The sequence below is a fragment of the Pinus tabuliformis genome, chromosome 5_2 (genome assembly GCF_031772625.1).
Source record: "Pinus tabuliformis cultivar Carrire ecotype Pingquan chromosome 5_2, CPIR1, whole genome shotgun sequence".
Taxonomy (NCBI): domain Eukaryota; kingdom Viridiplantae; phylum Streptophyta; class Pinopsida; order Pinales; family Pinaceae; genus Pinus; species Pinus tabuliformis.
Window position 1 is genome coordinate 654,081,483 of NC_142306.1, and position 72,089 is coordinate 654,153,571.

A 72,089-nucleotide genomic window follows, 5' to 3' on the forward strand; every position below is an offset into this window, starting at 1 on the left:
CAACACCAATGCTTCATATTTTTCAATATTATTTGTAGTTTCAAATTCTAATTTATATGAGAGAGGGATGAGGAAACCTTCTGGAGATATCAACAACAAAACTACTCCATTTCCTTCCTTAGAGTAGGCCTCATCAAAATATAATTTCCAAATATAGCCAACTTTTGTTTCTTTCTTATTCACTTGTGATGGAATTTATACTTGGGTACCCTCCATAATTTTATCATCTTTTTCCAATATAAGACATGAAATATATTTTTCTTGGCCATGTACTAGAGAATTATTCGATTTGTCTACCCTAGGGATAGTTTTTACAAATATGGATTCTATTTATAACCGATGATCTTCTCCACCAAACACTGGAATAATGACATATGTGATGTTAAGTTTAATGGATCCACGAAGTTTGATTCACCATGATTTGGAAAGAATCATACCAAATCTTGCGACAATTTCTATAACCATAATATCCATTACCACACTTTTCACAAGGATTTGAGATAATTTAGCACCAATTCCCTGATCATCAAAAGGAATTTTACCTTTTTGGAATAAAAGGATTATAAGTCCTTATATGGCTTTGTTATTTGCAGACCTAACTATTCCATCATAGATAAAGGAATTAGATTATGAGAATGCCTTGAATCAAGCATACAATTATGCAACAACAGGTCATGAATCACCAATGTAACATAGACCGAAGGTGTGGAGGGATCATGTTCTTCCACATGCGGGCCAAACATAACCACAAGCCTCTCTTCCTACAAATTCAAATTGTCTTGTGTTGAGGTTACATGAGACACATCCATAAAATTGGAAATTTGTCTTTTATAGGTAGGTTGTTTCAACAATTTAGTTAAGGGAACATATATATTCACCTTCTCCAACTCCTTTTGTAAACTAAAGGATGAGGCATTCCTCTCCATTTTTGTTTGATTAACTATTTATTTATTTCATTAATGCACTCGTCGAGTTTGCATAGGTTGTTGCTCTATATCTATGAATTCAAGCTTAGAATGGGTGGGAGTAGAATTTTCTCCTTTGGTGGTTGAACCAAACCTAACAGGTTGTTTCACTTTATCTATTTCTTTCGGGGTGAAAAGTTGGGCAATTTATTCATTTTGGTCATGTGTCCAAGTTCTTTTTCTAGACCTCAAGTCATATCTCCTATGCAGCTATGCTTGCATCAAATCCACAAACTACTTTAAGTAAGCATCTATTTCTTCTTTATCGAAAGGAACATCTAGATCATCCTTCTCTCATCCTTGTGCTTCTATTTCATGCTCCTCTTCTGACAGAGTTGAGTATTGATTTTCCTAAACATCAAGTGCATCATCAATTCCTTCCTCAAGGTCATCTTCTATATATAAGGGAGGCTGTATTTGGTCTTGTTGTTCCTTTATTTATCTATGAAAGAGTTGGAATGAAGGTATCCTATATTGGGGATTTATGTTTTTGTTGGGATCTTGTTGTATTTGTTTAGGAGGGTTTTGTTTTCCAATTCCAAATTTACTAGCTTGTTTGAGAGGTTTTTGATAATCTTATTCATCTCATCTAATTTATGGTCTTGAATTTCCTTTTCTTAGCCAAAGAGACCAGATTCCTCCTTCCTCTATCTCCTATAACTATTCTCTACTTTTACCTTAAACTTCCCTGCTAATGTAAAGTTCACTTCTACCTCCAAAGCATCAGTCAAGATCTGGTCCAATGTGACAGATTTTCTTTCTCTTAGTGCAAATCCAAAATCTGATTCAAAATCTCTAGAAATCACCACCTTCAATGCTACCTGCGAGGTTTTAATCTCAACAGGAAAGTTTTTATACAATTTTTTTAATATTTTTATAAATTCTATGACACCTTCATTTGGTATTTTATTTATTTTATTAAATTAATCTATAAAGTATTCATGGTATTTATTCTCACCCCATTTCTACATAAATATTCTCTCTAATTCGTCCCAAGTGTTGATTGAATTTTTAGGCAAGGCCTTAAACCATTTTCTAGCCTCCCCATCTAAATACTAAAAAATAATCTCAACACCACTTCTAGGTGTTCAACATTCAAGTTTTCTACAAAAGCATAAATTTTTTTAATATGTTTCTAGGTCATGGTATCATCCTCCTTAGTGAATCTAGGCAAGACCTTGAGATAGACTTGAGGCATTCCATTCATAGGTTGTTGCAGATTCAAAGGGGTATATGTTGAGAAAAAAATCCATGGAAAACCATATTTTGTAAGGGATGTTGAAGAATATTTACTGTAGGTTCTAGATGAGAGGTAGAACGAAGAACAAGAACTGAGATCAGGTGTGAAACAACTATGGAAATCTGACATTTGCTAGAAATGGGAATATCTTTAACTTATTTAACTTTAGGGAAAGTATCAAATGTGAAAGGATCGGAACTGACAAAGACCCCTACAGACTTAGGTTCTGAAAAGAATGAGGGGAAATGTTCCTCTAAGAAGTCTGAAAACCTAGATGAGGTTTCACAAGAATTTATCTCAACTCTTTGAGAACTAGAAGTTGAAATCTTTGGGGAATATATAACTAGATCTAGAGTTTTGGGAGTTCTTTTTTTCGAGATTCTCTTGGAGATATTTATTTCTAGGTCAAAGATAGTAGTTTTTTTCTATTGGGAGGTATCACAACGAGTGTGAGGCCTCCTGAAAGCCAAGATGATAGTCTAAAAACCCCCTTAGGTGTGAGATATCAAACCACACTTCCTTCTCCAACCATACAAAGGAATGCACAAATTTATACACACATAAATATATTTTGATTTGTTCCCTAGTAAAGATGCCAAAATATGTTGTGGTTCCTAAAGATAGCCTTCGAGTTGAAGAGAGGTCATTGCCTAGGTCATCTTAATGTGTCTTAAAGATAAATCTGTTCTACTCAAGTGTTAGAGATAAATGACTAAATCTGGTTCAATTACCATACTCAGAGGAAAATTCAATTTATACACAGATAATATGTCATTCCAAAGAGTTAACACTTAGATATGGTGGAATACACTCAAAGAATTCATTTCATTGATTGTTTTAGAATAAGTGAAAGAATAAATACAAGAAAAGAATATAAGTGCAAAAGGATAAACATAGAATCCTATACACTTGATCCCAGTAGAATAATTGTCTAAACTGAAGAGATGAAATGTGGATGCCATGGAGCATATTTTAAGGCATTCAATCCCACACATTATAGGTACCATTTTCCAAAATCTAAATTAGGTAAATTTGTAACTTAATATTGAATCCGACAACTTCAATTACACATTTTTTTAGGAAAGAAACAAACATGAAATAATAAACAGAGAAAGAGACACATATTGCACATCTCAATGGTTGGAATCACCAGGAAATTTATTCATTAATCTTAAAAATGATATACATTTGATAGATCCAAAACTTTAAAAATTTGCAAAGCATTTATAGCCTTTGGGACCAAAAAATCGAACACTTACTAATGAGCCTTTATTCTCTTTTATAGGGAGAAAACAGAACAAGGAAAATTTCAAAAATATCCTGGAAAACTACTACTGTCTAACTATTCAATTGTCCAAGTATGAAACTTGTCTAGCTATCATAATTATTACATAACATATTTTATTCTATTATTGAAAACAAAAAATTTAGAAAAACTTTAGAAATGTCATGAAAACGCCATGATTCCTAGATCAAAATATCTTCATTGTTGACTCCTTTGATCACTTGAGGTATACCAAAGCTCCATTGTTCAGACTCTTGGTGGATTAAAGAACTAGTAAAATTTTTGCCATAGTATTGGATCTAGTGTAGGTGTGTGAATGATATTGTTGTAGGTCATCCTCAAACTTGTAATATCAGAGTAATTATGCTTAGAAACAAACAAGGTTTTCACTAACCATAGTAGCTGAAAATATCTCTGTAGATAATTCATTATGGTTTTGCCCTTAAGAGTGGTAGTATTTTCATGTGATGAGTCCACCTTGCTCTTGGCCTCAACCAACAACAACTCATAATGCTCACATGGTACAAGGTCCCATTGAAAGTCCCAACAACTAGGAAATCCTTCTTTAGTCCCCCGATCAAAATTGGAATTAAATTTTATCACCAATTTTTCCAAGTCATTCACACATTCTTCAAATTATCCCTTGCTACCGTTTTCTATATCCTCTTGGCGAATTCAATAATTACACATGTCCTATCAATGATTTCCATTTATCTCAAGTCATCAGTTGGTTTTTCATTGAGGTACCTGATAAATTTCTTTACAATATGGGAATTTTTAGCATCCTCATCCGTGAATGAGAAGACAAAAAATTCGGTGGTTATTACTACAACATTTTGTTCTACAAGTAATTTCATATGCTCGCACATCTTCTTCATTTAGGAAATAATGTCATCCCATATTGGCTTCCTAACTTCACTAAGGGACATATTTCCTTTCAACGTATTCTTCAGCACTTTCATTTTATCTTGTGCCACTTGAAATTTATTGTTAATTTATTCCACACTTGCCTAAGTTGACTCGAGTTGCTTCTCCATGTTTGCAAGCATGTTTTTAGTGTTTTCTAAGTCATTATGTACTCTCTTTAGCTTGCTCTTTGATAGATTCAAATCAATGGGTGCCTTGGTCAACTTCTTAGTACGATTCTGTGGATTGTCTTGGACAATCACAACACATATGTGAGAATCAATCCTCTACTGAAGCTTTGTAACTTTCAGTCTAAGGGCCACTATTTCATTATTTCTCTATATCAACTCTTTGGTCAGTATATCCTTCTCACTTTCTACCTAGGCCAACTCTGTCGTTTCCACATGTTTTGATGTAGGAATCTTAAGTTGCTACCTTAATGATTGAATCTCAAACTAGGAGCCTTGAGGAATAGCATCTATAGTTTCTCAGCCTTGCTTATAGTTAAGGGTCCCTTTCTCCGTTCACTATAAATCACCTCTCCTGCCTACCTGTGCAAATTTATTTTGGCCTCCAAGGGGACACTAGCCATGTCCAATGAGAGATATACAATCCTGAATTGTGGTCCAGATGTGGGGGGCTACACTAAGGGATGATACAATGTGAATTTCATATGATTCCTTTCCAAGTCCATGGCAGCGAATAGCATAGTATGGTATGGGATTGATTGATATGCTAGATGTGATAACATTTCCTCCTTGATATTCTTATTTTTCTCTTATGTCATCTGTCATTCCTCCCATTTAGGGCCTACTACTGATGTGCTACCCAAAGAGTCAACAATCACTACCTTAGTGGAGCTGGAGATGATAGATTCTTGAGGATCTTCCAAGAGCATTTCAAAACCTGGATGGTCCAGATTCCTCTTGGTCAGTTTCACCTTAAACTCTACATCGTTCTGCTCCTGGAGTTTGAATTTTTTTGTTGATGGTGCATCCTCCATCACTGTATCTCTAGATTCATCTACATTTATCTTATGAATCTTCTCCTTTGTGGCCAGTGTCTCAATCTCTATCTCTCCTTTTTTTTATATAACACCATGGGGATCATAATGCAAATCTTCTCCCATCTCAAAGTTAAATTCCTTTAGCATTTATTCTACTTTTTAGAATGCTTTTATCGAATTCACAACAAAGGGGCCCACAGTTCTTGGGAGCTGGAACATATAACCTTTCTTGATAGGGACAATGTGGATCTTGTTAGAATTTAAGCTCTTCTTGATGCACTCTAAAGAAAATATCCTCATGGGAATGAATACAGGTAAATGATAAGGAGGGAGCTCAAACTCATAGACCCTAATTTCAGTGTATTCTTCAAACAAGAACCAGTCACCTACCATTGTATCTTTGCTAAGCTGAAGGAACTCTCTTTAATGAGGAAAGACTCTAGCGGGAGGGACAGTGTTGATTTTTATATGTAGTAGACATGAAAGTGGAAATGAACTGGGAAAATCCCTCATTATTGGGTTTCTTCTTCAGGGCACTATCCCAGTCAACCATAATTTTTCTTTGTTTATTGGAGTATATAATTCTTAATCCTATGTATTTAAATTCCTCCACATGAGTATACAAGAAAAGGTAGACCAGTGTGGAGTAGTACCTAAAATAAGAGGTAAGGTAAAAGTGGTTGAATTGAAACTTTATGACTTCAGCAAAGAATGAAGGTATGTCAAGGATGATGCAGGACTTCATCATGGTGTGTAAGAACCCTAGGGATTCCTTAGTGACATTTGTAGTATCATCCTCTCCTAGTAATAACAAAATGGTGGCTAATATGGTTGTACAACTTCTTAGTATAGGGAGATAGAGAATGCTTCTGAACATGTTGAAAATTGGGCATTCTGAGGTCTAATATGTTGGAATAATGATTGTATTTATGTGACTGAGATCCTATTGTAACTGGAAATAGGGGTGATATCAATGAAATTCTCTAGGTTTGGGAAATTGGTGTAGGTAAAAGTGTTCTAGATCAACTCTAGGGTAACTTCTATAATTTTGTCCCATGTATACAAGAAACAATAATTCTTCTTTCTAGCATAGGTGGTCATAAGCCAGGATACAAATTCTGGGAAGGGATAGAACCTTGGAACTATCAGGTAGTATAACCCTAATTTTATGACATAAAAATGGTCTTCCTTGTTTAGGTAACTACCATATAGGTTGAAGCGCAGGTCTGACAAGTGTTGGGGGATGAAAGGATCATGAATTTTTTGCCAATGTGTCCATGAGGTTCTCTCTATGGCTTGACAGTTCCACCTCTTTGGACTTGAGGGTTTTTGGTGTATACTTTTTCATTTCAATCATGATATTAATGTTTTGAGGGAAATATATTAAGAGTTACCTATTGAACAAAGACGATTGGATGCTATGGGTACAAGGAGGACTCTAGCATATACTACGAGTTGAATGAATAACATTTGCAAGGTAAAAATTGCCTAAAACAAAGGAATTCAAATGGTAACTGTCAATTTACGTAGGGGTGTTGGTGGAAAATTAGGGGCTCACATGGCATGACACGCGACGTGATCAGGTTGGATGAGGAGTCAGAGGGGGGTGATTTTCTCTACAACAGTTTATGCTCACTTGTTGACATTACCACTCTATTGGCATGAAGGGTGGCATGCCTAGTCCCCACCCTCCAGCAGAGTGCCCAGATGGGTTCGGGAATGGGGTTTGACCCCACCCCCCCCCCCCCCCCCCCCCAACCCCCCCCCTGAATTAATGCCAGTCGTCGATATGCCCCACTTACATTTTTGACTTTGACTTTCTGAGGGTAAGCGTTGCCTTAGTTGCGTGCTCATTACCCCATCAAAGTCTACAATTGCTTAAGTGGTTGCACTGGCTATTTCATTTTACCTAACCAGCAAACAGAAGGCTGATTAGTGTAAGTAGGTAGGATTTTGGTTTTTTGTTTGGATGGCAAGCTTGCTGTAGTTGAAGCCCGAAGTGAAGGCCCTAAGCTCTTCAAGTCTGCTGTCATATATATAAATAAAGCAGCCAGCGAAGGGAAGTTTTTCAATACAGCAAATAGTTGAAGATCAAGGCAGTCTGACCTGCTGTTCTTGGCTTTTCACAAGGAAAAGCCACCCCCAAGTGGAGCCACTGTTAGCCTCCTGTTGCAACAGGTGTTCATCTTTCATGATCGACATTTTTACATGCCAAATATCTCATACTTTGCATGCTGCAATGTTCCATATTTGCAAAAGAGGCCAAAGAAGAGGCCATGAGAGTGTGCTAGTCTAAATGCCACTGCTGTGTTCCATTTTGATGAGCTAATCCATTTTTGATGAGTTTTTCAATAAAGGGAAGTCCAAACAGCTTAATCTTGGCTTCCCTAGGTTTCAATTTTTTGTTGTAGAATATAGAGAATGAATATCTGCCCAAACAGCTTAATCTTGGCAGATTTGTAGATAGGTAGAGAATCAAGGGTGCTCAACAGCTTAATCTGAGCCCCTGGATGCAATAAGGGTAGATTTAGATAGGAGGGCAGTCAAAAGAAAAGAGGATAATCAGGGTCTGCAAGTCTAAGTGCACCCATTCAAAAAGAAGAAAAAATGTTAGGTGTATTAGGCTGGGTAGGTAATTTGAGGTTGCAGAAAGCAAGGTTTGATCACCTGATGTATTGTCAGTTACAGCTTGTCTCATCAATGAAAGAAATGCCAAAGCAGTTGTTGGATGGCAGAATGATGGAAGCATGTCTAACTCCCTTTCACTCCCCCCTCAAAGTTTCTTACTAACACCCCTGAAGGACCTTGGGATCTACCCAACCAGCCCTGTTATCACTTCATTTTTGTAAAAATACTAAGTCAAGCTTTGACTTTCTTCAATGAAAAGAAGCCACATTTCTTGTGTAAAAATCATTCTATACTCCTTTCATTTTCCTATCTCTAAGTTTTCATACTATGGACTTACCATTCATCCGTTCAGTTTCAATCCATAAACTCATACTAACCCCTAATTCTATTACATAGCTCCCTGAAACCACTTCCCCTTCCCTACTTCTACAAAAAAACTATATAAAATCCCAAAAAAGCATTAAATATCCCACCCTATGGCATTATAGCCATATAAATATAGTTTAGGGGAATAATAGTCCATCAGGGACTACTATTAACCCTTTCGCGTCCTAACCCGGAGTTAATTTAACCTTTGGTTAAATTAATAACCACTCCCCTTTACCCTTAAACCTTAATGTTCTACCCTTTTTGCGTTCTTTGTTAATATTGAGCGTTCAAATGTTTATTTAAACATTAAATACTTCCGGCGCAAAACCCACAAACCCAAAGTTTTAAACCCCCGCCATATAAACAAATGACATAATATTCAGTGGGCCACGTACATTATCGCACCCGCAGCTCACAGTTCCGTCCACCGTCGGATCGGGCCCTCCCCATCCGACGACTCTCAGCGATTTTGGAGTCGCCCCGATGATCGATGGTTAGCCTCTGATAGGCTAGCGGTTTCTCCACCGTACCAAAGACACGTGTCTCCACGCGATTGCATCAGAGCCCCTCTAACAAATACCACTCTCGTACAGAAGGTGGTCCGATAAAACCATAAACTGCCTTCTGTCTCTCCTCCCCTGACGACAGCACCAGGTCAGTGCCACGTCACCTCTGCGGCGCCCCCCCCCCCCCCCCACTATTATGTGTCACTACCACCGCATCACCCTGCCGTACTACCACGTCACCCTGTCGTACCCGAGACCCACCGATGACGTCATAACAAAAAAAAGCGCCAAAATGCCGCAAAAGCCCAAATTTGTGTTAAAAGGGCAGAAACATCGTTTTCGTTTGTGTTTTATGCAAATGAACGTTGCAAAATTTTGCATGCCACTTACGACCAGTGTGCATTCAACATGCCCGACAGTCACCAAGGCCTATTTGACTTGCAATCCGACCTGTTCGGCCTCCGCCTGCAGTTATTCACCACAACATTTCTCCAAGTGAACAAGTATTTACCTGAAAAACACCAGTAACCTTGTTTTTCATGATTTCTCTGCAAAATTAGCCAAATACACCTAATAGTCCACTCGAAATACATTGGCACCTACAACCTTTTCTTCTCTGCCCCACGTAACCCCATTTGCGGCCAAAACCTGGCATCTTTGCCCCCTTGATAAAACTGCCACCGCCAGCTCAAATTGTAGCTCTAGTTCACCCGCAGAATCTCTAAGAACATGTTGCTAAGCCATTTATTTTTCCCCTTTCGAGTGTAGAAATTGCAGAGCCTTGCATAGTTTTCATTTCATTAAGTTTTACTCCTCAGAAACAGCTCTGCACAGAACTTGAAACTGTCAGTTCCTTGCACAGAAAAACATTATCAGAACCCTGTTCTCTGCTCAAATACAGGCCTAATCCAACTGTAATCATTGTCGAATCATGGAGGCCCCAGTTGTCCTTAACATTGCTCCACTAAATGCACCCCATAGACAGCTAGAATGGCTTCCACTGGCAGATAGAGATTGTCAAATTGATGATATGGAAGGAGAGAAGTCTCATCTCCAAGCTTTTTGTGAGATAAGGAATAAATTCAGAAAGAAGACTGATCCATTAAGAATATGGGAGTCCAACATGCCCATGTACTCTTTGCCCTCAGTAAATGTTTTTCCTGACCTCATCCATCACTGCTATTCTAACTATGATCCTGTTCATAGGGCAGTGATGAGCCCTGCTGGTAAAGTCCTCTTCTACATTACTCCTCAGTCTATCAATGAGATGTTGCAATTCAAGCCAACTTAGCCATTGGTCCCCCTTTCCATGAAGAATCTGATAGATCAAGCATCAAAATTACCCCGTGCAGAGATTGACTGAATTGCTAAGTTGTTTATGCCCCCAGACTGCTACTCCAGATTCACAATCCCTTATCTCCATGTTGCATTTACTGAAGAGGGAAAAATGATTATAGATATGATCTCCTACATCCTGGGATTTAGAACAAGTGAGATTGTAGACAATATTATCTTTGCCTTGATGTCTATCTTCACTCCAGGACAGCCCCCTGCTGTCCAGTATGATTATGCCACCTTTATTGCTGATAAGATTCATGAGCAATTCATGAGCCTAGAAAGGGAAAGGGTATTCAAATACACCTCATACATCTATCATTTGCTGTTGTATTATCAGTTTGAGAGTTTCCCAGCTGTCCTCAAAAAATTGGATGCAAGAGGGGAGAGGAGGTCAGTCATATTTTGGTCATCAGTATTCCATCATATTAGTTACTCCCCATACACCTACTGTGAGTTCACTAACCTGTTTATCTATCCAGCTACCTGCTTACTATCAACAGATCCTCCCCCCAGACTCACTGATGAGATGCAGAAGATTCTACAGCTTTCTAAAAGCTACAGCATTGGTGACTAGTATTTCTACCAAAACCACACCATAATCAGGGTCTATGGCTGTGAATTAGCCCCCTACCGACTACCCAAATATGTCCCCATGAGACTATTTGCCTTAGAATACTTTCGGCAATTTGGTAATGCAGATATGGTGCATTTCTTTGGCAAAAGCAAAAAGGCACAGCTAAAAATCAAAAATCAATTGGGTCCCTTTATTTTCAATAAGAGGGAAGAAGCATGGAAGGATGCTGACCAGATTCTAGGGGAGAAACTCAAACTAAAAACAAGCTTTTATTGGGCACCATATGACCCCAATCACTTTATAAGCCTTAGAAGAATCAAGTACAGGCTTGCAGCATATGAACACTGCACTATCCCTCAAATTGAGCAATTTGCTAATCAACAAGAGTGGGTAAAGGGCACTCTAGTTGAAGAATTCACTGAAGAAGAAATAACAGAAAAAGCAATCAAGAATCTGGAAAAATCTGTTGACTTGGAATCTTGTGGACAGGTGTTTTTTATAGCTCCTCGGTACATTGGAGAAGGCACCTCTTCTGCCACGGCCCACCAGCAACCTGCCCAAGGAAGTACCTCACCTGCAGCAACAGATAAAGGAAAAGAGATGCAACATTCAGAAGAACAAGTGCACGATTTGGGACAGCAAGAAACAATGGCAGATCAGCCAGTTTCTATAGATGAACAAAGCCAAGGGCAAGGCCCTTCTACACAAACAAATGTGACAGAAATTCCAATATTGCAGACACCTCTAAATGAGGAAAGAGCGAAGAAGAGAGATAGGTAGGAAGAGACCACTCCAGGGACATCTACAGAGCAGCAAGGAGAGAAGAGACAAAGGTTAAATCCTTTTTTAGAGGAAGAAATGCCAGAGGGGCCCATAGAACGCCAAATTCCCCCAAACATGGAGACATCGGCCAGCTCTTTTCAGCAGGAGCAAGAGAGACAGCAGGGAGTGGAAGTAACATCCACAAGGCAACATGGCAGACAGCCCTCTGATATTAAAAAAGCATTCACTGATATCAAAGCTAGGAATGAGCCTGTGAGACTACAGCTGTACAACCAGCTAATAAGAATGGCCCCTACTAATCAACAAAGACTAATGGCAGCCTATGACATCCAGGAAGGAAGAATGACCCTCGGTCACTTCAGACCTACAACTCAGCAACCCCAATCAGCTGTTGATTACATTAGAACTAATCTGGAAGTGTTTGCCAAGGATATCCATCCGATGGACCAGATTGAATTGCACAAGCAAACTGGGGAGATGGTATATTCTACTCTAGTAGATAAGACATTGTTAGCCCACAAATTGCAAAACTCTTTGCACAACACTGCTGCCCAACTTGAGTTGGAGAAAGCTTCGTCACAGGCCAAGGACAATAGAATCAAGTCCTTGGAGGAGATTATCATAGAGCTGGGACATGATCCCTCTGATCCCAAGGGTGTGCAAGCTTTGATTAAAAAGAAGGATGAAGACATAGCTGCCCTAAGAAGACACATCAAACTGTCACCCACATTGCATCCTCAAGCTACAGAACTGGCACAACAGAAAGAGAAGCAGGATGTGGTAGCTTTGCTTACAACCTTACATAAAAGGTTGATAGAGACAGAGAGTGCCTTAGAGGCATCATTACAGGCAAGACAGGGAGAGTTGGCTCCTCAGCCAATTCAAATAGCTCAGAGTCTTACAACTGCTCCTCCCATGGCCACCACAACAGTCCCTCCCACGGTTACAACATCAGAAGCAGGCACTTCAGGTTCAGTACCAATTTCAGCCACTACTTCAGCACCTACAGAGCAAGGCACCAGCTTGAAAATGGACAATATGATGAAAGAGATAGAAGCTCTGGAATTGCAAATGACAGAATTAAGAGAAGCCAAGGAAAAGCTGGCTACAATTGAAGCAAAATATGACAAATCAAAGCAGGAGGTAGCTGAGAAGACAAGAGAAGTCAAAGCCTTGGAAAGAAGAATAAAGGAGCTGGAGAAAGAGCTCACTTTTGACAGGACTCTAGCAGACATCAAGAAAATTTTGTGGGCCAAAATTGGCCAATCCGTTACAGACCAATGGCAATCCATTGAAACCATTCATGAGCAAATGGGTTTGATAAACTTGGCTCAGTTTGAAAACCAAAGGGCTAGAGCATCTTTGAGAAATATGCCCGAGCAAGCAAATAGAATGATCCAATTTTTGAATACTCGCACCAAAGGGCAGCTGGCAGCATTAGGAATCAGTAACAGGACTGAAACTATTTTGCTAATAAAAAAGGTGTTGACCCTTAGAAATTTTGTGCAGGCATTGGACAGAAAATGCCAGGAAATGCAAACAGAGGTGGATGAGTTCCAGACAAAGATCATGGCATTACACAGCAGAGGGCTACCGAGTTTATTAACCAGTGCTGGAAGACTGCTGTCACATGAGCTTTATGCCAACAGAGTGAATAATTTTGCTGCCAACCAAATCACAGCATCCTCAAGTACTTCAGAAGATAAAGGGCCTCCATCGGGATAGAGTGTCTTTGATAAGTTTGAAAATCTATTCTACATTGCACATGAGATAAACAACCTATTCGAATTCCAGCCCACTTTTCATCGATACACAGAAGCTGAGGAAACACTGATAAAGATACAAAGGCATTAGCTACCTACAGAGTATTGGTGGAACGAGTTGATAGAGACATTGCTCAGGTGATGTTGTTTATTAATTCTTTTTGATCAAGCTACAGTTCAACATATACAGATAGCACGATACACCTGTCAAAGGTAAATCAGCATAAAGAAAAATTGAAATGATAACTACAGCTCATCAAATGCTAAGAAGCTGAGCACACAAGATGAAGACCCAGACAGCAATAGGCAACGTACCAGCATCAGGGCAACACACTAAGAATAAATGCGCAGTAGGCAGTCGAATCGTTCAGCCCAGAAAGTCAAAGTTTTCTGACAAAATAGACAGCTAGCAAGCCAAAATTAACTGCAGAGTTTAATGCTTCATTTACTCCCTGACAAGAGTTGGTGATATAATTTATTGTTTGAAGAGTCATCACCTAGATATTTTGTATCTTGTTTTTGTATATATACCTCCCCATAGAACGTATTTGGGTTGGTTGGTTGTATCGCTCCACTAGAGACTCGCTCTGTATACTTTATGTTTTACTTAATCAAAGACTGTTGAAAAGCTTGGAGGAAGGACTATTTGCTGTTTGTTTAATGGTTGAAGAGTGAATATGGAATTCTTGTGCTGCAACATGACTCAATAAGTGTTTCCTACCTCTGTTCTCCATTGATATATGTTCATGTCATATAAATATCATCATCTAAAATAGCAGGAAAAATGAATAGCTTAGACTTTGTTTAACTGCACTCTATGCTCAATTTCTGTTGTTTCTTTATGTTTTCATCTGAACTGGTAATGAATATGAATTCCCTTTGGCTCATATTTCCCCAATTCACCCATGTTTGACAGTTATCTAGGGATTCTTTACTGCTCCTAGATAGAGCTCATTCACCTTCCCTCTATTAAGCTGAATGAGAGATTCTTAATTGCCTCTCATTCCTTAGCCTTCAATCCATCTCTATTTAGCTTGAATGTTGTTTCATGTGTAACTATCTTGCTCCATATTTCTCTTGCAACCACAAAAAAAACACCAGCAGTCCTACTACTTGACTCCACAACCAATGGTTTTAAACTCTCATACTATACCTACCTCTCTACTTGAAAGCATCATCCTTCCCACCAAAACTTAAACAAAACCCCTTGAACTCAATAACTAGCCTAAAATCATCATCAACAAAGCTAAATCATTAAGAGAGAGCCCTCTCTGATTGCAGGTGGGCTAGAACCTGCAGTCCAAAGATTGGTTTGTGGTTACCTCGGCCGTATCCCTTTAAGGAGCTTTAGGGACAACCTGAGTGATAACAGGTGCCTCTTGGTGCACCTAGGGAAAAATATAGGTAGTGCCATTTCTACCTCCTCTTGTTTTTTATTGATGTACAATGTGTCCATATGGAAGGAAAAAGTGTGTAACATTTCATTCTTAAAATCCTCTAACATGTTTACTATTTCATGCTTGATAGTTGAGGTAGATGGTGAAGAATTTACCAAACCTTTACTAGATATACATGTTTTCGTTACATCCCTAGAGTGGTTCTTGAATATTTTCTTGATGTCATCATAATTAAGATGGTAAATGTTTCCACTAGATAGAATGTTGAGGGTCCATCAACTCATCTCTAACCCCTTGGTGTAGTACAAGCTTCAATCACTCAAGGTCAAGGGTGTAATTAGTTATTCTATAACTAAGTTGGTACCTCTCTTCATAGTCCTCTAGGGGCTCATCTAGTGGGCCTTAATTCATATTGAAAATTTATTCTTTTGTGTCCCTTGATCTATAATAATATTTATATTTATGGTTGAAGGCTTCCTACATTTGAGCCCAAGTGGTGATATTGCCTCCTTCAAAACTCATGAATGAGTGCAAGGCTACATTCTTGAGGGTGGAAGGAAGGAATGCTAGTTTCTTCTCATCATAAGTGTAATCATAGGTTTTATAGACCACAAAAAACACAAAAATGAATGTATCAAGGTCCTCGGAAGCCAGACTATGGAAATGTGGGAGAGGAGTGGGGATGATGTTCTTAATTTGCCTCCCCATTGGTTTCTCTGATAGGAAAGAGCTCAAGCTACCTGTTTCCATCCATATATTGGGTAGGTGATGTAGGTTCTTCCTCCCCCTATAGGCTTCTCAAAAATATTAGGTTCTTCACCCAAAGGGTTCTCCAAATCGTCTATGGTTAGAGGAGAATGTCCACAGTCATCCAGAAAGAGTGATGGTTGACTACTTGTATAGTGGGGATTTTAGGGAAAAAATTTCTTAAGTTGTCCCTAACCCTAGGAGGCATGAAATAAATATTTTATTTTTATTTATTATATATATATATATATATATATATATATATATATGTATATATGTATATATGTATATATGTATATATATATATATATATATATATATATATATATATATATATATATATATATATATATATATATATATATATATATATATATATATATAGGTCTTTTTATAAAGATAAAACTAATGCAAAATATTTTTTTTTGTTGCTTTTCAAGAAATAAAGAGAAAGCAATTCAAAGCAGAAACAACACCTACTTTGACACCTCCCTAACAACAGTGTCAAAAAGTGGTGTCTAGGTATTAAGACAAGAATTCTACAACTCCCAAGGATACCAGCTTTAATTTATCAATCTAGACTTCATACAAACTTAAGAGGTGGAAATGTTATATGCACAGTAAGAAAGCCCCTACCAAAGATGCTATGAGGAAATGAATCAAACCAAGATGTGAAGAGACCATTTACAAGCTCAAAGAATATAATTTACTAAATGTAACTTTGCAAGAAAGGAAAAAAAATTCTTTTCCTACCACATAAGAGAAACTCTGATCTATTTGCAAGGAAAAGAATGCTTGAAACCCTAATCTGTTGCATAAAATAAATGACCGCGAGAATAAACCTAATGTAGCTGCATAAAGTAAATACCATGAAATGAAGCCTAAACTACTCCATTCAATGTTAAACTATTATAATTACAATATCCAACAAATTCTTCAAGAAATATCAATGTAAACTACTTTTGTGCTAATGAATTCATGATCAACACAACTAACCCTAACTGCAGAAAAGAAAAAAGAAAATTCGCAGTGATGAAAATAAGATATTTAAGAGGTATATGATATTCCCTAAATCTATTTGCAAGGCCTAGAAGATATTTTGGATGGACAAAAGAAAAAATTAGGCTTAAGAAGCAATTGTGGTCAAGTTATAATGGATCATGTAAGGTGCTACACGATTTCTACAAGATGTTATAGGATGTTTTGTATTGCTACAAGATTGTATCCAAAAGAATTCCTAAGTATCTAAGAATTATTTGGAGGCAGAAAAATATGGTAGAATGTCGAGGAAGAAAGTGGAATATCTTTTTTAGCTTAGATCTCCTCAAAATCCCATCTTGCACAAAGGAAAGAAAAAGGACTATCAATTTTCAGTAAACTTGTAATGTTATTTTGGAGGGTAGCTCACTTGGAAGAATAAATGGGAATGGAGGGTGCTACGGAGGATGATTAGTATGCAATCCAAATGATGTTGCTTTTCCCTACAAGCCAATAGGTATCAAATGCACACAAGGTATTTATTCAACTGACAAAACTTCAAGATGTCAAGACTGCTAAAAGTGCTAATTGTAGAAAATCGAAATGTAAAGGAAATGATAAGTTAAATTTAGACTAAGATTGAATTATTGCAAAAAAATAAGGACTATATTTTTGTGCTTTTTCTTATAAATCCTACAACCAAACTTCCCAAGTGAAATGACTGATAAATTTGCAATGGAAAAACTTTTCATATAAATAGTTCTTGCAAAAAGAGAAATAATTAAGCTAAGTACAAAAAGGGAATTGCATAATAGAAATATACAAGAGAGATAGAGACTTGAGTGCTTAGCTTGGGCCCTCATCCAAGGGAACTCATCTCCCCTAAAAGACACTCATATTGAAGTTAACAAGATGCTTTTCATTGATCTCAGAAATTGTCCAACGACATAACATGGCAATAAAAATAACAAGAAACAAGTTCTAGCGCTAGAAGTCACTATTTTCCTCTAAAAAGTTGAATCCTACTGAGCTTTGGGGCTAATTTATTTATACAAATATGTGTCAGCAGGAAGTATTGTTGGAAGGAGGACTTCTTCCCTCCAAAACCCCTATAAAAGTGAATCTAGTATTTTGATACCCTCACATCCATTGAGTGTAGTAACGACCCAATAGCCAACCTATTTGTAGATGAGTTGATGCAAGGGATGAACCCACTACATTCCCTCCATTTAGTCTCCAACATTCTCCTACACAGTAAATTCTTCTTGCCATGAATATTCAACATGTTAGGGTACAAGATATGACAAATATACCTTAAGCCTCCTAATGAACACATTATAGTCCAAAGATTTGTCATCAAATGAAAAGAGAGAGGTAAAAGTATGTTGAAGGATGACCAGATGGGCCTTGATTTGTACCTGTTTAGGATGCCCACCACATGTTAAATGGTGAAATCCTTCCCAATGTTTTCAAATATGAAGCTATTAGCACTGTTGTGTATTTGAAAAAGAGAATTCCAATTAAAATTTTAGATCATAACACACTTTTTGAAACTCTTTATGGTTATAATCCAATAGTAATGGAGAAAAAAATTCTCATGTATCGAAAGAATATATGAGAAAACTAGATGCAAAAGCTATAAAGTGTATTTTCATTTGTTAATGTTCTGATCATAAAGCATATAAATGTTTCATCCCCACATACATGAAGTTTTTGCAAATAGAGGTGTTATTTTTTGAGGATGAAGATGAAAGCCATAAGGAGGACAATTATGATATGTGGAATATTCCTTATAATGATTATGATGATGTCAAAGAGGAAGTAGATTATAGGTAGGAACATAAAGAGGAGGGAGAATCTAGTGACATGGATAACTTTAAAAGCCACAAAACACCAAGAGGAGGAGATGATTCACTAAAAAGTAGAACAAGAGATGAAAGTAGTGACACACCAAGCAGGTAATCACGTCAAACTCAACCACTAGTAAGATTTAAAGATTATACCTTAATGACTAAAGGTAATGAATGGCATAGAACCTTTTAATTTAAAGTAAGCTAATGAGAATAAAGAGTGGGGATATGCAATGAAAGAAGAATATGAATCCATAATGAAAAATCATACTTTGGAATTAACAAAATTGCCTGAAAATAAAGTACCCATAGGATCCAAATGGCTGTTGAAACCCAATTTTAATGTTGATGGAAGTATAGAAAAATCTAAAGAAAGTTTGGCTACAAAAGCTTACTTAGAGAAAGAGGAAATTGATTATGAAGAAAAAATTTCACTTGTAGATATTATAAACACAATTAGAATAATGATTGCATTACCTACAAAATACATATGGAAATTAGATCATGTTGGAAGAAATTTTTAATATTGAGATGGGTGGGTGAATCAATATTAAGGCTAATTTAATATTTTATGGCAATTTATAATTTTCATTCAAGCTTTTCATCCATTCATGTGAGAAAATCATCATATCATATACTATGAATAAAAATCAACACACGAACTCATGCACCACGAGAAACATGCACATAAGACATAAAGGTTTAACATGGAAACCCTCCCAAGAGAAAAAACCACCATCTATTTATTATGTTATATTGATGTAAAATATGATATCATACTATATTTACATCAATATTTCTAACCCACCACTCATAGCAAAAGCACCATCTCCCTTATATTGTTTACCAACACTGAATAACACGAAGCCCCAACTCCCTTCTTTGTAGACACTTGATCAATTTACCATGAAGCACCAACTGAGGCAATAGATTCTTAAATTTGTTGCAAGCACCAACTCACAGGAGGCTCCAACCTCCAAGCTCTCTTCAGACACCTACTAGATAGAGGCTCCAACTCCATGTTTTGTAGGCTCTAATCCACACTCAATAAATTTTCTATGCATATCGTTTTCCTCATTGTTTCACTATCCTATCCTAGGAATCTTCCTTAGCACCAATTTTTCCATTGTCACAAATTTCCAAATCTAAATGCCAATTGGTTCAAGCTTGTTAAATCTTACATGTAAGAAATCCAATTTGGCATAATTGTCAAAAAAATAGAATCTAAGCTAGAGTTATCAACCTATTCAAGCTCTATTATCCACAAGTGTTGTGTAATGCCACATATGACATACCTTCCAATACAAAGGATCATTATGAAATTTGTTTACCCATTCAAGCCTTTGAAACGTAGGCCCACGATGCTTAGTCCTCGATGCTTCTTCAATATACACCCACGACGTTTCTTAATGAAATATGTCCATAAGCCTTTGTTCACGTTAACACATGAAACCACCACTTGACTACCTACTGAGCCCCTTTGAACCATATCTCTTAGGGATTAGCCTCTATTCACTAAACATGCACTCCCATGGCCTTCACTTCCTCATATCATTGTGCCCTAGTGCATATTCCTCAAACTTTATTTCTCAACAAAAAAATAGTGGAGCACATTTGATTATCATCGAGAATGTTTCTTTTGATATTTTGTTTCTTCCGAGATGATGTGTCTCATGGGGACCACTTACTAACACACACCAATCATATTTCCACTAGGAATACCTATTTTCCATGTCTTTTTAGAGCTAATACCTCGGGGATTTCTCCTGGTGATTCTCAGAAAAACTTCTGAGATCGTTTCATTTGATGAGGTTTCTTCTAAGGTTCGTTTCTTCTAGGGTTGTTCCCCGAAGAATAGTTCTTATAGGGTGATTTGTCATGTGGTACCTTCTTCCGTAAACATTGATCAATTACGAAGTTACATGGATGACTTGTAACTACCACCACCTACTCCACCTATTCTCACGCCTAGCTAACCTAGAAAGGCCTTCATGCTTGCTTTATAAACCTTGCAGGGTTTCCCTCTAGGGGTGACGTATTCTTATGGAAACTACCACTGACACATAGACCAATCATATACCAGATAGGTTGGCATGTAACATCGCAATCTCTCCCACCTGTTCCAACTGCCACATGTCACACTTTTATTGGTTCCACGTGTCATCCATTTTCGGCCCACTTGGGAACCCAAAAATGTTGAATCTACATGCCACATACCACTCATCCTGGACTATCATGTGTCCAAGTCTCACATCATTCTACCACCATGTCTCCTTCGGCTAATCAAATCATGCAATGTGTCTCCTTCCCATCTATCCATGTTGTCCTAAGTACGAATGAAAAGTGATCTTGACATTTGGTTTTTCTCCAAATTTCTTAATTAAAATTTAGAGCCAAAACCACAAGGTCTAAGCACTTCTCCCATATGATCTGATCCCTATGACGTAGGGTCTCATATCCTACAATCTAGGGATCTATAAATTTTTACAAAGGGCTCCCTCAAAGAAATCTCCAAGATTAAATATTCTGATAAAACCTCCTAGGGTGACATGTCCCAGGTGGGACCGATGTTATACCTCTCGACATTGAAAATGACCAATCCTACTCTTCCACCTTTACTCAAACACCACATGCATGCTAACCTGACTGCTGGGCCCATGTCTAGGTCACCAAGTTTGACTTTTGGCCTTCTAACTTTGACCAATCATATATTTTGATCCTGGAGGCTTTTTTTGGACTTCTCCATACCGTTGGAAATATCATTTTGAGCACTATATAACTAAACCATTTCCATGGGTATCTGATATGGTTTGTTGAGGCATACATTTATTCAAATCTTAGGACTCATAACCACCATAGCTATAAGATTTATAACATCTTTAATTAACCTCCTACTATGATGTTTCTCTACAAACGACCGCAACAACCAGAAGACTCCCCACAAGATTAGTGCTCCATGTACATCAATTCCAAACAAACTGTGATGCCATCAAAATTTGCATTAATAACAACACCCTTGATTCCACCAGCCATCCTAGCAATGCAAACTATCCAACACATTGACTTATTTTTTGAATGGGGAACTAAAATAAGAAATGTATCTTGTTTAACCAAAAGGCTTCATAAAGAAGGGTCAAGAGAATCTTGTTTGTAAATTAAAGAAAGATTCTATATATTAAAATAAGCACCAAGATGTTGGTATGTGAAGATTTATTATTTATTTCTTCATATAGGTTTTATGAAAAGAAAGAGTGATCCTAAGCTATATATCAATTCAAATCAATAAGGTCTTGCTGCTATGGTTTCCCTATATGTTGATGATCTTATTATAACAGAAAATGTTTCTAAGTTAATTAATGAAGTTAAAGGATAATTGTCATAGCTTTTTGGAATGAAGGAGCTTAGTGAATTGTATTATAGCGTAGGTATTGAGATATGGATTAAATTTGTTCAGCCATTGGTTACACATAAAAAAAATATATAAGAGATCTACTCAAAAGGCTCAAAATGGACCAATGTGTGGTAGTATTAATACCCTTAGAAAATAATTCCAAACTCTACAGTGATTGTGGAAAAAGAATGGTAGATGGTAAGTTGTATCATTAGCTAGGCAGAAGTCTAAACTATTTCACTACAATTGGGATAGATAAAGCATATTCAAATAGCATCCCAATTCAATTCATGGCCAAGAATCTTGAAATCCATTATTAAACAGTGAAGATATCCCTTTGGTATTTGAAAATGAATATCGATTTTGGTATTAAATATACTGATGATTTTAATGTTGTTTTGGTAGGTTATTCTAGTTTAGATTGGGCTAGAAATACCGATGATAGTAGATCATACTCATAATATGTATTCAACCTTTCATTCATGATCATGGCATACAGAATCAAGAAACAACCAATTTTTTCTTTATCATCAACTAAAGCTAAGTACAATGTTTTGTGCATTTCTTCTTGCAAAGTAATTTTGTTGACGCAAGTTCCTGATTATGTGGGAGAGGAACATAAAACACCAAAATTTATGGAATGTGATAATAAAAGATCCATCAAACCATCCAACAATATTGTATACCATGCAATATCAAAACACATTGAAACTCACTATCATTTTGTTAAGGAGAAGATGCAATCTAAGGAAATTGATTTAGTTTTATTTAGTACCAATAAAAATGTGATTGACATATTTACAAAGCCTCTTCGAATGGAAAGATTTGAAATATTTAGGAATCAATTTGTTGTGGTAGACTACACATTTCCTCATTAAGATGGAGTCTTAGAATAATGGAGTGTTCTAAAATTAGCTATTATTAGATATTGTTATGTTTGTTAGAATCTTGTTAAGACTAATTGTCCTAATTAATACTCGGTAGCTTTTACATCCAATATTCTAGGATTCTTCTCAACTATATTGCAATCCTATAGATGTATTTGATTGTTGGCTTCGTGAATGTAAGTGTGACTATGTGTAGTCTTCAATGTGAGTTGTCTCGCTTGATAATTTCAACTCATATTCTAATAATTTGTTGAAGGAATTAATTGGGATTCTTAAAACCTTCTCAAATAACATATATTACTTATATTCATGTTAGATGTAAAATTTATACAAATATAAATAATATTATAAGTTTTATACATTAAATTTCATATGTGTCTAAACCCATATATTCAATATTGTTTTCTCATATCTTTTTTCTAACTTATGTGACACTTTTGTTAAATAACATTATAAGATCATTGAATTCCTTGTCACCTTAAGTGAAAAGGTAAAATCTAACTTGTTTTTACAAATATCACTTAAGATACTCTTGATTAGTGATTAAATATGTCAATAGAAATTTTTCTTTTGGAACAATACTTCAACAATTTTAATTCAATTATCAATAATTATTAGGTGGAAGGTCTAGATTTAACCTTCATAGAATATTCTATAATATTCATAGTACTTTCAAAAATCAAAGGATGAGATTTATCTCTAAATTAGTTATCCAATTTTTTCCCATTTAGTTACATTGATTAATTAAAAAAAAGTTATATGAACAAGTTTTATCTGAAATGAGTTATAGCCATGCATGTGGTATTAATAAGACATAGTATTGGCATATGGTATTGTAACAAAGCCTATTTAGATATTAAAGTTGCATTAAATCTCCATAGGTAATAATCTTCATTCATATTTTTTTAACGTATAGATGTCTAATTTATATATTAATTCCTTTTATAATTAAAAATTTATAATAATTATAATAAAGTGATAATTTAGTTAGATTTTTAGCAACATGAGATGTATTATTAAATTTATATGATTTCCCTAGTAAAAATTTATTCCATTTAAAATAGAGCAAGTGCAATCGTCTTCCCACATATCAAATTATCAAGGTTAGATACATTTGGCATGTATTTATATGATATCCATTTCATTCTAATTATAAAACATTTAACCTATTACCTATAAAATGCTTATCACCTCCCACCAAAAGATAAACCTCTTTTTCTTAGATCTCTCACCAATACTAGTAATCTACTATCTCCCTCCCACTGGAATAAAGGTGGTGATTTCCACATGATTAAATCCCTAGCAAAAAAAAGGTGATATAAGAAGACTTGCGTTGATTCCACTCAGTTTCAGGACACATTGGCAACCTCCTACCAGGTGGATTGAGACACTACAAGAAAGAAAAAAGAATTACTATGGCAATGGAAATATAGGATATAGTAGCTCATAGAGGGATAATGAAATACAAAATTTTTCCACACATCCATGTAGAAACATCACCACCATAATCACATGTCTTATCTCGAAAACTAGGAAGGTGTTATGATGTATGAGCATTAAGATATATCACAAGAGCTCAAGAGATACTATAAAGAACTTCTTAAAGAACCCCTTTCCAATAGACAACTAATGATCTAGCAAATGATAAAGCATATTCCTTCAAGAGTAATGTGGGAACAAAATGAAGCTCTCCTCAAAGAAAAATACTTTAAAGAAGTGGAAGAAATTATTAAAGAAATCCCTAGTAACAAAGCTCCTAGCCAAGGTGGTTTCACTAAAGAATTCTTGCATAACTGCTAGCCCACTATAGGCCACAATTTTTGGAAAGTAGTAGAATAATCTAGAAAAATAAAGTTCAACTTACGAAACCTTGATGCCACCTTCCTCATGTTGGTTCCTAAACAAGGAAAAGGTGGAGGACCCAAATGGTTACCAACCCATAGCTCTCTACAATGTCATTTATAAGATCACTACCAAACTAGTATGCAATCACCTTCAATCATTGCTTCCAAAGCTCATTTCGTTAGAGAAAACTAGATATGTTTCTCATATTATACCTCTCAGAGGCCTTGTACAAACTCAATTGGTAGTACCTTTCTAAGATCCTAAAAGCCCTTTTATTTGATAAAGATTAGATCAAATGGATTACCAACCTTTTATGGTCAACATTTTTCTCAATCCTAGACAATGAGTCCCCCACTAGCCCATTCAAATATTCAAGAGGCATTAGGCAAGGAGACCTACTCTCACCCTTTCTCTTCATTTTAGCGGAAAATGTGTTGGGAAGAACTATCAAGGAAGATGAAATTGAGAGAAAAATCAAAGATATTTGTCTATTTGACATAGAAGTTTCTTTAACCCGCTAACATTTTGTTGATGATACCATGGGTATGGGAACTCTTACATCCATGAGGAAAGGAACTTCATGCACATTCTAGATGACTTTGATCAAGCTTTAGTCTAGAAATTAACAAAATGAAATATTAATTTTTCTTTTTCAATAATATATCCTATGTTCACAGATACATTACAAAATTTCTTGGTTTTCAAATAAGCTAACTCCCCTCTAAATATCTTGGAGATCCATTAGCCAATAGTTTTGTCAAATGGAGCACTTGGGAGAAACTTGTAAACAAAATCAACACCAAGCTAGTTTGTTAGACCTTTCAATCCCTCAATATAGTTGGATGCTTAGTAGTCTTAAAAGTATCGTTCAAACCCTACCCATTTATGTATGCTTGAATCTTATGGCATTGACCTCGATCTTACAAGAAATCCATCAATTTGAATGCTCTTTCCTCTTGGGAGTATCCAAATTGGAAAAAAATGGGTCCCTCGTCACATGGGACAATCTTTGTGTGAAAAAATTGAAAGGGTGTCCTGGATTATGAGATCCCACATTATGGAAAAAAAATTAGGAGCCAAAATTTGGTGGAGATGGCTCCAAGGAGGCTTTGATATATGGAAATCAATCTTGCATTAAAAAATATACCCCATTAACTCCACCCTAACATCTTATATGATTACATCCTTCCCACACTAGCTCATCAATATGGATCTTGGCCAAAAAGGAATGCATCTAATCCACCAACATTGTCTATGGGAAGTAAAGAATGGAAGCTCTACTCTATCTTCGGAGGACTCCTAGCAACAACTCCCTAAACTCCAAGAGAATCTGAAACTAAATAATATTTTCCTACAGATGACAACTATTTGCCTACTAACAATCAAGGACTACTCGACCCATTCAAGCACTAGTCGACACTAGAGCTAATGGATACCGTAAGAAATATGGAAACCAAGGCTAAGGGGAGAACTATGGAGTCACTTTTGGGATAACCTCCAATGTAGGCTAATCTCACTCTCATCGTAGTTAGATAGACTATAATGGGGATATAGCTCGAAGGATTTCTTTACCATTCAAGAAGATTACCAATTGGAAGCAAGGTTTCGGGAATTACAAAGTGATATTATCTCACTAAATATATGGAATCATGACTCTTGGCAAAAAATATCCTTCTTGTGGCTCCTAGTGAAAATTTACCAAAACCTAACATCAAATAACATTTAGAAGTGAAACCATCATGGTCCATTTAGATTCCCTCTCTACCTCCTCTATTATGAAAATCTTGAACATCTTTTTAATAGTTGCACCTTCTCTAATGGTCTATAGCTTCTACTAGAAATTGTGTCAATTGTTCTAACGAGGACCGACTAAGTATTCCAAACACCATTTCTCAAAGACAAAGAGAAGTCTTTTTTAATTTTATCCTCAATTGGATCTAGATAGCCTCTCTCAGATTCTTATCATGGGTCCTATGGATTAGCACATTACCTCCATCTTCAAAAACCTCTCTCGGCATCTTGACTCTCTTTGGAATATTAAACAAAGAAATATCAAGGAAACCATCAATGCTCTCCTTTGGTCACTCGGGGGCTAGGGAGAGCATGGTTTAAAAGCTAGACTTCTGAAGAAATGGAATCTCGCCCCCATCCTGGCTACCTCTTCTTTCACTCCAATCCAATCACCTACTCTATATATCCCTTCATCCTAGTCCCCTCCTCCTCTCTCCTTTGTTAAACTAAATTTTGATCGTACCTCAGAATGCAACCCTGGGTAAACTAAAAATGGTAATCTAAAAGAGGTGGAATACCTCTCTACATATACTCTCGCACATTGGGCATCAAATGAAACGATGCAAGGGAGCTAACTGCACTCCTCAAAGGCAACCAAATAGCACAAAAATAGGGCTACTTCAAACTTTAGGTGGAAGGAGAGTCTCAACTTATTATCTAGATGCTTCGTAAGATCCAAAACCACACACATGCTCAAAGTATCCAAGAGATGGTTCTTGGAAGAATTGCATTGTCTCCTCTCCTCTCAAAGCATCAACATTCATGTCATCATCCCCAACCACGTCTTACAGTAAGGAACAAGGTGGAAAATATGCTTGCAAATCATGACTCTATGGACTCTTCCCCTAGGGTATCCTCCACTTGCCATCTTTTGGCATGCACTCCTCTCAAGAAGTCTTGTTGGAAGCTCACTCAGAAAGATATGCACTGCCTAGATGGGGTGTTAGGTGTGTGAGATGGTGGGGCAATAGAATATTGCATGTAAATATTATTTTCAACTTTTGGAAGAAAAAAATGCGCCTCTTCCGAAAAAGTGCATTTTTTGATATGATATGGCCTTCCTAGTGAAAAACGAGTGTGAAAATATTATATATGTAATCTCATGTTTTGAAAGAAATACAAATTTAGTGTAAGGAGAAAAACTTAGAAAACATAAATAGATGACTTAGAGAGTGGCTTCCTCTAATTAGTAAAAGCGTTTTAACATGGTTGCTGGGGGATGACTGTGTCAAGAAAGAAAATTGACATTGCGAGGTGACTTATCGGATGAATCATCTGGCCAAGCACGGAGCTAGGTCCCTTGTCCCACAAACAAGGGGGTCTCATCCACCAATTTGGTGTCTAGTTTGGCCATGACTTAATAATAATAATAATAATAACTTACATAACTAGTTTGGACTTAATACGTATTTTGATATCACATTTGCAGCCTGCTCTTACGAAACTGGTGTCTAGTTTGGCCATGACATAATAATAATAATAATAACAACAACAACAACAAAAACCACTTACATAACTAATTTGGCCTTAATACCTATTTTGATACCACATTTGCGGCCTGCTCTTGTGAAACTTGTAGGAATATCATAAATAAATGTTAGGGTAGGCTCCCAATTGCTGCCCAAAAATAGGAGTAACCTCCCTCAAAAATGCGTCTTTATTGCTAGGGTTAATGATAGCCTCTTTGAGGCTGCAAATCTTCCCAAGAAAGGCATTGCTGCTAATCACCAACAGATGCTCTATCCAATCTGCTACCGGGCAAATGCCCACAGAAGGTATGCTTTTCCAAGGAAAGGCTGCCCAGAAATCTTAGTGAAAACACTCATTTTCTAGCATGTACATTCTGGTGTTTCTTTCTTGTAAAGAGGGATTTGAAACTTTTTTTCTTAGATTTCAGGGTTAACATATATGCTGAAAAAATAGCATTATAATTACGACTGCGTTCACTAAGATTTGAGTGCTTTCACTAAGATTCTGGGCACACTTTCCTTGAAAAAGCATACATGCTATGCGCATCTGTCTGGTATTATATGGAGGGGAATCTTTGTTGATTATTAACAGGGACGCCTTCCTGGGGGAGATTTCCAGCCTCATAGACGCTTGTCTTTAACCACATTACTGATCGAGGTTACTTCTATTTTTGGGCAGCAATTTGGAGCCTGCCTGAGGCATTATGATATTCCTGTAGGTTTCTCAAGAGTAGCAGTGTGCAAATGAGGTATCAAAGGAGGTATTAAATGCAAACGAGCCAAGCGAGGTATTAACTTTCCCAATGAGGGATAAGCATAAATCAGATGCCATATTGGGAAAGGCAGTACAGTGGACCAAAAAGTTGTGCTTGGGCAAATGATTCGCTCCTCGCTCACCCATCCCTGCAAGTAGGGTATTCATTCTAGTGAGTTGATAATGAGGAGCTGAGTGCGTCACTACGAACGTCATGTCATAGATTGACGGTTTTATAAGTTATTTGATATGGCAAGAGCTAACCAGCCATACATTGGGTATTAAATGCCCAATGTAGGCTGGCCCATCTATGTATGTCATGGGGCGCATCCATGTAACTCCGGCGGCCACCGGTGCCTTTCCGGTAACACCATGCGGGACCCACCATGCGCGAGGTCCGGCCGCAAAACGAAAATGACCTCGCGCCAAAACGCATTCGACTCTGGTTCAAAAGCTCTGCAACCCGCCTGGACGAAGCTCTGGACGAAGCGCTGCAACCCGCCTGGACGAATTTCTGTTCTACCGAACATTCTGCGTCCCCTCGCATGCTGGTACCCACCTCTCCCTTTTCTCGTTTTCTCTCTAACTTAGCTAAGTACACTGTATCATCTTATGTCATGAGTTTGAAAATAAAACAGGGTAAACTCTCCCCCATCTGCCAGTGGACCACATTGTACATGCCGCTATAGTTATTCAGGTAGGGAGGTTGAATTTTAACTCAATCGTTATCCACTGAATAATGCAATATTAAAGATCAGGTCTATTTGGAACATGAATAACCCAATCCATCATTAAATACAAAATATGTGTGCGATCCTACTTATAATTGCTATATATTGAACACCAATCTATGTCGAGCAGATACAGATAAAGTGCAGAAAACTAGCGTTCGGCTTCATAAATACATGGCAGTGATGATGATAATGATAATGCAGGTTTCCAAGACAGCTGTAGAGGTGCTTTTCTCCTGTTATACCCGTGCTCTGCCCGCTACAAGGAAAGTTTCGGTGTGAGAAGGTGAGTTTAAAAGCCACCTTGTAATTCAGGGCAGGATAGTTCAGCCGCTTGAGATTCCAGAGATTCACAAGGTGGGAAAATTGATCATGACCCATTTTTCAATAACAGCAGTGGGGAATACGTGCCTGCAATCAGCGAATGAGCAATGGGATAGTTATCACACTGGGTGTAATTCTTAAATATAATTTAACTTTTTTATTGTAATTCTTAATTCTTGCCATGTCCTAACCTCATGAGTCCAGTAACTATGCTTCAAACCCTGCTTCTGTTCAATGATCTTGTCAAATCTATCATGTTTGTATCTTTGCACGTGAAAGAGGAAATCTGGGCCTAACAGGAACTGAAAGAAGTCAGATAATTACATTTTGCTTTAACCAAGATTCTCAAAAACATGTGAAATCTGTTCTGAAAATGGCAAGAAACTTTCTTGTTAGAATTTGTGAAGTATCTTAGCCAATACTCACTACACCCTCTAATGAAATTATATGTCAACACTGGTGTACCATATTGCGATTAGGCTTGGATTGTTTTTACATGCAAGGGTGAAGTCCAAGTAGGTTGCTTTGCAAGTGTGAGATTTCAGGTATAAGAAACAGAGATCATGTTAAGTAACTTTGATTTAGTATTCAGCACACAGATAAAATAAGTACTGCTGTCACACCAATTTGAATTTATGCATCTGTTATGCCTCTAATGAATAAGAGGGAGTTATATAACCGATATTGTGTGTGTGTTGTGTCTCACATAACATTATGTTGAACAATAAAGGGTGTCTTTTCAGACTCTCTACAGTTCAGAACCAATAAAGGACTATTTCCATAAAGTGGATATATGTCGAAAAAAGTGATTCAAAAACTGTTCAGGTTCCTGTATGCTATATTTACCAAAAACAAAACAAACTTAAAGTCTATGACTTACAAACATTTTCCAACAGAAAGAAAAAGAAAACCAGCAGAGATCTGCATCAGATATATACATCCTTAGAAAGAGTTAAAACCCCTTCTTGGATAACCTCTATCAGCAACTCATGCTTAGCCACCATATGACTTTCTTTAGAAAGTTTATCCACCTTTGTGTTCTGTTCCTGATACATGTTCTTGAAGGTAACTGCCTTGAACATGCTTTCCATGAATTAGACTTGATCACTCAAATTTCTTAAATGGATGTTCCACAGCTGATCATTACAATCCAATGATTCATCCATCTGATTACCAGATTTGAGTCTGCAAAAATCCAAATGGGCCCAACTCCTTTTTGTACTGCAACTTTAAGCAATAATGAATGTTTAACTTATTATCATACAGGACAAGTTTGGAGTAAGGTCTATCAGGAATTCTCCCCATGAGGAAACATCTGCGCTATACTTACAAGTCAGCATTGTGAGCCAAGCTCTCATTTTTGTGACAAGATCTCGCAGCTGGTCATTTGTAGAATGACCCGGGCTTCTGCTTATGACTGCATTTGTTATTGCCCAGCTGGTTAGTTTGGGCATAACCATAATTTCTTTCCGTGTCTTGTTATTTTGTTGGAAGCTGTAGATTTCTCTAAGAAGCTGCAAAAGTAACTGACCACTATCTTGTTTCTATCCTCTGCCTGTAGATTGCAACATTCCTTGCAGTTTATGCAGACTTTAGCTTTGCAAACATCAAACCTATTGGTTGGGGTTGGGCAGGAGTAATTTGGCTATACAGTCTAGTGTTCTATTTTCCTTTGGATGTCTTTAAGTTCGCTGTTCGCTATGCCCTGAGTGGGAAGGCTTGGGATAATCTTATTGAACGCAAGGTATGTATGCCTTTACATGTTGCTTTTATCTTCTAATGCTCCATGGAATTATTTGAATCTCCTAGGTGTTAATTGGCACAAACTGTTCTAATGTCATGTGTTCACTGTTTTTTATCTCTTGCCTGCAGACTGCCTTCACATCTAAGAAAGACTATGGTAAAGAGGAGCGTGAAGCACAATGGGCTCATGCTCAGCGTACATTACACGGTCTTCATCCACCTGAAATGCATTTATTCAATGAGAAGAGTAGCTACCGAGAGTTGTTAGAAATTGTTGAACAAGCAAAGAGGCGTGCTGAAGTTGCCAGGTCAATATTTTCATATTTTGTTTAGATGAATTTCCTCAGTTGCATTTTTTTTCACATTGGTTCTCATGATTTACATTTTCTGATGACAGGCTTAGGGAGTTGAATACATTGAAGGGGCATGTGGAGTCTGTGATCAAGCTGAAGGGTCTTGATATAAATACTATCCAACAGTCTTACACTGTGTGATTTTAATGTAAAGTTTTAGATATATTATTTCACTTGGTCAAATGTAAAGTGATATTCATTTTAAACTTTGAAGTTTTAAGAGAGCTTCAAACTCATTGTAACGTTTCTTTGTAAAAGACTCTGCTTTACTTACTAGTTTGGATGTGAAAGATTCATGTACATGAGGGTAACGGAATGTTGTAAAGGTTACCTAAATTGCCATTGAGCGGGTAGTGGTGTACAAGTACTTGAGCTCTGAAGAGTTTAGGGTTGTTGCTAGTTTTGGGTTGTTACAAGTGGGAACATTGTTTAGTTTTGGCATGCTATTGAAGGGTTCTTGCCATATTGTGTGGATATTGAATGGAGCATTGTTCTAAATGTTTGATAACCTACTATGTTCCATCAGGATTCTTGTAGTTGCTGTGTATATGTTAATAAGCATGGTATTTTGTTACATCTTTCTTCGTTACACTTTGATGAATAACTATGGTGATGATGTACTTCCCTGTTATGGTTTATGGCATGCTTTTTATGGTCGCACATCACCGTTGATTCTGGTGTAAAGTCAATAGTGAGTGTTTTATACCATAACAATAATAGTTTTCTGATTTGTAGGAAAGCAAGTAACCATTAGTGGTCAAATCACATGTTGGTCATATTCAAATCCATAGTAGAGGCATATGGAGCAGTTGGAACAATTCCAGGGCCTTTAGGCTGAAGCTAACAACAATAAGTGATTGCATAGTTACTTGCTACATCTAGTTATGTGAAATAAAGCTGATATTATCTCAGTGCAAATCAATTGTTTTGGATCATATAATTTGTCCAACATCACAAACAAACTGAGAAAACTACTGGTAAGAAATACAAACAAAAAGAAATAAGAAACATAACCTCTCCCTTTAATAGATTTATGTTATTACAGAAGAAACAACAAGTATTTAACTAGCCAAACACTCAATTTTAGAGACAAATTATTAAAACTGTTTGCCATCAACAGATATATGCATTCTCTTCCTTTCTAAGATGATATAATTTCAACAACTATTAATCTTCCTTGAGCCTCCTAGACAATTGAAAGTCCCTATGTGAATTCATCTTCTCCCTCTCTTAAAATGGACTAAGTATTGTCTTATCCCTGCGAAGAAGTTAGTAAGTATCGCAACCTTGCAATTAAGGTATGTCCTCATAGTTTTGAATTTAAGAACACAGATTGTGGTACTAAGACCCATTATCAGCCTTGGGTTTCTTTAGAAGTTGTATGCCAATAATTTTGATAACGACAAGGAATGATGATTGGTATTGCCATTCTGTCCATGATTTTGATATGATCCAAATTGCAGTGCCTAAGCCTAATTGCATGACAATGAAGATTTTGAGTCTAATTGCAGTAGTCAAATTGTGATTGCAACACTCTCCTTTGCCATGGTGTCTAGAATTCACTAACTATACATATATGAGCGTCAAGGAGAATTAAGTCGACCTGTGCAAGTTCAAGAGTGAAACAACTATAATTGAATGTTTCAATCTCATTCTTCAGATTGGCTCGGAGTCTTTGTCCTAATTTTTTTGAAGACTGGACATGGAAGTTTGCACATTTATCAGTGGTCTAATTACAATAACTTCTACAACAATCATTTCAATCAAGAATGGATCCCTGTGTAATGAACTAGATTCAAATCTGGCATATACTTATGACAATGATAAGATCAGTATTTCTGGTTTGGGAATTTGGTCCTTGAAAGTGAGTTCAATTTGAAGAAATAATATGGCACAAGTATGTTAAGAAATGTCAAGTTCTCATGTACAAATCATTGAAGCTTCAAATAATCATTAATGGCATGTCTGTGTAGTCCAATGTGTCGGTAAGTGAAAAGGCAGTGTTGAATGTGTGAATTGCATTAAGCTTACATCCTGATGCAGTTCATCACGGACTGGCATAATCAAGACGATAGCTATAGCTAGGGATTGTCATATACAAGCTTGAAGCATCTGTGAGTGGGAAAGTAACCAATCATCCAGAAGCATTAATTCAGTCTTCTAGCAAAGAAGAAATTTAGTAACACATTGTTCACCAGACAAAGTCTTATAATTATCTTACAACAGTAGGGTTATATGTATACTTGATAGGCATTGTTGATTCTGAGTGAAAAGACAAAGGACATAACAATAATAAGGATATCAGCAGTTGGGCCTTCATCATTTCACTATATCATTATTTTAGGATATATTCATGAAAGAATAAGGAGAGGGATGGGGTGCCCTATTTATTTCCTACTTAATGATACTTTATCTAGGTCAGTTGTGTCCTTTGGCCGTCAGCTCTCGTTTATTGTCTTTATATGCAGGGAATGTAGATTTTTTAACATATTGAGCATTTGTTTTGGGAAACTTTAGTTCGGGATTCGAAGTGATATTGACCTGGGGACTATGGGGCAAAGATATGAATAAGTCATTATAGGTTGGCCTCTTATACTTGTTCATGACATTGATGATTGCATCAACTGTCCTATAGTTTTTATCTCCCCAAAAAGGAAATTAGAATAGGAATTTTACATTGCACTGTTGTAGCATGTTCAGTATTTCTTTTTCTTAATAGGTTGGATACACTTCTACGGGGGAAGATATAGCATAGGAAGTTTCCATCAGTCTCATATATTGCATGCATGTATCATACTGTGATATATTTTATGGCTTTAAGAATGTGATTCGCATGAACAGCTCATGGTGATATAAAAGTAGTTGGAAGAGATATGAGTTCTCCCATGTTGTATGAAACAAAATGTATATTATGTTGAGCTGATCCGTGTGTGATTTGCAAGAAATTATACATTATTAACTGTAAAGCACTGTGATTCTTGTTGGCTTCTTCATTTACCAATTGTAGCTAGCTGTTTCTTGTCTGCCTGACATAAAGATACAAAATCTCTAAATTTTCTTTATAGACAATCTTTTAACCAATAGAAATTTGCATGCTTGTCTTTATAATTGAAATTCATCGTACAAGGTTTCAAAGACTGGAAAAGCAGAGAGTTCTAATCTCTTTTCTGTTATGGTTTTCCACTTTAATGCTTTTGTGGCAGAATTGAGGAAGAGATTGCAAGGCAAACTGCTATTGTCGAAATGAGCATCAAAGATACTGAAGAATATGAACAACAGAGGCAAGAGCTTATTGAAGCTCATGATAAAAGGAGAAAGGAGTTAAAATTAATACACTTACAAGAGGAAGTAACTTTTGAGAAGGAATTTGAGCAAGAAAGGCTTCAAATCTTGGAGAAGTATGCCAAGAGAAGGCAAGAGGCAGCACAAAGCATCAACTTGTAGTCAGAACAGAACCAACAATGGAACTAGATAAAATATATAATAGGGTAGTTTTGTCAAGATTTTCTAAAACCTCTGCAGGGCATGCAACCATATGGAAATGTACAAAGGACATAAGCTGTTGACCCTCCTTCAATTTTGAGAAGAATCTGTCTCATACAATAACTTACCTTACAGAGAGTGGAAGTGTAGGGGATTTAAAAGGGCATGATTTTGACGGTTAAATGTTGTTTCATCTGTGCCAAGAAAAGAAGGAACTACAGAAAATTGAAGTGCAGGATATTAAAAAATGTATGCAGTGCATTCCTAACAACCAGTTTTTCAAAATCTGCCAGGCAATTTTTGCAAATGATTTCCAACTGGCAATGGGAAATTAGCTGTATTCTTTGATAGAAATCAAAGGTGGAGGGTCATGCAGAAGCAACTGAAATGAAACCCTGAGTTGGCTCCTCCAATGCGTGCCTGGGAACATGAAACCCTGTTATGGTTTATGGCATGCTTTTTATGGTCGCACATCACCGTTGATTCTGGTGTAAAGTCAATAGTGAGTGTTCTTGATTAGATGATTAGCTATGGCCATTAGCTGAGTTAGACCTGTGGTAACGAGATGGCCAATATTATGGGGCATTATGCTTTAAATTTGTAGTTGTTATTGTTGGTGTCATTCTTGCAAATTCCAAAGCCTTAGTTTTTGGTTCCGGTGCTGGAAACATGGGACACTAGACTCTAGAGCATTTCTTGTGCTTGTAAGAAAGGTGTCCTAGTTGGAAGATTAGTGTGGGTGTGATGAACAAGCGACATGTCAAGAAAAACAAATGTCAAGAAAATGGGGGATTAAGCTTTTTGAAGCAAAATTTATCATTATGATTTTGACAAAGTTTACGGACTCCATATTTTTAATCTTTTAGGCAATTTTGAAAGATGAGCGTTTCTTCACTTGTGTTCTTTATTTATTAACTTTATTTATTAAGATTATGGCATCTTCAAAGGCATCATGGGCATGTAGGGCTTCATTGATATATGCGTACATTGCATCATTATAGGGCAAACCATGTACCTAAGAAAATTAACTTCATACTAGGTTAGAGTTTGTCATTATTATGCATCAATGTTCCTAGGAGGGTTTCATGGTATGGAATTCTTCATCTCACATTAGATTACGCATCAACTATTTTTGGCCTGTCATCATATAGATATGGATATAGCTAGGGTTTGCATCAGAAATGACTTATACTTCTTAAATGTTGTGAAAAGCAACAAACCAGATGTAAATAACCTTCTTTTGTTACTTTCATTTATTCCCATGGCATCCATCCAGGTGGAAATCAACACTATTAAAGAGGTAGCATCTGAAACTTGAAATTAAAATTAAATTCATACGAAGCTACAATAATATTCGCTGAACCACTAGTAGGTTAAGAATAATTAGTTCACCTCAAATATAATGTACATAATTGGACACATGAATTTAGTTATAACATGATTAGACATCTAAGGTGAATGATATTACAAAACCAAAAAAAAGTACATTAACGAGTACTTTACTGAAAGAACCACGGTATGAGAATCCCAAGGAAAATGACAACCATGGTGTATACACATAGTCGAGACCTATATTGATGCTGATCAATGTTTTCCAGTGGAATGAACGATGATCCTGAATCATCTCTGGCACCTGCATCTACACTTGAGATTGCTCCAACCATTAGATTAGTAGAGATTTTATGGATCTCCGCAACGTGCTTTATCGAAAAAGAATTAAATCGAGCACTCCAGATTTTTGCCTCTCTGTAGAGGGGCTTCAAATTGTCTGCGCGAACATTGTAGATGCCTTCCATGTGATTACAGATTAAATCTGAGTTTGTCAGCACTGTTATGTTATTCACCCCATTGTGTTTTGCCTCTTTTAAACCTGCAACAAGTGTAATGTAGTATGCTTCGTTATTGGTTGTCTTTCCCTGCACTTCCCATATTCTATAAATCACATGATTTTTTTCCCCATTGTGAAGGACAATTTTTAAAGATGTTGGACCCGGATTGGGGCGGCATCATACTTCAATGCACATTGTCCACTTTTCCACCATTCCGTGGGCTTAGAAGCACTGCATAGTGACAACAACAAAATAGATTCATGTTAGAATACTTTAACATGACAAAATATCCTGATTGAAATTGATTATTTTTATGCTACCTCAAGTCTGAATGCACATCCTTGAAAAATAACAGAAAATCAAATATCAGTGATAAGACTTTGGGCATATAGAACAAACTTTAACTCGAATGTGTTTAATTTTATATATGGATGGAGAAATCCTACGGGGCAGGAACTTGTCACTTTGTATGTTGGGATGAATGCATGTTAAATGTAGAAATGCCAGTATTCTTCACATAATGTAAAAGCAAGGAAGGTTTCTTAATGACCAAAGCCTGCATATATCAAAATAACCAGATATATCAGTACGTGACCTAAGGAATGTAATCTGAACTTGTTATATGCCAGATTTGGCCACAGAATGTTATAAGCCAAGGTCCAGGTTATGCCAGTACTCGCAAAAATTGTATAACCTCCTGGACAGAGATGACAAGTAGACATTTCACAAGATTAAAGCAGGGTGAACCTTAATGACAAATTTTATCCTCAGTTATGCAATGATATGAAGAACTGGTATGTCCCTTTCTAGTGCCAGCAAGACAGGTTTCACTATGACATGACTTTTGTTTAATGAAAGATTTCAAAGAATCCTTTCCTTTACATGTGGCAGCTGCTCATCTAAATGCTTGTGACTGTTTTGGGAGCCTGAATTGTGAGGTAGACAGCAAAACCACCGTAAGGAAAGGCAAGTTAAAACCTATTATATACCGACCTCTTACACAAGAGGCACATCCTAAGTTTGGAATGTTGCTATGTCATCTAAAATTATGTGAATTGTCTTGCATTTAATGGCACAAGAAATCAAAGTACTCTAACAGGTTATGTCTAAGTTTTAAAATCACCTGTAAGTTGTGTTATCACTCACTAAACCTCGTGTCAGTTTTGTAATGAAAGTGCACTGAAACTGTTTGAAAGAACGCTAGTGAAACTCTTTATTTTTCTATGTTTTCAGGTGATACCTCTTGTGACAATATTTTGTTTGATACTTGTTAGATTCAGAATTCTTTATATGAATGCTACTCTCCTCATTTTCTGTTGACAATCATTTTCAAGAGCACATATTAATTAATAGGACATTTGAACCCTGGATCATTGGATAATAAAATTGTCAATCCTGTGTTTCAAAAGCCTGAGTTAGTTCCTCTAAATAATGAGATAAGAGGGGTTCTGGAAACCATTCTTTCCTCAGAGAGACCAAAGCTTTTTCTCTTTTGTGACCCAAGATGAATCTTGATGGCAGATTTGTTTAGGGATGGTATACCTCATAGCTGGAACTATTTCACTCTTGTATCCATTTCTGAAATAAGAATACATTATGCCTTGTGATGCTGGTCTGTTAGGTATTTCATATTGTTCAACATAATGTTATGTGAGACACAACACACACACAATATCGGTTATATAACTCCCTCTTATTCATTAGAGGCATAACAGATGCATAAATTCAAATTGGTGTGACAGCAGTACTTATTTTATCTGTGTGCTGAATACTAAATCAAAGTTACTTAACATGATCTCTGTTTCTTATACCTGAAATCTCACACTTGCAAAGCAACCTACTTGGACTTCACCCTTGCATGTAAAATCAATCCAAGCCTAATCGCAATATGGTACACCAGTATTGACATATAATTTCATTAGAGGGTGTAGTGAGTATTGGCTAAGATACTTCACAAATTCTAACAAGAAAGTTTCTTGCCATTTTCAGAACAGATTTCACATGTTTTTGAGAATCTTGGTTAAAGCAAAATGTAATTATCTGACTTCTTTCAGTCCCAGATTTCCTCTTTCACGTGCAAAGATACAAACATGATAGATTTGACAAGATCATTGAACAGAAGCAGGGTTTGAAGCATAGTTACTGGACTCATGAGGTTAGGACATGGCAAGAATTAAGAATTACAATAAAAAAGTTGAATTATATTTAAGAATTACACCCAGTGTGATAACTCTCCCATTGCTCATTCGCTGATTGCAGGCACGTATTCCCCACTGCTGTTATTGAAAAATGGGTCATGATCAATTTTCCCACCTTGTGAATCTCTGGAATCTCAAGCGGCTGAACTATCCTGCCATGAATTACAAGGTGGCTTTTAAACTCACCTTCTCACACCGAGAAAAGCACCTCTACAGCTATCTTGGAAACCTGCATTATCATTATCATCATCACTACCATGTATTTATGAAGTCGAACGCTAGTTTTCTGTGCTTTATCTGTATCTGCTCGACATAGATTGGTGTTCAATATATAGCAATTATAAGTAGGATCGCACACATATTTTGTATTTAATGATGGATTGGGTTATTCATGTTCCAAATAGACCTGATCTTTAATATTGCATTATTCAGTGGATAACGATTGAGTTAAAATTCAACCTCCCTACCTGAATAACTATAGCGGCATGTACAATGTGGTCCACTGGCAGATGGGGGAGAGTTTACCCTGTTTTATTTTCAAACTCATGACATAAGATGATACAGTGTACTTAGCTAAGTTAGAGAGCAAACGAGAAAAGGGAGAGGCGGGTACCAGCCTACGAGGGGACGCAGAATGTTCGGTAGAACAGAAATTCGTCCAGGCGGGTTGCAGCGCTTCGTTTAGAGCTTCGTCCAGGCGGGTTGCAGAGCTTCTGAACCGGAGTTCGAATGCGTTTTGGCGCGAGGTCGTTTTCATTTTGGGCCCGGGCTCGCGCATGGTGGGTCCCGCATGGTGTTGCCGGAAAGGCACCGGTGGCCGCGGAGTTACATGGATGCGCCCCATGACATACATAGATGGGCCAGCCTACATTGGGCATTTAATACCCAATGTATGGCTGGTTAGCTCTTGCCATTTGATATAGCTACTAAACCACTATATGGGAAAGTCATTGAAGTGGCGATTTATTAAAATGCAATAACATTTCGCTAATAACATTCCATTAATCACCCAACGGAGGGTGTAATAGCACGGGCCCTCTCCCCGTCGATTCCTATTTCATCGCCTATAGAATAGTTAATGCCGCCTGACATGCAGGCATTTAACTATCCCTCTCCCTCTCGATGATGCCTGCATGTCAGGCGGCATTAACTATTCTATAGGCGATGAAATAGGAATCGCCCCTCTCCCCTGTCCTGACATATTGAGAGTAAAACTATGCAAATGCCACATCAGCAACCCGGCGGGCTGCCTGCTAGTCACTACAGCAGCTCACACGGTGATTGATTAAGAACTCTGTGGTATACACCAAGTGAATACTATGTTGCACAGCTTGATATCATGGTGGAAAGTGGTCGTGATATGTGCCTTGTACATTAGTAATTGCACAATCTTTATAGGAGGTGGTAATCATGGAAGTTTCTCGTTGCAAATTCGAACCCTGCGTAATCATAGGTATAATCAAAGCAACACACTATATCCCTATACACTGACTTGTGCACTCAGCCTCTCGAAAAAATAGATATCCTTGAACTTGGAATTATTGGGCATACCAAGACACCCTCAGAATTATATGAAGATTATGTCGGGTTTCCTGGTACTGTTTCCTTTAAGTGTTCTAGTTGCCAACCAGGTGGTGGAGACCTCGGCATCCCGGCAAGCTGTCTCACAATCAAATTTTACCTCCTTCGCATCAACTTGTGTATATTTAAGCGGTACCGTGGTTTTTCTGGATTGGGGATTTGTGTTTCATTTGCAAATTCACTCATTCGGTTGGTTTTGTGTTTCACTTGCAAATTCACCGATTCGGTTGGCTTTCTCAACTTCAATCATTCTTTGTGACTCTTCCCACGGAGTTCGCTCTTAGCCTTTTTATTCACCCTCGTTATCTTTCTTCTATGCTCTCAAGTCCTTGCTCCGCCATTCCTCTTTTCAACTTGTCTTAATCTATCACTTCTAAGCTTATCTAGTACGCCTTATCCACTACATAGATGACTATTATCCATTTCACCTTTCGCTCTTCCCCTCTCTATCAACTCTACGCCTCTGACTCTCCCTAATTTACCATGCCATGAGGAAGATCTGATGTCTTCCTCATAGGATGGGATACTGGTTGTTCTTCAACCTCAATATTGACTCTAAATTATAGGAATTGCATTAAGCGTTCCAGTGTTGGTGGTATCCTTAAACCACCACCCTTTATACCAACATTTCAGAGAGCACATTCAGCCTAGTGATGCCAGGCATTTTTGCACATTTTGTATTACAGCGCTCTTCTTGGACTCATACATAACCCTTCGGATTAAGGGGGAATGTTGGACACCTAATCCTCAATGGGTTAGTGTGGAAGTCGAATGGACAAAAGGAGTCCAAGAGACCTTGGGATGTGAAACCCAACGGTCACAACAATGTACTATAAATGTATATCAGTAGTTAATAAAAATGTATTGTCATGTTTTATCTTTCATATTTCTTGTTGCCTGTGTATGTTTAACCATGTCCAAGAATACTACGTTTCATTATGAAGACTTAATCCCAAAACTTGTGCGCTAAGAAATTGACACGATTGAAGGTGAAGTGTGCCAAGAATGGTGCTATGGTCTAATCCACCATGTGTATGTTGAGACCAGAGACTGATCCCTAACTTAAAGTTACTTCCACTGGCTCGTGCCTTTTAGGCTATAGGTAGGCAATTAATGTTTATTGGCATACAAAATTCCCCATGGGCCGCATTCTTATGGACAACAACAATGCTCAGAAGGAAAATGCTTTCAGTTTAGCAAAATTAGAGAAGAAACTAGATAAAATGGATCACAACCGGAATATTCTCTTCATCAAATGCACAAAAAAATCCATTCCTTGGGAATGACAGTAGTTCATAGCAAGACCGTAAAGCAGACAACTCAGCATAGTAATCTCTACGCATTTCCAGTTTTTTGCTTATCGTTTTTGCAATGTATCTTATCTAATTAGGCCATGGCAAGTGAGCTGACCTAACCAATATATGTGTTACCTTTTTTGTCATAAGCTTCCGACTGGGCATACAAGAGGCAGAGAATCCCTACAGTAATACAAAGTGCCTTACCTATAAAGAAGAAAAAAAAACATTCTATTAATCTAGAAGAATATGAAATCTCAACAATTGATCTGAAGGAGAAAATTTGTTTTCATGCTCAAACTTATTTCATTTTATGAGAATTCCTAATTATAGATAAGTATATTTATTAATATTGTAGATATAGATAGATTTTTATTTTTTTTAAGATTATCTGAAAACTTATCATAATTCAGTTGGGATGATAAGCTTTCTCATTGTTTAAAAGAGGTAATTAATTTTTTTATGTTTTAATTAGTATTTTTTCTTGTAAATTTGATATTGATAATCTTACATCATGGTCATGCCCAAGAATAATATAGAAATAGAGAAGGGAATTGAACTAGTGAATTAACATCCAAGAGATCTTTAAGAAGACAAACATTATAATGTCCACATAATATTATAATAATTTTAATTTTATTTTATTATTAGGTGGATGGTAGGTATACATCCATATAATATTCTAGAATATTTTTGGCAGTGTACTCAATTCAAAGAGTAAGTTTTATTTCGGAAGTAGTTATGAGTTTTTTTACCATTTAGAGGATAAAAATCTCCTTGATAAATCTCCATGAATGTGATTGTTAAAAGTATTATTACATATTAATAATAATAATTTAAAATAAAGTTATAATTTGATTATTTTTTCTGTTTTTTATTTTATTTTTAATTTGATAATGTGGAAATTTATAATTATCAATAGAAAATATAATTATTATACAACTTTTTAATAGGGAAACAATTATTCACCATAATTCACACGATCACTATGTGTAGGTGATAGATGTAAACATTTTTTAAATTCAAAGATTTTATATTGTAATTTTAGTTTTTATATTTTTATTTATTTATTTTAAAAGAGGTTTTCATCTCAAGAGATTTGATTTATGATAAAGATGAAAAATTATCACTAGCCTCTAATATGCAAATTGTAAATGTTATTTATAACAAGCATAGATCCATCTTAAATTTGCAACTAACATGAGCAGAGAGGGATCCAATTTCTTCACTTGCAAATTTTTTTATGAGCAAAAATTATTTAAATAGTTTCTATAGTTAATTTTTTTTGTATAGCTATTTTTTTTAGATTTTTTAAAATTTTTATTTTGGCAGACGTGAGATAAATTCCAACTTTGATGATAGATTGACATGGATATAGATCATACTGGGCTATAGAATGAGCCTCTAGGCTCAATGATTGTACATATACTATGTATATAATGTTGGCAATTTTTAAGGTAAAATAAAAATTAGGCATCTTGCTAATATTAGACCCTAAAATTTTCTATGGATTCATCTAGGTGCTTGATAAATCTAGAGAGTTAAGATGAATCTAGGTTTCTTTTAGTATTAATTATAATTATAATTATAAATTATCATTATCATTTTTTTGACCTAGTCTAGTCAATTCTTATAGGACATTACAACATCTTCACATATTGAGCTGGAGAGACGAAAGTGCCTCTCTAGACAATTACTTCTAACCTCTATTTTTTTTATTTGAGCCCACATGTAAATGTTAACTAACATTTACACTACTACAATATCTCCCCAATAAATTTTTCTTTTAGATTTATTTTTAAAAATATTATAAAATAAAATTAAAATAAAATATTTTGATTTTGAAATGAGTCATTGTTTTTGGTGAATATTTATGGTTAAAAATATTGTTATACTGTATGTTTATTTTAAGTATTAAGTTTTAATTTAGAAAGGTTATAAAATTAAATTAAAATCATATATATATACATATATACATATATATATAATTTTGAAATGAGTTACAATTTTTGGGTATGTGGTATTGATAGGTCAGGGTATTGTAAGAATATTCATGGTAAAATAGGGTGTATATTCATTGTTAAGGATCTTGTTATATTGTAAATATTATTTTTTATGTTCTTATCAATTAAATATAAATATGATTACGAAATCATTATTTTAATTTATATGATAAAATAGATGTTAATTTATAACTACTCTATATATGTTATATATTTTAATGTTATACGTATATTATGATTTTCTTTTATTTAATTAAATTGTTCATACTTTTATTAATAAAATTAAAATTAAAATATAAAAAGATGAATTTAAAAAATATTTACATCTAACACATACATATCTACCCTACCATGGGCAAATACCATGGTTTATCAATACCACTTACCCAAAAACCAAAAGCCATTTTAAAATAAAAATATCTTATTTTAATTTTATTTTATTTTATAAAGTTTAAGTGGACCTAATGGTTAAGAGCATGTCTTTCTTCCGAAGAGGACACAAGTTCAAAGACAAAGGGGGCTCGAATCTGTGAGTGGAGGTGGGTCCCTTGTCCCACAAAAATAAGGGGGCTTCATAAAATAGAAATAAAAATAACTCTACCGCAAACATTTATAGTTGGTAAAAAAAAATGAAAATTAAAAATAACTCTACATTAAAACAAAAATAACTTTAAACTAAAATAATAAAGTAAATTTGACTTGGTCAAGTTACTCATGGTTTTTGAGCTCCAGGTTTATGAGAACCCATGGTATTCATGTGGAATATAGAATATTTAAAGGAGAAAATTAAATCAGCATAGATCCATCTTAGCTCCACATCTACCAAGCGCTAAGAAGGATCAAACCTCTTGAGATTTAAGGCTATTTTAGAATTAATATGGAACTAGGTTGGTTTGTTATTAACAAATTAAATTTGAATATATTTATTTAATTAATATATATTCATTTTGGTTAAGTTAGGCTATTTTTTGAGTTTCAGGTTTATGAGAATCCATAGTGTTGGCCTATGGTATAAAATAAAAAAATAAAAATAATGTTAAAATAAAAACAACTTCATGATATAGATCCATAATATGAGAACACATGGGATTGACCCATGGTATTCATGTGAAATATAGCCTATTTAAAAGGATAAATTAAACCGGCGTGTATCCATCTTAATTCTGGATCTACCAAGGGTCGATCAAATCTATTTTCATAACCTCTTTTTCAATGAAAAGAAATTTGATCCCTCTGAGCACTTAGTAAATCTATAATTAGGATAAATCTAAACTGATACATATATATAGATAAACATAAATTACATAATTTTTTATAATTAATATATAATAATAATTTCTTTTTACATAATTTTATATATTCAATATATAATAATATTTTTTTTCAAAATGATCAAAATGAAATTAAAAGTTTATAATTATGAAAAAATAAATTATTGATAGGAAATATCTCAATGTAAAAGGTTTTTATTGGTTTAAAGGAGGACTATAAATGTTAATTTTTTTTACTCATTTTAAACATGAATATGTTTAAGGTTTTTATATCCAATAATAATATAAAAGAAACTTTATTGAATTTTAATCTAAAATATGGTTATTAATTAATAACATTACAATTAGCATAACCATCAATATAGGTAATATAAAAGGATATGCCCAAAACCCTAATTTATAACCAAATTATGTGCAAAGCTAGTTTTATATATATCTATCTATATATAAATTCTAAACCTATTTAAAACTAACCATATTTTATACCTTAAATATTTTTATATTTAATTTTAAAATTATTACACCCTACTGTGGCCAAATGCATGTGTAGAATTGTCACTTTTGCATAAATCAAACACTTTAAATGCACATGAACTAAAATTATACATGAATAGAATGGTGTTTAATGTAACCAACACCTTAAATGTACATGAAACCTAAATTATAAGATAATCAATTTGGTTACAACCGTTGATAATGGAGGATTGGGAGGATGTTTCACAACCTTATACGGGAAAACGTATTAAAAGGCCATAAAGGAAGACGTTTCACTAGCCTAACCAAATCCAGTGCAAGTGGCACAAGAGGAAAAAGAAACGATAAAATGATTCTTGACATGGCGAGATGAAATGCGGAGAAAATTCGATTTTATTCATTAAAAAATAATAATTTTTAAATAGTGTAACGCCGAAGATGACATTGCAGAGTTAAATCACGGTGGTCCATGAGTTTATTAGACGAAGAATATTCATCCCAGTGGATTTAAAAATATATTCCACATACAAATATCCAAAAAAAATATTCCATAAACCCACATCCAATGAGTCAAAATAGGTACGACTATTAGTAATGCGTACTAATGCCAACGAAAATGTAAGGCTGTTTTCTATAAAATTATAGAACTATCATTTGCACCAAATGTTGCAAAGGAAAAGCCGTAAGGCATAAATAGAATTACGCAAATACAACAAAAAAATACTTTGATAAAGAATAAAAATATATTGAATGCTCACATCAATGCCCCATTAACTAGAACCACTTAGTAGACATATCTATCAACATTAGGATTACACACAATGATCAGGAAATTTCTCATATACAAACAACACCTTCCACAACAACCTTTCTCACATCCACATTTTAAAGTAGACATATCTATCAACATTAGGATTACACACCATGATCAGGAAATTTCCCATATACAAACAACACCTTCCACCTATCAACATTAAGATTACACACCATGATCAAGAAATTTCCCATATACAAACAACACCTTCCACAACAACCTTTTCTCACATCCACATTTTAAAAAATGCCTCGGAACGTGATTGGAATATCCCATATTTCCTTTTTCATTATGTAGATAAATCTTCGATATTATTATTTTCATCATGAAGATTGTTAGTTCATTGTTGTAAAGTGTTAGTGTGTTAAATTCAATACTACAAGTTCAACAAGTGAAAAACGTTCCTTAATTAGCATAATATGCATTTTTCTCTCACCATGTATTTTTCAATCATTCATTACAAAACTTTCGTTCATTCATTACAAAACTTCCATCAAAGAACACAAATAACAGATTAACATGTATACTACAAGTTCAACAAGTGAAAAACGTTCCTTAATTAGCATAATATGCATTTTTCTCTCACCATGTATTTTTCAATCATTCATTACAAAACTTCCATCAAAGAACACATTTCGTTCATTCATTACAAAACTTCCATCAAAGAACACAAGTAACAGATTAACATGTATTTTGTCGTCATTATTTTCATGTATTTTGTCTTCACTATTTTCATCATGGAGCCAAGAAACACTAAATCCTAGAGTGGATGTGCGTTATATCTGAATTGTTGCAATGGATGTGACCTGCCATCAAAAAGAGCATTCCCATCCTCATATGAACCCCATTCTTCTTCAGTTGACCACTTGATTTTATTCAATTCCCATCATTTTTGCTCCATTCATTTGCCCCATCTTGTTGTCTATCAAAGCACTTCCCTTGTCCTTTGAAGCATTACCACTAGTAACAAGGAGATCATCAAAAAACACACTTTACAACTTTGAATAGGGCTAAGACATATCACATAAAAGAGTCTTCAAGCTGCAATATTTTGTTCAAATAATGCATGCTAAGATCATTTTTCTTAAATTTCAATTTTTAATAAGTCATTGTAATATTTAAAATAATTATTTTTAAAATATGTAGTAAACTAACAAAAAACGTATGCAATAATGTGCCAAATTATATAGAGTAAGTTATGTATGAGTGGGTACTATGAAATATTCTCATAACTTTAGAAATTATAATAATTGTTATTTTATTTTTTAATTATTAATAATTATAATACATTTAATATAGATGAAATATTATTAATTAAACAGAAATCTAAATAAACAACTTCTAAAAATACCATTTTGCACTTTCAATTATATTTTAAATTATCCCACATGAATGTCAACGATATGTCATGTACTTGTTCACTATTTTTTTATTGATATCATTAAAAAACAACTTTTAAAAACACCATTTAGCACTTTCAATTATATTTTAAATTATCCCACATGGATGTCAACGATATCTCATGTACTTGTTCTGTTTTATTAATGATAATGACCGTAAAAGTACATCGAAGCATATTCAATGCACCTTAGTTGCAACTTGCAAATTGTGATAGTTGTCCAGACTTCAAAGATACAGAATATATAGATATATGGAACCTTAGTTGCAACTTGCAAATTGTGATATTTGTCCAGACTTCAAAGATACAGAATATACGGATATACGACAACTTGCAAATTGTGATAGTTGTACAAACTTAAAAGATATAGAATATACGGATATACGGAATGTATACAGAATATATGGATATACGGCAACTTGCAAATTGTGATAGTTGTCCAGACTTCAAAGATACAGAATATACAGATATACGGAATGTAATGCAAGGCATCTTGTCACACCTGGACAATATTTAACCAGTGCTCGCTTTTATTACGTTCATTTTTAACATATTGTCATTTTTAACATACTGTCTGCATACGCAATTGGGAAAACTTGACAAACAAGACGCTAAGATAAGATTATTGCATAGATAGTTCTGGTATTGAAATAAATTGCTCCCATGAATATCATTGCTCTCCGCCAGCATGACCTCTTCCCACAATCGTGATGTACTACAAGACCACGTGTATCTCAAAAGTCATTAGATTATTCCTTACGTCTGCCGCTGTCCCAAAAGGGATAACGAATTTGATTAGTGTTGATCCACTATAAAATATAACCTCCAACTCCTATTTTCTTCTTTCTGTTTTTATCAAAATTCCTAACGAATTTGATTAGTGTTGATCGACTTTAAACTATAACCTCCAACTCCTCTTTTCTTCTTTCCGTTTTTATCAAACTGATTGATGCGCACATTTATGCCAGAATTACATGCATCCAATAGAATGGATCCACACCGGTTGCTGAATGTATTCCATATAGAGGCAACTGACTACATACGAGAAAGATTAAAAGGGAGATTACAATTTAAAGAACCTTCTCCCTAAAGGGTATTTTTCGTTCAGCTGTCTGGACTGCTGGTAAGATTGAAAGAAATGGTCTCACAAGATGCAGCACATGAAACCCACCGCTTGACATTTTTCCTTCCCCAAAGAACTGTTGTCATGTAATAACATAGTTACCATGCAATGTCATATCCCTCCCAAAAAAATACCCAAGGAGATTACATTCTATAACCATTGCACTATTTACTATTAATAAAAGCAACTACAAAAATATAAATCCCAGTTGATTTGTGCTAAAAATAACGGTCATACCCTAAACAAACGCTGGACTACTGCGACACCCAGAAACAAAAAATCCAGTGATATCTACCAAACCCAGAACAAAACCTCGGCCATCTCAGAGAGGCACTTTCGAGCAAACAGAAAACGCTCAAGAAAACAAAACTCTCATTACTGGCGCGAAAATCACCATCAAAATCCTCTCTCAAGCATTAGCAAGTAATGCACATGCAAGGGGGCTAAGAGTATAAGAATACGATACATACCTTACAAATTTGAGCCCGGAAAACTACTGATCCAATTAATGATCTGCAATAGATGCACCTCTGCCTTTGAAATACCAGTTGCCTAACCTGAAAATATGAAGAAAAACCTTGTTCATAGATCAAAATATTATTGATATCAGCATAAATCAAAACTTACAATGCAAGATCAAGTTACAGACTCGCAAAATTAATGAAAGAAGCATACCTGAAAATTTGAAGAAAAAATTTGTTCACTTAGCAAAATATTATCGATATAATAAGTTAAGTCGGTTGACAGTTCGCAAGGAAGATAGTTGACAGTTATTGCAGGATCCAATGACCTAGTAACAACCGCCGCGGCTAGCATTGCTCAATTCAAATTAACGGGTAATGATTACCCAATCTTTTAACAACAAAATCAAATGGCACATATTTTGACATGAAAGCAGTTTGGGGAGTTCATTTCAGAGGGAAACGCCTTACGGAGTAAATATCAATAATAAAGAAAATTTTAACAAGTTTATAAATCAAATATTTCAATACACATGTTATGTAAAATATTTTTACATAAAACATATAGAGAGAAAGATTGAAAAGATTCTTATTCTATTAATAGCTACTTTCTATTTCAATGTACAAAAAAGATTTGTAATTCTATTAATGCTTAATATGAATTTGATATGTAATATTTTAGAAAATATTAATAATAAAAATAATTAAATATATGTTGATATGAAAAAAATGAGGGGACATGTTTTAATATTTTAATGTGAATTATAAATAAAATGTTTTAATGTCAACTATATATATATATATATATATATATATATATATATATATATATATATATATATATATATATATATATATATCTATATATATATCTATATATATATATATATATATATATATATATATATATATATATATATTATACCAACCTAGATCTATTTTAATTCCGGATCTACCAAGTCCTTAGAGGTGTCTTTAGAGGTCTCTTTGAAATGCAAACCTCTTTAGTAGTGAAAAGAGAATTGATCCTTCTCAACACTTAATAAATCCAAAATTAAAATGAATCTAAATAGGCAGTATTTAGTACACAATAAAACGATAACTAAACAACATTTCAAATTATTTAAAATTTTTATATTAAATATTTTATTTAATAATTCTCTTTTAAAAAATAAAAATAAAAAATATCATTCTTTATAGTCGACTAATAAAAATTGAAAATATCAAATTTTAAAAATGAAAATATATTAATGTTTTAAAAACATTTTTTACAAAACATTATACAATGACCCACCAACTTTTGGCCAATAGTCAACTGTAGGGAATCCCGGATCGCTTAAATATGGGAAACATCTTTCTTTTGGTTGCAGACATGATAGAGGAAAGTTCATTATGGATTTTCATTGGTTGCCTCAAACTCTTCCTCCGCCTCTGCCTGCAACATGGAGGGCAACGGCTAGATATGGAGCTCTCATTTTCTTCTTGTTATACTGGATATTGCAGCACAAGGGTGGAAGGAACGGAGGAAGATTTCCTCCAGGACCCCATCCATGGCTAATCATCGGAAATCTCCACCAATTGAAGAACCCTGTTCATCATGCTTTGAAAGCCCTGGCTGATAAATATGGTCCCATCACGTTTCTCCGCTTGGGCTCTGTCCCCACCGTCGTAGTTTCTTCTTCTGAGACAGCCAAACACTTTCAGACAACTCAGGATTCCATATTTGCCAACCGACTGGCAACTGTAGCTGGAAAGTACTTATCCTACAATTTCAAGGGTATGGTATTGTCTCCCTATGGAGATTATTGGAGGCAAGTGAGGAAGCTCTGCGTGTTGGAACTCTTTACCTCTAAGAGAATCGAGTCTTTCAAAAATGTGCGAGAGGAAGAGGTGTCGGTGATTACCCGGTCCATTTGGGAGCAGAGCCAGAACGACACAATTGCTGTGAATGTGAGTAAGGTCATCTTCACCCTCTCCTTCAATGTAATTTCGCGAATACTGTTCAGGAGGAAATTTTCTGACGATGACTTGGGAGCTGATGGCAAAGGATTTAAGCACCTGTTACTAGAGTTGTCAGCTACTCTAGGAGATGTCAACATTGGAGACTTCATTCCTTATGTGGACTACATGGACTTGCAAGGCATCAAGCGGCGTATGGTGGAAATAAGCAAAACATATGATGCCTTCGATGAGAAATTATAGACGATCATCTTCATGTTCAGGCCGCCGCGCCCTCCAGCGACGGCCACAGCCAGGGACCGGCAGAGCATGTTAAATATTTCGTGGATGTGTTGCTGCAGATGACAGCTGATAACAATGATATAAAGGGAGACACCAAAGCCAAACGGGAAGCAGTTAAATTGATTATGTTTGTATGTAGATAGGAAATCTTAAATCGAGTTAAACAACTAAATCGATTCTTTTTTATTGTAAATTTAGGAAATCTATTGGAAGGTCACATAATTGACATCCCTCTTTACCACACTCTGCCCTGTCCTTCAAATTTCAAAATATTCCCAAGAACCCCCTGAATCTAGATGCAAATAAATTAACTTCAGCAATTCAATATTACATTGATTTTTAATTGACAACATAAACTGTTTTCCCATTGGTTTGTACAGGACATACTCATCGCTGGAATGGAGACGTCGGCATCCACGTTAGAATGGGCAATGAGTGAGCTGCTCAGACATCCCCATGTCCTGAAAAAGTTGCAGCAAGAAATAGAATCCTGTGTCGGAAAACGTGGCAAAGTAAACGGATCCGATGTGGGAAGGATGAAGTTCCTTCAATGTGTTGTGAAAGAGACGTTGCGATTACATCCAATGGGGCCGCTAGCGGTTCCCCATGAATCTGTAGAGACCGCGAGCATATGCGGATACAATATACCTAAAAAAACAATAGTAATCGTGAATGTGTGGACTATTGGAAGGGATCCCAATGTGTGGGGGGTGGATGCTTTGGTTTTCAAGCCGGAGAGATTCATGCATGAATTGGGTGAGCATGACCATGTTATGGATTTAGTGACAGGTCAATCAAATTTCAGGATGCTTCCCTTCTCAGCAGGGAGGAGAGGGTGCCCAGGGGCCGCCATGGCTGTTTCCATGATTGACCTTGCACTAGCTCAGCTGCTGCACTCTTTTGACTGGAGAGTAGATGGTGATCCATCAGAGCTGGATATGACAGAAGGTGGGTCTTCTATATCAAGCCATTTTCCGCTCTTTGCTTTTCCAAAGATAAGGAAGGAAGGTCTTTGACGGTATGTATGTTGAGAAGTATCTGGTTGTGCTACCTAATTTGTATGGTTTTGTTACTTTGATTGTCCCAAAAAGTACAAAGAGAGGCCGATAGGATTATTAAATTGGAATTGTTGAATTTTTCTAAAAGAGTTAAGTGGTTTGTGAAAAACCTTGTTTTTTTTTACTGCATCATTGTACAATTACTTTTCTTTAGATGTTTTGATTATATCTATATTACAAGGAACACATTGAATGTCTTATTTCATTTATGCTATTCTTACTAATATCCTTTATGTGCTTTTTCTTGATCAATTTGATGAAATATTCCATTATCCTTTGGTCAAAGTCTTCACCTACATATTAGTGTACATCCCGGTAAGTTCAAAGCTCGAACGCCAACCAAAAAAGTCAATGATAACCACCGTGCACACATTCAAATTCATAATGTAAAACTGCCAGACAAAGTTTAGACAGATTACCTCTAAGATGGCTATCACCATTTGTAGCCAAAACCTCAAAAACTCTGTTATCAATAGTCAAAACGCTGACATCAAACATGCCACCGCCAAGATAAAAAAAAACAATATTTTTGTCTCCACCCTTCTTGTCCATGCCATAAGATATCACTGCAGCTGTGGGTTCGTTGATAATACGAGCTACATTCAAGCCAGCAATAACACTGGCATCCTTCGTTGCTTGGCGCTGTGCATCAATAAAATAACCTGCGCAAGCCCACAAGTTGATAGTGACAACGCAGTCAACAATTGGTTACCCACAACCTCATTAAAAAAAAGGTTGAAAAGAAAGCATACTAGGGACAGTCACCATAGCATCCTTTATAGTCTTGCCAAGGAATGCTTTTGCAGTCTCCTTCATCTTAGTCAAAATCATAGCACTGATTTCCTTAGGGCTAAATACCTTTTGTCTCTCCATCTCATACCTGAACTTGAATATAAGATTTCCCATCTTTGTTCACAATCTTGTATGGTACTAGTGCAGTGACCACATCATCCTTTATAGTCTTGCCAAGGAATGCTTCTGCAATCTCCTTCATCTTAGTCAAAATCATAGAATTGATTTCCTCAGGGCTAAATACCTTTGTCTCTCCATCTCGTACTTGAACTTGAATATAAGGCTTCCCATCTTTGTTCACAATCTTGTATGGTACCAGTTTCATATCCCTCTGAACTTCTTTTCCTTCAAACCTATATAAAACAAATGTTTTCATTTAATTGTGCTCATCAAGTAAAAGTTTGAAATTATTTTCTTGAAGTTTGGACAGGGCATAAATCAAATCCTGATCTGACCCCAACTAGAATGTTGCTCGACCCCTAACTTAACATGCCAATTTCATGATTGGCATCCTTGTGGGTTCAATATCAAGGCAAGAATTGGACTTGCAATAAATATAATTGTCTAATGAATGGCAAAATCAGAGATCAGAGTACTTACTTTCTCCCAATGAGTCTCTTGACATCAAAGATGGTTTGTTCGGCATCGCTCAAAACAAGAAGCATAATTTGAACCAAAATGAGGGGAAAGAAAACAGGATCTGCGACTCAGAAATTGCAATGAGCTCCTTGCTGAGCCACTTCTGGTTCGAAGGCGGCGTAAGCAAGCTGGCACACTGTTGGAGATCCCTGGTATCCTTGTGCATACTCTTGGCAGCGTTCTTCCTGGCCAGCGCAAATACGACAGCATCCATACCATCCTCATTCACATAAACCTCAATATTGACCTCATCCCTACAAGGCACTATAGAATTATACATCCTCGAGATCAAATCATGCCTGCTCTAAAGCTCCATGGTCGCCAACAAGCCCTGGCAATATCGGCGCCCACTGGCATAAAACTTGAAGACATTCTGTCCTTCTTTCAGCAGCAAGGGAGTATCGTTTCCATCCCCGGTACCTAATAAACTAAAATTTTTCTCAAAGACCCCGTCCTTCGTTGCAAATTACGTTGCCCAGGCTAAGGTGATTTGCTCGTTTTGCCGTCGGCCCACGAAGTAATGGACAACAAAGGCGATCAGGAAAGTGACACAAAGGAACTCTATGTAGTAACACTGAGGGCCTTCAAGGGATCATAGTTTTTGTGTAATAGGGCCAGGTTCAATGCACCGCATAACTCGGAGGTGAAAAGAAGGCAACTCAACCGATATTTGGAAAAAGCATTCGAAGTATAGTGCATGCTTGCCAGATGACACTTCAAATCAACGGTTGAAAGTGTCTCACTTGATCGAACGACGCAGAGTAAAAATGTTGACAATTGTTGATGCATAAAAAGACTTATCGGCTAAATAAACTAATAATAAATCTAAACTACACTAATAAGTTTGATAAATCTGTATAGCTTTCGAGATAATCCTCAGCTCTTATAATCTATGCGATGGTTTCAAGTCAAATTAAAGTAGTAAATAATTTTTGTGTACTACCCTCTTTCCCTGAACGTTCGTTCCATTAGGCAAGGGCTAACCAGCCTGCCATAGGGCATTAAATGCCCAGGTATATGCATGCTCTATAACAAAATAACACACAGTCCTTGGTGGCTACATAAATTAAAAGTAAAGACTGGGTGTTATTTTGTTATAGAGCATGCATATTCCTGGGCATTTAATGCCCTATGGCAGGCTGGTTAGCCCTTGCCTTATGAAGTACCCTGAAACCACCTCTTCCCATGTACAGCTGGGTACACATCGCTTTTTGGTTTCGCTAAGTACGCCCAACGCTTTTGCTGGTAGGACGTCGTGCACCCCTACCTATTTATCCGTAGTCCTTATTGTTTAGCGCTACTCTAGGGCCCCCCTATTTCGTGTAGGTCATTGTTTTGTCGGAAATATCCCTCCCTCCAACCTAGGCGATACTCTTAAAGGTATCAGATGTCTTAAGTATATTCTGACATATTTCACAAAATTCTGAAGACCGTGTCATGTAAAAAGTTGTACAATTGCCAGCAATATAGAGTACAAAAAAGGAGCTATTCCATTTGTCTGAAAATATGGATTTTGTCAGAAAGTGGACTGCTTGTTTTCAAGAATGGGCTTCAGATACAACTAGTCTCTTAAAGGTCTAATAATGAGTTTGGCATCTATGACGCTGCCATTAGAAATTGGGAGGGAAATATTCTCCTTGTGTCTTCCCTGGGCAAGTGTGACTGTGGTAAAGAATGTATCAATTTTCAAAGAGAAGGTTATAAACTTTTGAATTTTATTAATTTTAGATTTTTTAGAAAGATACAATTAAGTATGGGGGATTTACGCAGTGCATTATATTAGATATCATTTTTGGGATTCAACTGCGTTAAGTAAGTCATTCAAAGTATGACCATTTCCATGAGAGGTAGTCGTAAAGTGACTAATATCTCATGATTTTTGAATAGTTCACTTAGCACTCATTGCATCGGGTGATGCTCACAGGGGTGAAGAAGTGGGATTGAAACTAGTGAAATGTGGAGAACGAATCACATAGCATCAATCATCACTTCCGGGGCTTGCACCCGGTAACCAGGACTTCCCAGGAGGTCACCCATCCCAGAACTCCTCTGGCTCAAGCGCGCTTGAGCCAGAGGAGTTCTGGGATGGGTGACCTCCTGGGAAGTCCTGGTTACCGGGTGCAAGCCCCGGAAGTGATGATTGATGCTATGTGATTCGTTCTCCACATTTCACTAGTTTCAATCCCACTTCTTCACCCCTGTGAGCATCACCCGATGCAATGAGTGCTAAGTGAACTATTCAAAAATCATGAGATATTAGTCACTTTACGACTACCTCTCATGGAAATGGTCATACTTTGAATGACTTACTTAACGCAGTTGAATCCCAAAAATGATATCTAAGATACAATTAGTTTTTTTCAGCTTCCCGAATGGAATAATCTGTTCTAAATGCAATTATAATGAATCTAACAATATTTAACAAGAAGGTTATAAGCTTTTGAATCCTATTCAATATGAAACCACTCTCTAAACTAAGATTTGGGCAAAGAAACATAGACCGTTTTGACTTCTTCCAGAATGGAATGGGAACAACCCTTTTAAGGGGGACATTGAAAATTCGTACCTGGAAGATTTGAAGCACGAATATGAAGGAAAAATTTTCCTGACTAAGTTCTACTTGTCACGAAAATACTCTGTCTAACATTTTTCCATGCTCTCTCTAACATTTCCGTTTCTCCTCTCTGCACTAAGCATTGTAGAGATTCAGAAGCAAATGATAATACAAATTTTCGTTCACTACATCACTGAGGCGGATTGGAAGTGTTCTATTACTTAAAAAAACACACAAATAAATTTTAGTGGTAAATAACTCAAATATAAATTATCTTTCTGCATCTATGATTCGTTGCTTTAAACTCATTACTACAATAAATAAAATATAAAATTGATTAAAAAATTCATGGATAATAACCATAACATTTATAAAGACAACCAAACCTATCAATTATCTTGAGAAATAACAATAATCCATTGTATAGTCTCCATCCATCATCCACTATCCTGATAGAAAAAGAAAAAAAATACATACAAGTCCAAAGGCTGTGAATGAAGCTGTGCATATATGAAATTAGTAATTCCTTAGGCTAAGGAGCAACGTCCATATCCATCTAGACAGCTTTGCTGCTCTTGACATAACCAAGAACAATCCCTGATAGAAAATATATTTTCTTAATGCAGACCTTTTAGTATCTGTTTTTAATATAATCATAAGCATATTTCAGAGTCTTCAATAAAAAGGTTCTAAGTTTTTGAATTCTATTCAAAATGAAATTAGTTCTTTTTTAAACTAAGATTTACAGAGACACAGGTAGGCAGGTAGTTTTTGACCTCTTCCAGAATGGAATGAGATTAGCCTTGTTAAGCAAGGTGAGACATTGACAGATAGCTACCAACCAGAAAATAAAAATATTAAAGACTATCCATCATCTTGAACATAAAACAATAATTCAATGCATATAGTGTTTGATCCATTATCTTTATGGAAAACAAGTTTCAGAAATCCCTGCATGTCTAAAGGCGGTGAATGAAGTTGTGCACCTATGAAAGAAGAAGTAACATGGATATCAATCCTGACATCTAAATAAATATAAGATTTATCCAAAAAGCAGATAGCTACCAGCCAGAACTTAAAAATATTAAAGGCTATCCATTATCTTGAACATAAAACAATAATTCACTGCATATAGTGTTCGATCCATTATTATTATTATTATTTTAATGGAAAACAAGTTTTAGAAATACCTGCAAGTCTGAAGGCGGTGAACGAAGTTGTGCACCTATGAAAGCAATAAGGCACAGTGAGAAGCAGCAACCATATCCATCTTGATATCTACCAGTGAGCGTTGCCTCCTCTTTTTTCTGGAAAAAGAGAAGAGAGAGGAAAAAATATATATATATATATATATATATATTCTACAATCCTCTATATATAAAAAAAATCTAACGATTTTCACAAACAAAAAAAAAGTTATAAGAAGTTTTTGAATTCTATTTAATTTTAAACTAGTACAGAAACACACAGGTAGCTTTTGACTTCTTCCAGAGTGGAATGGCTTCAGTCAAGACATTGACAATTCATACACGAAATATTTGCAATAGGATTTCCCAAGACATGCTACTATCGGTTCTTATTGCAGCTGTAAAGGATCCAACAATTTTCAGTAAGGTTATAAGCTCTTGAATTCTATTCAATATGGAACTGTTCTATTTAAACTAAGATTTGGACAAAGACACAGGTAGTTTTGACCTCTTCAAAATGGAATTGAATCAGAAAGAAGTGGTGACAAGGTTGGGACCACCATATCGATGTATTCATGTCGGTTGTTTTGAGGGGACAGAGCTATGATCTGCCTTTAAGGCAAATCTACTGAATACAGTTATAAAGAATTTATCAATTTTTCAGCAAGAAAGTTATAAACTTTTGAATTCCTATTCAATTTGAAACTATTTTTATTAACGTAATATTTTTACAAAGATACAGAGTGGAATAAAAGCAGCCATGTAAATCAAGACAAATTTGAAACACGCTTCCCAAGACCTGTTACTATCTGTTCTAAATGCAATTATAATGAATCTAACAATCTTTAACAAAAAGGTTATAAGTTTTTGAATCCTATTCAATATGAAACCACTCTTTTTAAACTATGATTTGGGCAGAGATACACAAGCAGTTTTGACACCTTCCAGAATGAAATAGGAGCATCCCTGTTAAGGGTGGACATTGAAAATTCGTACCTAGAAGTTTTGAAGCACGAATATGAAGAAAAAATGTTATTGACCAAGTTCTAGGGCTCACGAAAATTCCCTTCCTAACAACATTTTTCCATAAGTTCCAGGTCTCGAGGAAATTCTCTGTCTAACATTTCTGTTTCTCCTCTGTGGACTAACCTATTGGATAGATCCAAAAATAAGTAACGATAATACAAATCTTCATTTACCACATCAATGGGAATTGGGCGGATTTAAACTCCTATATTATTAGGATAAATATACAAATAAATGAGGGGAAAGAAAATAGGATCTGCGACTCGGCAACTACAACGAGCTCCTCACTGATCCATTTCGAATTCGAACGCAGCGTAAGCAAGCTGGCATACTGTTGGAGATCCCTGGTATCCTTGTGCATACTCTTGGCAGCCTTCTTGCTGAGGAGCGGAGCGCAAATACGACAGCATCCTTACCATCCTCATTCATATAAACCTCGATATTGACCTCATCCTTACAAGGCACTATAGAATTATACATCCTCAAGATCACATCATGGCTACTCTGAAGCTCCATGGTCGCCAACAAGCCCTGGAAATATCGGCTCCCGCTAGCATAAAACTTGAAGACATTCTGTCCCAAGATCGAGCTCCAGGCCTTTGCAACAGGGCCATCAAACCCCATGGATGGGAGAATATGTTCTGCCAAGTGAATGACAGTGCATTGAAGGAGTTTACAGGTAGAGTGTTTTCTTTGAATAATAAAGAACCAGGCTCCAAATTACAGTGGCAATGAAGGGCAACTGCAATTGTATGTATGTATAGGGTTAAATCAATAGGAGGTTGTCAATGATAGATGTAGTATGCGGTTCGTTGAGTGGATCTGAAAGTCCACCATCCAGCCAAAAAGAAAAACAAATATTTTATTTAACAAAAAAAATAGCGCAAGCTCTGAGTTACAGACCTATATTCATAAGTATCATCAGTGTATTTATCTGAGTACTGAATTTGAGGCATCCTGGTTGAGCGAAGGCTGGAATGATTTGAACACAAAGAAAGGAAATAAGGGCCAATGATTCAAATCCATCTAGAAATTGCAATTAAACGATAAAGTATTTTTACCCAGATAACGGGGACTAGCATTTAAGACAAAATAACGATAAACCCAGAAGTAATCCCCGTAAAGCCTGATTAAATATATAAAATGAAGGAATCTGTTCTACCGTGATCAATTCAGAGCCTGAAATACAAAAATTTAAATAGGCTTTTTATAGATCCAAAAAATGTGGGTAAAGGGTTAGTTAATGCCAACCTGGTGTATAACGGATAGGTCGAATTCCGCCCTGAGAACTTGAAATGCCCTGCAAACAGCGGTGGAAAGCTCTGATAAAACCTTGAACCGAAAATTAGTGAGCGAGAACCTGAGATTGGGCGAATGAGATGGCGCGTAAAAGGTCGAAATGACGAACTTAGCGAGGAATAAACTAACCAGCGCGCAAGGGCAGAAGGAAGGAATACAACCAGGAGAATGACAGGAAAACTGCTTTTAATCGTTCGGCTTCCCACGATCTTCGGCTTCCCACGATCAACGATCAAACTTTGTTCGATCGTCTAACACCACAAATCAACGGTTAACAATAGGACACGGTGTCAGCTGGGTCAATTCATTCCAAAAGGAAACGCCTTACGGCGTAATTACGGGAATAAATAGAAATAACCCAATTTTGTGAAAACCTTTGTCTGAAACATTGGAACAAACAATAACATGTGCTTTATCTCATTCTAACCTTTATATTTAGTATGATTGATTATAGTTAAATGTGGCTGACCGTTCTTGATCATGTTGAATGATGATTAACCATACAACTAAAATTATGATTAACTATACAATTTGCCATATTTAACTTTAAATGAAATATAGTGAACCATTATAAATATATCAACGATATTAAATTTTATTAATATCAACGATATTAAATTTTATTAATATGATAATTAACTCTATTTAATAATAATAATAATAATAAAATCCATTTTTAAGGTCACAGCCAAGCTAGACACCAAATTGGTGTATGAGACTGCTTTGTTTGTGGAACCAGGGACTCACCTCCGTGCAGCGATTTGACTGCTAAGTTTACGCAGGCATACATACTCTACCCTCCTCTGATTTTAAACTTGTGACCTCTTAAAAATAAACACATGCTCTTAACCATTAAGCCCACTCAAATTATATAGTTCTATTCACCTAATAAAATTTTAAAATAACCATATTTTTATAATGCTATGCATTTGAATATGTATTTTCTTTAACAATTTAATTCGTAACTTAATTTTTCGACAGCTAGACACCTTGTTCATACTTCACGACGAGTTATGATGTGTATAGAACAATGTGTACCTTATCAAGATATATATATTTAAATGAAACTTTATTCGCTCAATTCGATGATCAACTAAATCCATAAACGTGAGGTTAGTATCCAACAAAAATTAAGACACAATGGGCAAATAATTGGTTTCCTGTTATTTTTACTAGTCTCATTTATTAAGTTTGAAGATGAATTAAATAAATGAAATGGAAAGTTATCTTAAATTATTTAATATAATATTAAGATAATTAATATTTAATTTTTATATAATATTTTATATCATTAAAATTTCAAATAAAGTCATGTATTTTTAAAATGTAATTATATTTTTTTAGATTTTAGGAGTTAAATCAATGAGTTTCTTATACTTTTTCGATGGGGTGTACATTCAGATTAACACTTGGCAAGTGCGTTGAGTATGGAGTTTGTTTGGCCTCTACGCACTCTATTAACCTTCCATGAAGAGTCAGGCATGCTCTAGCTACGCACAAGTGGAAACCCTACTCGCATGCATTGTTGATAAACACCTAGGGTATAGAGGGAAATTCTTTAGTTGTATGATTTGGGAGATGAGTTGGGAGGGTGCAAAAGGTAGTGGTACTCAGTATTTGAACGCTATGTCAAGGTCAAGGTAGCGGGTGCGCAGAGCAACAATTGTATGGGATAGCTTGTGGTGGCACAACACTAAGGTCAGGGACTGTCCATGGGATCCTTGCATGAGTGATAGTGCTAAGTCTCTCTATCTTATCGCTTAGAACCTATGCTCGAGGGATGAAGAGTTAGTGTCGGTGATAGAGAAGGCGCCTAGTCCTTGAGGTAAGCTAGTTTTTACTCATTACAATTTGCGTTTCAAGTGTTGGAGTGCCCAACAATGCAATTGGGCTCGTCTCGGGCTACAGGCTTGTTAGGGTGCTACTCCTTTCGACACTCAAAGAGAAGCGGTAGTCCATAGTCGCACTGCGCCCCTCGCCAATCACGAAGGTGAGTTTAAGAGCACGGTGTCAGATCGGTGGTGGGAATTCTTTGTGTCAAAGAGGGGTTGGGATTTTTTGATCGGCCAGCTTTAGGTGTGGAGAAAAGCCCAATGCTTAGGCATGCCTTAGGACTACAATCTCATGTCATCAACCAGGATTATTGTGTTTCATTGTATTTCATGGTGTTATATATCTCGGCAGTGGCTTTTCTGCAGGTTTGATTATTGGGTCAAACATAGTTCTTGTGGTTCATGTTTTCTAGCCTCTCCCTTCCTCTAACAACCTCGACTCGACATCATGCCGCATTAAAGGGGATGCCCTCACCAGGGAGGAGACAATCATCACCATGTTGAGTAGCCAAACCTAAGAAATCAGTCACCCATAGACACATCTGAGAGTCAAGAAACAGAGGAGGCATCTGCTATCTCTCCAACCTGTTCCCCAGGCCATGTGATTGGTCTAGTCACCCTCGAGTCCATTATGGCCTAGCTACGCAACATCCAGGTGAACATGGAAATTTTGAGGAAGCATAGATATGAGGATTGTAACGATCTGGTAGCCTACATCAATGACATCTAGTATAGTTAGAACAAAATCCTAGAATAGTTGGATAGTCTTCGATGCCATCATCAATGCACCAAGGACCACCTCGATAGCCTGGAAGCACCCTGGAAGTGAGGGTGGAACATATTGGTTTTAACATGCATGAACCTGTGGGCTACTTTGTTGCTCCTCCTGCCATTCTTGCCAACCCACCTCCTTAATATGTTGCCTCCTATTTAGGGTTCTCTTATGTTTTGTCTATGTATGCCAAGGCTAATAGGCCTATCGGAAATAAAGAATGTCATCATTTGTCTATGTTTTCCTCCAGGTCCCAATCTCAACAAGTCTGGTCAGAATGAGGGAAAGGGGTCTGTTGAGATGAATTTTGTACTCAACATCTTTTTGATAATCTAATGAAAGCATCTTGATTGGAAAAACAAAATGAGTTTCTTGTATCATAAATAACATGATCTCATATATCAATTAGATTTTTGAGTTAGCCATAAAATTAAAATTAATAATTTAAATTTATAACTACAATATGTTTTTAATATTATTATAATGTATAATATAACCTTAAATTCATTAATATTGATATGGATCTACGTTAACATTGGATTTGAGAGGGAACAATTCTTTTAAGGTGAAAATCTCTTTTTTGAGTGCAAAACTTGTGGAAAGGTTTACACCTCGAGAGATTTGATCTCTCTCAGCACTTGATAAACTCAGGGTGAAGATGGATCTCGGTTGGTTTCAGTCATGTGCGGCCATGGAAAATTTGTTGAACATCTAATTATTATGATCATTTTAAATATACTAAATATGTATAAGATTAATTTAGTTATTTTAACTTTAAATTTTCTTAGTTACCTTAGCTTGTTTAGATGATATAGATTGTTAATAACTTGAATGATGAAAAATGATGAAATACTAACTTTCAATGCAAAGTGACAATGCGATATTATTGAATGATAGAAAATGTGAATATTAAGAATGTAATGAATTACAAATAGTCATGATTGTGATCAATCTCAAACTATTTTCTTATATTATTCTTATTGTCACACTTGTTAGTTTTGCCATATTTTAATATGGATCATATGATAAGGATCGTTGAAATCGTAGGCCGTTAAAAACTTTAGCTCAAGCTATTGTACTAAACGTCATACCTTGTCTTTCTTGTTCTCCAATATTAATAGTAGCTTTCTCCAAAGTAAATAATTGTAACTTTTGGACTATTAAACCCTAAGTAAGCTTAAATGGTTGTTGTTTTCTATTACCTCATTTCAATGCAAAGTGAATAACAATGTTGAATGAAAGAAAATGGCATTAATAAGAATATAGTCAATTACAAATAGTTTGTAGTTTCAATAAATAAACATTTCAGGTAAGTCAACATTTTATTTAAGATGAAAATTCAAGTATTTTATTTATGGTTTAATTACTATAACACTAAAATCAATGCACAATATTAATATTTTTTTTTTTAAATTAATGTACATCATACATCTAGTTACATCAAATCATAAATATTCCACATCTTCAGTGAAATCAATGCAACTAGTGCAAGAATTCAAATAGAATTAGAAATCAACATCTAAATTGAAATCAATCAATGCATCTAGTGCAAGAAATAAAATTGGATTAGAAATCAACATCTACATTGAAGTTAATGCATATAGTGGAAGCAATTAGGATTGGAAATAAAAATTTACACTGAAATCAATGCATCTAGTGTAAGCAACTAAATAATATTAGAAATCATCATTTACACTAAAATCAATGCATTCATTGCAATAAATTAAATAGGATTAGGAATCAACATCTACAATGAAAACATGTATCTATTTCAATGAATAACATTGTGTCCTCCCCTCCCTCCATCCCCCATCTCTCTGTCCCCCCTCCTTCTCTGCCCCACCTGTCTATCTCTCTCCACTGTTGAATTTCCATGATCTTGGGTCTAGGATAGAATCTTAGAATCTCTGATGCTACCAAACCAAGAATATCAACAGAAGCTACTATGCACAACATAAAATATAAAGCAATAAATCACACATGCACAAGTATAGAAACTTTTTTACAAAATATTGTACAAATATGTACAACAACCCAATCTTCGTTATATTAAACCAACTAGGTAATACAACATTATAGGGATCCCATACAAGGGATACAAGATACAACAGCAATCTCTTTGTAGTCTTTATGTCATATCTCATCCTTCTAGTCCTTTCCTTCCATTCTGATCTCTAGCTACCCCTTTGTCCATCAAATAAAAACACATAGAATCTCGAGGAGGGTTGCCACCTATGAATGTTGCAAGTCACTTCTTCTACAATGATCACGTGCTGATCCAATCTCCTCTTTTTGGCTAGCCAATTCCTGAGCTCCAATATACCAATCTACTAGCCTCTTTCTTCCATCAAAGATATACACATTAGGCTCAATCCTCTACCCAACCTTTAGTTGTCAATGTCACTTCATGATTTCTTGTCAAGGGATACTTTGGGTAGCATACACACTGCCCTCCACTAGTCCAATGGCACCCAATACTTCACTATGAAATATTCTCTTTGTTGAGGTCTCCAACCACCCAAGTAAAACTCAACACATGGCTCCAACATGTTGCTTATAAAACTAATCCAAAACTGATCCTCACTATGGAAATTTCCCACTAGTTAGGGATTCTAACCAACACGTTAGCCCTCCCTCCTTTTCTTCCACAGGCTACACTAAAAATCTAATCTAAAAATGGTCTAAACTTAGACCCAATACAAGTCAAATCTAGCTACAAACATAACCCAAGTCTGGTGTATAAATTGTTGTTTGACTGTGACTTGGTTAGGGCATAACACTGACCTATGTTTTCCCTACAACTCACCTTGATAGCCCCTTCTTAGCTGCGGATTCCATTTATAAGACACCTCTGCCTCCATGCTGATGATCTGGGCACTTATTAGCCCTCAAACAACCCTACGCATGCATTTCTGAGGTGTTAAGGCCCTCAACCTACCCACGGGTCCTTTGCGTGCTCAAGACCTACATAAAATAGAGGAATTCGTGCTTATTTGATGCCACATAGACCTATAGTTTTCCATCCTTATCCTCGATCCTACTGTAGGATGAAACAACCCTTCAAACAGTCACAAAAAATCTCCCAAACATGCTTCCTTTCTTCACTGAAGTGCATTCCTTCTTGTGGCCCAAACAAAAGTATCCTTGCTCTCTTAGAAGAGTTCCTCTTTCACTTGTGTTTCACTTGTATTGCACCTTTTGGATGTCCTTAAATGAAGCAAACTCACCTATTATTTATAGAAAATAAGAGGGCTCAATGACTTAGTGAAGTGACATGTATTTTAGACATTTCCACTCCAAGCCTACATGACTTGGATGCCCAAAAATCTATTTGTCAACTTCAAAAATTCATATCTCATCAAGGACATCTCAGAATTCAATGATTCTCAAAGTGTTGGATTCTCCTCACCATCCTATATCATCTCCATCCATATCATTTCCAAAATTATCCATGTTTTTGGCCCAAATAATGATGGGTGCAAAAGCCCAACATTGGGTTCAAAGCAGACAAGTGATTCTTGTGGTACTCCACCCTCCAAACCCTAAACCCTAGGGGTTGAGGTACCTCCCAAGCTACTAAGAAATCAACACTCCCACTTAGTGATGGATGTACTTCCAAGACTAATAAGTAACTCATCATCATCATCACTACTCACAACAGTCACCCAACCCTGTAGTATGAACTACACATCTCTCGGAAGTGTTGTTGTCACTAGAAGCAATCTACTACTTCTTATTCTCCCGTATCACTTTCAAATCCCTCCATGATTCCTTCTTCGCATAGGTGGAAGCACACTAACTACGTGCTCTTCTTGGGCTGCAAAGTCTCCCTTTGAATCTGCAAGCTCCTACTAGAACTTGACTCACTCTGATCCTGTGGAACCTAGACCTTCTTCTCTCGAACTTGTACCTGTACCTATGAAGCCTACACCTACAACTACTTCTCTGGAACCTTGGGTTAGGATGTGTTAGAAGGGGGGCGATTGCGTAGTGGGGGGGTCACAAGGGGTTTGGGGGGGGGTAGTTAGTCCCCCTCTACGAGGTCCAGGGAAATGCCCTAGGGAAATATTTTTTTGGACCCTATATTAGGTGGGCGGACCTACCTATGGTTTTGTGCATGGTTTTTGCACATGGTTTTGGGCGTGATGGTTTTCGATCCATGGTATTGGATGCTTCGAAATGTATATATATGTATTGTAAAATTGAAAGGAACATAATGAAAAATCAATCTGGTAGTCCCAGTTTTGGGATCCATGGGAAAATATCTGTGTATATTTTTTTTATGTGTTACGCTCTCACCATTGTTTATTTTCTATGTTTTAGAATTTGTATGAAAGTAATTTTTGTATGGGGTTAAAACCTACATTTTTATCCTACACATGGTCCTCTTGCTTCTTATTCCCATGATCTATAGGCTTGCCCATCAGCATGTGTATACCATGCTCTCTACATCCAAGCACAATTCATGTGAAGCTAGAGCCTCTGGGCCTAAGTCTTGCCTTCCCATCTTAGAACAAGACCTCGAACCACTTCTTGTCAATCATCGAGACAAATATCACACTAGGTCTAAGTCTTGCTACAAACAATACATCATATACCTGCATCACTCGTCTTTTGTACACTCTGAATGGTACAATACTTGATCCTTAGATCTCCTTCTGAATATTATTGCCCAAGACCATGTGCAACTTCGAGTTCCATTTAGTTAGAGTCTCAAAAACCTCCTGTGACCTTATTATATGTTTCGACACACCATTGTCCACATACCATCCATCCTCATTGATAGTACCCTGTGAGAAATGAGAGATCATAGAAAATTCATCCTCTTCCATCCTCCTAGTGAGAGCATCTATCTCAGCAGAGGTGGCAACACCCATGAACTGCTTCCTTTTCTTCTTCTCATCATTTTCCTTCTTCTTCATCGGACATCTCGATGAAAAATGACCCATCTCACCATAGTTGAAACACTTTACTTTACTCAAGTCCTTCTTCCGCTTACCCATCATTCATGCCGCAAGTGCCATATCGTCATCTGAAGCCCTCTTCTTTAGATGAAGATCCTCATCTCATAACTCATCTTGAATCGTCCCATAACCTATTCCATTCTGGAAAATTCTCTCTGGCAACAATCCCTTTGATGAAGGGCTTCCATTCCTCAATGAAACCTTTCAAATCAATCCTCACCATATCATAATATGAAATAGTCACATCGAATGTAGAAAGTTCATCTTTGACCTAAGACACTAGCATTAGATACGAATCACTCCTTCACCCTATATAATATTGGTTGACTTCAACTTATCCTTCGATGCCACTACCTAGTTATCGTTCTTATTTTGGGAAAAATTATGAAGATCCATCCACATCTCATCTGTAGTGTTCTTCCTGAAAAAATGAGGTATTTGGGGATCCTTCACAGCATCAAGGAAGATCAATCTCGCCATCGTATCCAAATCTTCCTACACTTCTAGCTCCTTTGGGTTAGTTGGCTTCTTAATGGATTTCTCGGTGAACTCCCAGATCCTGTTGGCCTGGAAGACCAACTTGATTCTTTCCTTCCAGGACTATAGTTGGAGAACCCATCCAACCTGTCCTCATACCAGAGACCAACTTGTAACTTCAACATTGTAGTGATCCCTTCACCTAAAAATTGACCAACTCCCTTAGTTGTACTTCATTGCGCACTCTGATGATTCACTTTCTTCCAAAGTAACTCAGACACCCTTTGATACCATGTTGAATTTCCATGATTTTGGGTCTAGGATAGAATCCTCGAATCTATGATGCTACTAAACCAATAATCTCAAAAAAGGATACTTTGCACAACAGAAAATATAAAGTAGTAAATCACACATGCGCAAGTATAGACAATTTTTTATAAAATATTGTACAAATATGTACAACAACCCAATCTTCGTTATATTAAACCAACTGAGTAATACAATACTCTAGGGCTCCCATACAAGGGATACAAGATATAATGACAATCTTGTTATAGTCTCTATGTCGTATCTCATCCTACTGATCCTTCACATCCCTTCTTCTCTCTAGCTACCCTTTAGTCCATCAAAGGAAAATACATAGAGTTTCCAGGAGGGCTTCCACCTATCACTAATGCAATTCACTTCTTCTACAGTGAACACGAGCTGATCCAATCTACTCTTCTAGGCTGCCCAATACCTGAGCTCTAATCTACCAATCTTGTAACCTTTTTTGTCCATCAAAGAGCTATACATTAGGTGTAATACTTCACCCAACCTTCAACTAGCAATTTCACTTGATGACTTTTTGTCAAGGAATACTTTGGTTAGCCAACATGCTACCCTCCACCAATCCAATGGAATCCAATACTTCACTGTATAAATTTGCTCCTTGTTTTAGTTTCCAACCACTCAAGTTAAACTCAACACATGGCTCTAACATGATGCTTATCAAACTGATCCAAAATTGATCCTCACTGTGGAAAATTCCCACTAGTTAGGGATTCTGACCAACACGTTAGCCCTCCCTCCTTGGCTTCCACAGGATGCACTAAAACTTTGATCCAAAAATGGTCTAAACCTAGACCCAATTATTGATTTGGGGCAACATCGAATGTGCTCTAGCCATGAAAATTGGTGGGGAGGCCAAAGCACATGAGATATCCAACACCCAGAAATGGTTTGGGTAGATTCTACCTAGTTTAGGATATATTAAAATAATTAATATTTTTAATGGAGTTCCTAAGTCTAAACTTAGGAAAAATAAAATATTAATGGGTATTAATATAAAACTGGGTTACAAGGTTCTAAAGGACATGGATCAAGGAAAATATAATCTTATCGATTGATTAGGGAAGTAATCTCAGCCGTTGAAGGACCAACGGGAAAAATATAAGAGGAGGCTTGAGGGTTAGTTGGAGAACACACCAGAGTGATCAGTCATTCGATTTTCTAGAGTGAGGTTTTCTAATAGAAATTGAATCAGTGATTAGTTTGTAGTGAGGGGTAGTGAGTACGAGACAAAGAGGTAGAGATAGCATCAGAAAACCACCACAAGGGCACAGATGCAAACATAGAAGCCAGAGGGAGCGACACAGAGGCTAGCAGAGACAACACAGGGGCTAGGAGGGCCTGCATCATCCATGCAGAGGCTACAGGAGTGACGCAGAGAGCTAGAGAGGATACGCAAAGCCTCAGAGAGTTGATGTAGGGGGTTTTGAGGCTGACGCAGAGGCCAAGAGGGCTCACATAATGCTTCGGGTTTGTTGTAGAGGGTTTTGTGGGGTAGACTTTCTAAATATCTGCTTCTGAATAGAGAGGTATTAATGCCAGATTATTTTCTCTATCGAGTGAGCCAGTTTGGCACCAAGATGTACTCAAGGAAAGACTGCATAATAAAATAACCCTCAAAATTGCTGCACCGATTTTCCCAAGTTGGATTTTTACGAGGATGAGTTGTCCAAAAATAACGGTGTCACTTGTGTGTTTGCTATTTATTTCAGTTGTTGATCTGTATATGGTTGAGAATGTATTGTGTTTATTTTGATATTTATATGGTTAAATAACTTATTTGTAAATAATAAGTAGGACAAATAAACCAGAGAATACAGATATAATTTCTAACAGGTAATACTTAGAATTTCAACACCAATACAAGTCAAATCCGGCAACAAACATAACCCAAGTCTCGTGTATAAACTATTGTTTAACTGTGACCTTGTTAGGTAATAACAGTGAGCTATGTTAGGCCTACAACTCACCTTCACAACCCCTTCTCAGTTTCGGCTTCCCTTTATAAGACACCTCTGCCTCCACACTAATTATCTAGTCACTTATTAGTCCTCAAACATTCCTACGCATGATTTTTTATGAGGTGTTAAGGCCCATGGCCTACCCACACCTCGTTCTTGTGCTTGTGGCCTACATAGAATAAAGGAGCCCATGCTTATTTTATGCCACAAATACCTATGGTCTTCCCTCCTCAACGTCGACCCTGCTTTAGGGTGAAACAACCCTTCAAACAATAAAAAAAAAGCTCCCAAACAACCATCCTTTCTTCACTAGTGTGCCTTCCTTCCTATGGCCCAAACAAAAGTATCCTTGCTCTCTTAGACAAGTTCCTCTTTCACTTGTGCTTCCCTTGTATTGTACCTTTTGGATGTCCTTAAATGAAACAAACTCACCTCTTATTTACAACAAACAAGAGGGCTCAACGAATTAGTGAAGTGACATGTATTTTCAACATTTCCACTCCAAGCCTACATGACTTGGATGCCCAAAAATGCATTTGACAACTTAAAAAATTCATATCTCATCAAGGGCATCTCAGAATTTGACGATTCTCAAAGCATTGGATTCTCCTCGCCGTCCTCTATCATATCCATCCATCTCATGTCCAAAATGCTCCATTGTTTTGGCCAAAAAAATGATGGGTGAAAAATTCCAAGCTTGGGTTCCAAGCCCACAAGTGACTTTTGTGGTGCTCCACCCTCTAAATCCTGAACCCTAGGCTTGGGGTACCTCCCAAGCTACTCACAAATCAAGATCTACCTCTCCCTCCGACCCCTCTCTTTGTCCCTCCATATATATATATATATATATATACATATATGTATGTATATATATATATATATATAAGTATCTACCTCCATATCTCCTTTCTCTCTCTATCTCACACCCCGAAACACACATGCTTTCTCTATCCATATCTATTGATCTCTCCCTCCCTCCCTTTCTCTACCTCTCTCTTCCTCCATCTTTCCCACCATATATATATATATATATATATATATATATATATATATATATATATATATATATATATATATATATATATATATATATATATATATATATATATATATATATATATATATATATATATATATATATATATATATATATATATATATATATATATATATCCATATATATATCCATATATATATCCATATATATATATATATATATATATATATATATATATATATATCCATATATTTATCTATCTCCATCCCAAACATACACACATTCTCTTTCCATATGTATCTATATCTCTCTCACTCCCTCTTCCATTCTCTCTCTCTCTCTCTCTCTCTCATCCCTCTCTCCTCTCTCCATCACTCTCTCTCCATCTCTCCAATGTCATTCCCTC

At 36.2% G+C, this 72,089-nt stretch overlaps 1 protein-coding gene and 1 pseudogene across 1 annotated transcript; both read left to right on the top strand.

The window, feature by feature from the left end:
- The first annotated feature begins 28,916 nt into the window (after positions 1 to 28,916).
- LOC149160755 (plasma membrane ATPase-like) lies at positions 28,917 to 31,803 on the top strand. The gene is made up of 6 exons (XM_089435401.1): positions 28,917 to 29,023; positions 29,408 to 29,489; positions 30,794 to 30,967; positions 31,089 to 31,271; positions 31,400 to 31,578; positions 31,668 to 31,803. The coding sequence occupies exons 3-6, from the start codon at positions 30,941 to 30,943 to the stop codon at positions 31,762 to 31,764; spliced, it is 486 nt and encodes a 161-aa protein (XP_089291527.1). The 5' UTR covers positions 28,917 to 29,023; positions 29,408 to 29,489; positions 30,794 to 30,940; the 3' UTR covers positions 31,765 to 31,803.
- Positions 31,804 to 50,946: 19,143 nt separating this feature from the next.
- On the top strand, positions 50,947 to 52,811 carry LOC149160756 (cytochrome P450 750A1 pseudogene; annotated as a pseudogene).
- The last annotated feature ends 19,278 nt before the right edge of the window (positions 52,812 to 72,089 follow it).

Coding starts and splice junctions, on each gene's coding strand:
- LOC149160755 (XM_089435401.1), top strand. CDS start 30,941: ATGACTGCATTTGTTATTGCCCAGCTG. Junction 30,968..31,088: donor CATTTGTTATTGCCCAGCTG/GTTAGTTTGGGC, acceptor CTCTGCCTGTAG/ATTGCAACATTCCTTGCAGT. Junction 31,272..31,399: donor ATAATCTTATTGAACGCAAG/GTATGTATGCCT, acceptor TCTTGCCTGCAG/ACTGCCTTCACATCTAAGAA.